Source organism: Seriola dumerili, unplaced genomic scaffold (assembly GCF_002260705.1).
Source record: "Seriola dumerili isolate Sdu_G_001 unplaced genomic scaffold, Sdu_1.0 BDQW01001449.1, whole genome shotgun sequence".
NCBI classification, from domain to species: domain Eukaryota; kingdom Metazoa; phylum Chordata; class Actinopteri; order Carangiformes; family Carangidae; genus Seriola; species Seriola dumerili.
The window spans coordinates 1189203-1259398 of NW_019175704.1; the positions used below are offsets into that span (position 1 = coordinate 1189203).

At 38.5% G+C, this 70196-nt stretch overlaps 6 protein-coding genes across 10 annotated transcripts in view; 4 read left to right on the top strand and 2 right to left on the bottom strand.

The window, feature by feature from the left end:
• LOC111238690 (interleukin-1 receptor type 1-like) overlaps positions 1-16665 on the top strand; it is a 25544-nt gene extending 8879 nt beyond the window's left edge. Inside the window, exons 1-11 of one of the 2 annotated variants that reach the window (XM_022768327.1) lie at positions 8140-8222; positions 9349-9474; positions 11276-11531; positions 13638-13806; positions 13988-14126; positions 14213-14275; positions 14366-14489; positions 14570-14718; positions 14929-15072; positions 15202-15354; positions 15434-16665. In XM_022768327.1, the coding sequence (XP_022624048.1) occupies positions 9429-9474; positions 11276-11531; positions 13638-13806; positions 13988-14126; positions 14213-14275; positions 14366-14489; positions 14570-14718; positions 14929-15072; positions 15202-15354; positions 15434-15798 (1608 nt within the window). In that variant the 5' untranslated portion in view covers positions 8140-8222; positions 9349-9428 and the 3' untranslated portion in view covers positions 15799-16665. Of the gene's footprint in view, positions 1-8139; positions 8223-9348; positions 9475-11275; positions 11532-13637; positions 13807-13987; positions 14127-14212; positions 14276-14365; positions 14490-14569; positions 14719-14928; positions 15073-15201; positions 15355-15433 lie in introns of those variants that run through there. The other variant, XM_022768328.1, reaches the window with a different exon arrangement.
• On the bottom strand, positions 7172-8367 carry ccdc81 (coiled-coil domain containing 81). The gene is made up of 5 exons (XM_022768329.1): positions 8332-8367; positions 8101-8254; positions 7659-7843; positions 7480-7554; positions 7172-7381 (listed from the first exon to the last, which is right to left on the bottom strand). Exons 1-5 carry the CDS (start codon positions 8344-8346, stop codon positions 7172-7174), a joined length of 639 nt encoding a protein of 212 aa, XP_022624050.1. The 5' UTR covers positions 8347-8367.
• Positions 16666-19751: 3086 nt separating the features above from the next.
• Positions 19752-24954, top strand: LOC111238680 (interleukin-1 receptor type 1-like). The gene is made up of 10 exons (XM_022768315.1): positions 19752-19905; positions 21900-22149; positions 22468-22636; positions 22818-22956; positions 23043-23105; positions 23196-23319; positions 23447-23595; positions 23806-23949; positions 24093-24245; positions 24344-24954. The coding sequence occupies exons 1-10, from the start codon at positions 19851-19853 to the stop codon at positions 24697-24699; spliced, it is 1602 nt and encodes a 533-aa protein (XP_022624036.1). The 5' UTR covers positions 19752-19850; the 3' UTR covers positions 24700-24954.
• A 3570-nt stretch (positions 24955-28524) lies between these two features.
• On the top strand, positions 28525-38954 carry LOC111238628 (interleukin-18 receptor accessory protein-like). 3 transcript variants are annotated; one of them, XM_022768217.1, is made up of 13 exons: positions 28525-28612; positions 28700-28802; positions 28892-29105; positions 30552-30726; positions 30806-30977; positions 33754-33831; positions 34286-34415; positions 34611-34753; positions 35714-35851; positions 36757-36867; positions 36959-37102; positions 37200-37315; positions 38379-38954. In XM_022768217.1, the coding sequence occupies exons 2-13, from the start codon at positions 28715-28717 to the stop codon at positions 38616-38618; spliced, it is 1749 nt and encodes a 582-aa protein (XP_022623938.1). In that variant the 5' UTR covers positions 28525-28612; positions 28700-28714; the 3' UTR covers positions 38619-38954. The 3 variants fall into 3 exon arrangements, with proteins under 3 accessions (XP_022623938.1, XP_022623941.1, XP_022623940.1); XM_022768220.1 differs by having other exon boundaries at positions 36811-36867; XM_022768219.1 differs by having other exon boundaries at positions 30567-30726.
• Positions 38955-39076: 122 nt separating this feature from the next.
• Positions 39077-42156, bottom strand: pcnp (PEST proteolytic signal containing nuclear protein). Of its 2 annotated transcripts, none has more exons than XM_022768222.1 (5): positions 42068-42156; positions 41215-41441; positions 40666-40740; positions 40517-40572; positions 39077-40376 (listed from the first exon to the last, which is right to left on the bottom strand). In XM_022768222.1, the coding sequence occupies exons 1-5, from the start codon at positions 42111-42113 to the stop codon at positions 40265-40267; spliced, it is 516 nt and encodes a 171-aa protein (XP_022623943.1). In that variant the 5' UTR covers positions 42114-42156; the 3' UTR covers positions 39077-40264. The 2 variants fall into 2 exon arrangements, with proteins under 2 accessions (XP_022623943.1, XP_022623942.1); XM_022768221.1 differs by having other exon boundaries at positions 41215-41444; positions 42068-42113.
• Positions 42157-42190: 34 nt separating this feature from the next.
• stk16 (serine/threonine kinase 16) lies at positions 42191-47775 on the top strand. Its single transcript, XM_022768223.1, has 8 exons — positions 42191-42248; positions 42597-42722; positions 43034-43253; positions 43341-43474; positions 44307-44394; positions 45306-45434; positions 45551-45672; positions 46177-47775. Exons 2-8 carry the CDS (start codon positions 42637-42639, stop codon positions 46313-46315), a joined length of 918 nt encoding a protein of 305 aa, XP_022623944.1. The 5' UTR covers positions 42191-42248; positions 42597-42636; the 3' UTR covers positions 46316-47775.
• Positions 47776-70196: the final 22421 nt, after the last annotated feature.

Consider the following 70196-nt stretch of genomic DNA (forward strand, 5'->3'; position numbering starts at 1 on the left):
TAAAGGTAAGGTTCTGCAAAAAACAATTCAGAGACTTTAAATATAATTAAACAACTATGTTTATGGTTATTTCTGCAGTGGCTGCAGTAAGAAACAGATGTGACCTTCTGTGCCCTCTCGCGGCCCTCTGCGCTGCTGGCTGCTGTGTCACAGCGGCTGAACCAAGAGTTGTCAGCCTGGCACTCTGGAGGGTCTGTGTACTTCTTATCCCCCATCTACAGGACAGAACGCACTCAGTCAGTTCCTAACCTACAACTTCAAAGCAAAGCTAAATGACAATTTTGTTGCTTGCGCCCTTCGTTGATAAAATTATTGAGAAATTCTTCCTGAAATGAATGTATACATGATTGTTACTTTGAAGTAGAGGCGCAGACAACACTTGTGCATACTGAACATAGAACACAAACGTGATTTTGAGGACATGATTTCCACCACTGATTTAGCATTCCTCCTCTAACACCGTAGGCCCTATCTTTTTTTTAAGAAAAGATGTTTTTAATTCCATGCATTCTTCTTTCTTTTTAGTGTCTAAAACCTGCAGAATTCTCCTTTTAAAAAAACCAAAAAAAAACCAAAAAAAAAAACGAATGACAAAAAGAGAGGTTGATGCTGAATGCAGGTGGGGGCTTACTGAATATTTCTTTGATGAAGTAGTGGTGGTAAAACCATGTGCCGATTGAAACGATTATTGAAATTTAACACGTTAACGTACAGGTTCTCTCTTACAGATGTGTCAGCTGTGCTGCACGAAGAACGTAGAACTTAATATTTTCTGTGACAGGCCATGAGATGTACAGTAACTTGTTTGGCACGCAACACCTTGGCCGATGACAATATGCAGTGGCTCGTGAGATTAAAAAAAACACGTGAAAACCGGCTTTAAGAGCAAGGGCACCCTGCCTGACAGGCAGGATGGGCAGTGGTCTTTGCTGCCTTCCTTTGACCTATGACCTTCCTCATCCTGAACAATGCAACAGCACATTTCTAACAAGCTTGAGCTCGTGTTGATGTGGCATTGTGCAGAAATCAGTAGCATCAGAGAAAAACACGGAAAGGGACAAAATCATTTCAGTATAATTAATAATCAATTCACCTAAAATATATCTTTTAAAGCCTCTTAACACCAGAATTAAACATTTTAATGAAACCAATTACCATGTATTCTCCATAACCACATGCAGTGTTATTTAAACATGTTAGAAATTCAAGAACACTTTTAACCTGATGAAAATTAATTTTGTAACATCATTGTTTGTGTAAGTATGACACTTCTGCCACTAAGGGTCTCAAAATCAAAACAAAAAATGCCGTTTGGTGACATCGTGAAGTAGCGTGGGATCATGGGAGTTGTTGTCGTCATCACATTTGTGAAACCATACAAAGACTTCAACAACAGCCTTTGCAAAACGTCGAGTCTGGAAATCAACTTTTAAAGTATTTTCTTGCCTGAGTGTCCAGAGCTGTCTTGTAATGCTTAGTTCTCTCTTGTTTCTGTTGAAGGTGCTGGGCCTTCTTCAAAGCTATCCTAAAACACACACATATACACCATATCATATGCTAGTTACCACAACAGATGATTATTTCAAATGCCTGAGCAGTACCACTGTTGCAGACTCACTCCTGGACCAGCTGGACCTGGTCTAGATGCTCCATTAGGAGACGGTTCTGCTGGTCCTGAGCCTCATGTTGCCGCCGGCTCTCTATCTGGCTCTGAAGATCGTTCATATAACGATGCTGCTGAATCCTCTTTGCAGGAGTGAGGGGCCGAGCCGGGAAGATAAATGAAGTCTAAGCAGCCCAGAGAAGACAAATAATTTTAACAAGGCACTGTTACACTAGAAAGATACAGAGAGTGACGAGAACTGTACAGTCTTTGAGATTTTCATGAATTCAGACCCTATTTTTGATACCATTTATGGACAGCTTTTTTTTATGCAGTAGCGATTTAATGTATTAACATTCAGTAAGTACCTCTTTGTATAGTATTTTTCATTGTTAGATTTGTTAGGAGTCCACCATTTATACACGTGCAAAGGATTCACAGGAAGTGCACATTTATCTCAAGGACAATTATTTACTGACTTCTTCATTAAAAATGTGTGTTGGTTTGGCTGCACATATGGGTGTTGCTGTTAGCCGCTGAAGAACCATTTGCTGCCACGGGAATTCTGGGACTTGTAGTATTAAATTGCACTTGCTGTTACCATGGTTACCATCGTCTTGCCAAATCAAAGTTTGTACTGAAGGTAATTGCTAAGTTCATAGTAACTACTTGCTAGTTTCAAACTTGTGATTTACTCTGCAAAGAAATGTCTTAGTGTTTAAAGAGTAGTAATATGTAAATTGGTTGCTATGAAACATCTCAAGAAAACCTCTCAACCAATTAAACAAAAAGTTTCTACCACTAAACTGTAATATGACCTTCAAAAGTAATCTTTTAGGCAAACCTGACTGCCAGCCGTTTGTAAATTTGGGTTATTTGCTTTCATTTATTTCTAAGTTCATGTAGATAGTGAGGTGGTGATAAGAGTGAGTGGGAGAATGTCTGATTAAGCTAATCTAACTATTTGAGGTACACTGTGTTTTTTTGTGAAATATAATTTGAAATCTTCTCAGTTCACATCATTATTGGACAGCAATTTTGAAGGGTTGGGTATTATCAGCAACCAAATGAACTATTTTACTCCTCAGTATGTTACAATTATATCTGCCAGGTTGAATGTGTAAATATTAACCAAAAACTAATCTAATACCTGTACCTTATTTTGGTGAAGTTAACACACCATAACTAGGGCAAAGATTGAACTTAGGAACAGCTGGTGAACTAGCTGCAGGTTCTACTCACAGGGTACAGAGGGCAATAAGTCTTTCCTTTCTTCTCTGACATTTGCAGGTTGAATGTAGCAACCTGCTTTGCATGCTCGCGTTGCTCATTCAGCTTTGCCTGCCAGATGGACAAAGAAAATCAAATGCCTTTTATCATCACATTGACTGAAAAAGAGTATTACATATATTCACCTGGGTAAAGTTTTTTTTCAGAGGGCTTTGACCCTTTAATCAATTCTTGGGACATGCTGATCTGTCTTAGTGGCAGTTTTATTGAACCATGAAACAATATTGCAAAAACAACATGTAAGTTGTTCAGTTTTGAATTATAATTTCCCAAGTGTCCCACACTTCTTTCCCAGTGTGGAAAACAGGATGAACCACCCATAACTCCTCAATTGTTGAGATTTCCTTTTTTGCTTTTACAAGTTGTTATTGCTGTTTTTACATTGTCTTGACATAATGGTTTCAGTTGTATCTACTGCCTCTGGCTTTGACGAACCAACAGTTTCTACATATGTTTTCTGATACCATTTTTTTCTTGACATGAAACAAAAAAAAAAAAATCCCAAGAGCACTCTCAAATCACTTTTACTTTTAGTTAACTTGCAGCTGACAGAACGTAATAGGTATTTCAAAAGTTGCCAAAATAAAATAGGAAAAAATAGTGATTATTGAAGCATTTTACAAACTTTTCTGAAATTTTTTTACAGTACTAAAGCCGTCGTCCACTTGACCTGCACAATCATAGTTTTTAGCCACACTAGCAGCGTGGCTCTGCCTGTGGGTTGGTCTGCTACTTTGGTCCAGACTGTTGGATGGATTGCCATGAAATTTTGGTTCAGACATTCATGTTCCCATCAGTACAAATAACTTTTGGTGATCCCCTGACATTTCATCTTTCATCATTGCACCTGTTAAGAATCAAGTTTAAGAATCATTGTTATTGTGAAGCGTGCTAACATTTACCTCATGCAGAGTATGCATGTTGTTGTGTGGCTGTAGACTCTTATTACACACCTGTTCTTCCTCCATGCACTGCTTGTCTCTCTGTTGCTCTTTAATCAGTAAGAGTTTCTCCTGGGCTTTTTCCTCTGCCTGCTGATGCTCCCTCAGGTACACTGGAACATTTCTTTGGGCTCGCTGCATACACAGGTAGCACAGCTCCTACGAGGAGGCCACATGAGCGATAATGTAAACGATTCGTGTTTATAGGATTAAAATATATACTGTGGTTATTTTTCTCGGCATTTGAATACAAACATCTTAAACCTGTTATAATGGATATGGTGAACATGCAAACAGCTGCTTATTTAGACATCAAGCAGACACACACATTTGGAGTTGTGTTTCTGTCCACTTTCTAGCTGTGTTTTATTCTCCACCAACTTCTGAGGGAAATATCAGGCTCTTTAGCTTCTAACTGCACCACATTGTACGTCAGCTAGTGGCTAACTGTGGGATTTTTGACCTTTTTGTGATGGAAACTGCTGCCTGCTGGAAGTGAAAACAACACCGTGGGAGCAGTGAGACTGAATCACAACAGTGAGTTTGCAGGTGGGAAAGTGTAAACTATGATTCCGATTTGAGAACACCCACAGTTCCCTTCACAGAGACCCGAGCTGCCCTCAAAGCAATAACATTTTAAATTTGGCCTTGTCAAGCCTTACTTAAGTTATTTCAAATGTACTGCCATACTCCATCCCTCCTTATTCTGTTTGGTCTCTGGAAGGCTGGAGCCTATCATACCATACACTAGATAAGAGGAGGCCTAATTTCAGTCCATTTCAATCCAGTTTCCCAGTCACTCCACTAGCACAGATTTTAGAGACCACTATAAAAACCAGACTAAATCTACACTTACACACCTACAGTACACAGATACATCAATGCACCTGCACTCACCTGTCCAGCACGAGTGTGGCCAGAGCAGCTAACATTCACATGAGGTTCCTCCACTTTGGGAGCGAGCTCTGGCGGGGAGATGGAGGTGGCGGACCTGGGAGTGGAAACGGACACTTTACAACTGTATAATGTACATGAAAGAGAGTGACTCCTTGGCTTGTACATGTGCAGTTTGGAGTGAAATTATGGTTAGATTATTATATTGATATCATGTGACATTTAATCTTAAACAATATGTGTCAAATCCTTCTTAAAGCTTACTCCATGTAAGAGAGATTTTAATGGAAACCAATTAAATTAACTTCTCATTCAAGTTTATTTTCTGTTTGATTCTATACTGATCTAAGAGACCAGAGCGTCTGAATTTAAATCACCAAATAATTCTCGATGAAAATTTTTTTTTTTAATTCTAATGATGCACAAGCTGATGCCGATGTCTTGTGTAAAGTTTCATAGTGCTCTTTTGCACCATGAACATGTATTTGAGGTGTAAAGAGGTAGAGGTCTCTAACTGGCACTAATTAAGACTCCTGTAGTTATGGTGACACTGAATATCAGTTAACACCTGCTGGTGACTTAATGGACTTGTAGCAATATAGAAAATAAACTTCAGATGTCTCCCATTCGTGTGTGTGTGTGTGTGTGTGTGTGTGTGTGTGTGTGTGTGTGTGTGTGTGTGTGTGTGTGTGTGTGTGTGTGTGTGTGTGTGTGACCTATACTCTTGACATGCTGCTGAAGACATTTCAAGCTGAGAGCACATTTTGTTCAGTCCTCATTGCATGCAGGGTTTATTTTTGTTTTGCTGGTGCTGCTTTTGACACTGTAGATCACAGCATCCTTATTGAAAAACCCCTATGAGGGATAAGGGATTGTTTTTTGCCCCTGTCTGAGAGATATGAGTTTTTCTGTGTTGATCCCCACATGTCTGAAACTGCTGCTCTGTCCTACATATGTGTGTGTGTGTGTGTGTGTGTGTGTGTGTGTGTGTGTGTGTGTGTGTGTGTGTGTGTGTGTGTCTCTGTGTCTCTGTCTGTCTGTGTGTGTGTGTGTGTGTGTGTGTGTGTGTGTGGAAGCTCACAGTGCAGGGAGGTGGTGACAGAAGAGGAATCTGTCCCAAAGGTCGTTGTGCATCATTGATGGGGCTGGAAGCTTCCTCAGGGCAGTAACAATATAGGACCACCACTGAGCACTCAGCTCTCACTGACCCATCTACCTGCAAACAACAGCTCTGTCCACTGCAAACTGAACCTCTCTACAGAGTGTGTGTGTGCATGTCTGTCCGTGTGTTTTTGTCCTCTGTGTGTGTGTGTGTGTGTGTGTGTGTGTGTGTGTGTGTGTGTGTGTGTGTGTGTGTGTGTGTGTGTGTGTGGAGTACTTGTCTGTGGCCTCTACAGGGGGTTTTGGATTCAGTTCTTCAAACAGGCTGACAGCTTTCATCTTGGCAGGCTGCAGTGTCTGATGGGATTTAGATTCTCTCTGTTGGGGAACTTCTGTGGAGACACACAACACTCTGGCTGGGTTCACTGTTCCTAGATGTAACTGCACTCATCTCACTCTTCATTTGAAAGCTCCAAATCTATCAATAATGATTCTGTTATTCTGAACTCTATTCTTCTTTTGCTGTATCTCATCTTATGTTACAACCTGTTCTGTTTTTGAATTAAGATTTTATTTATTTATTTATTTATTTATTTTGTTTTTGTTTTGTTGAGTTTTTTACTTTTCAATAACCACTCCCAGATGGTAAAATGCCTGGACTAATTAATCACTTATCTAGTCTTTGATTTTTAGCAAAGAGCTCTCTGTTCTTAAACATTGCCAATAGTACATCGAATTGAAAGTAAAAGCTTGAGTCATTTTGTTTAGCATGAGAACGAGTGCTCCAACTCATCCTGCTGGTGCAACCAGTTCATCCTGGAGTGCAACGACACAGCTTAAAATAATAGTTTACGTTTGAATGAGATTTCTTGTTAAGTAAGTTTAGCATAAAGCCTGGAAACAGGGAAAACAGCTAGCCTGTGAGTGAGTCAATGAGTTTAGAAGTGCCAGTAGATTTTGCACCCTTTGGACAGAGCTAGACAAGCTGTCCCCCCCCCCCCTTCTCAGCGTATGTTAAGTTGATCAGCTGTTGACTGCAGCTTCATATTTACAGAGTCACCTGACCTTTCAGCAAGAAACCAAATGAGCCTTATTTCCCAAAGTGACTATGATTACTACTCCTCCAAAGATCTAAAGCAGTTCACACACATTGTCTATATGATAAATAAGAATAACGTCATTTCCACCACATCATATTTATTTCAGCCTTTATAGCCACTGCAGCTCCAGCTCAGCCTCACAGTGTGGAAACAAATGTCGGTTTTCTTTACAGAAAGTTGATGAGAGATTTGAAAGGATTTGGATTTGGTTCAGTTCTTAATTTAGATTCATTAAAGTGCTATCAAACCCCAACTCTAATTGTGCAAAAGGCTCTTTTACCTCCTGCATTCCTCTGGTCTGGAGCTGGTGACAAGCACCATCCATCTCTGTCACCGGCTTTGTCGTCTGGTTGAGGAGAGCAGACAGTTGGCAGGGTGGTGGGCTTGGCAGTCTGTGGTCGCTGAAGCCTGGACGGTCCAACAGACAGTAAAGAGACACTGCTGCCAGGTCTCTGGAGAGGCAAATGTACCAATGACCTATATGAATACAAACAATATTGTACATTCATTATATGTACTGCAACATGCAAATACACATGCACTTACTTACATTCTTAAAGGCTAACAGCAGCCTACCAGTTCCATCCATGGCATTAATAAAATCGCTGTTGAATTTCATCCGGACCTTTTGAAGCACATCAAACAAGATTAGACTTCATTAAAAACCAGCTGTCACAGTCCACAATATGAATCACAGCATAAGGAATACAGTACGAACGGCCGTGCCACCTTGTTGTTCTTAAAGGACAGAACTCCAATTCCCTGGAAGGTGACAAACACGTTTTGCTCCGAGGCCAAAGCTCTGAAGAGGAGCAGAAGAGTTTCTCTAATGCAGCCCTCCACTACGTCTCGACTGAAAGGACCCTCTTGTGACACAGCTGCAAAGTTTAGCTGCACCACTGGAAAGTGTGTTACTGTAAGGACACACACACACACACACACACACACACAAATCCTTAGATAGATTTTGTCTGATCCACCCTCATAGCTTATATTTTTTATCAGTGCAGTTATGATTCTCCAGCATTTCATCCTTTCCCCTGTTTTTACTGAATTTTCCTGATCTGTTTATCTTTTATCTGCATAAGTAAGTTTGTTTTCCACTGCAACAGTTCACTATGTAAAAATTTAACAATACATTCACATTGTTTTTGTTTGAAAATGTGTTCACCTGCAGCCAGTGGCCTGGTCTGCTTTAAACCCAGAGACTGAACCAGTTTCCCAGCCAGGAGGAAGATGGGTCGTTGGATCACTGTGAACTTGTTTCCTAGGTCCAGCTTTTGCTGAGAGAAGGTGAAAGTCCCCAGTCCTGCCAGGCGGACCCCCTATTACAAAAGATTAATCAATTAGATAGATAGATAGATAGATAGATAGATAGATAGATAGATAGATAGATAGTAACCTTCTGTAAGGTCATCTGTCGTTCAGTGTAGGCGGATACGTCAGCCCAAATACAGTCAATATCTGAAAAACAGTAAACTCTGTTAATGACGTGCACTTTATCAGCAGTGTACAATAAACTACCAGCAGCTGAATAAACAGTCAATCTCTCTGTCACATGAACACTTTTGTCCGACCGTTTTCGGAGAGCTGCGAAATTGTCGGTAAAGTCCGCCTGTCCGGAGCTTCCGACACCAGCTGCAGTACATCAGTCATATCTGTTTATTAAGAAAACTCCTCGCAGGGTGAAAAAAATACGTTTTTGCAAATCGCCTCCACTTCCCGCTCGGCTGGAAATACCATATGAGGACAAACACTTGAGAGCCTGGTTGCCTCAGTAATGCGTTCCCGTAGCCGGGTTTCCAGAGCGCGTCATTTCTGTCACCCTGTCACTGTGGATGACAACAATCTACAACACTCGAGAGTTCGAGTTTCATCCGGATATTGTCATCATTATAATGGAGAACGACTGAAAGCTACGCATGGTCAACTATTTAACTGATTGAAATAAGTAAAAAAAAAAAAAAAAGAAAAGTAAAACATTTTAATAGGCTAATAAACAATTATTAAAAACATGAATAGCCATAATGGTATCACTTTCTGATAAGGCACCATTTATACATACCATTTTTTAAAGCTATAAATTAATTAATTTACTTCTTTATTAAATAATCGATGCTTTGTAGCTTCGTTAAACATCATTAATCAGAACAACTTTAGGATTGCAACTGTTGAGACATATAGATAAATCATAACCTATACGGCAGCCTGGGTGTCGATTATGTCACACGTAATACGCATCATGCTTGATCAACACAGATTATCTTTGCTAGTGGAAATATAGGTTATTGAACTGAAGTTGGGGCTGAGGTCAAGAGGATTTCGCAAGGGGCTTTTCTCGGTGTTTATGTTCCTTTATGACGTTTCACTTTCATTTTTCGACCAAAAAGTCAGTATTAACTCCGTGTCATTTCTTTAGGGGAGGCTACTGTCTCTAAGGAGCCTCTCACTGAGGACATCATTTTGTCGATCCTTGATGTGAGGTGTTAAATCATAAGGATGATGAAGATGCTTCTGGCCCTTTTCCTCCTTAAATCACTGACGGGTAAGTAACGACCACTTCCTTACAGTGTGTCATAAATGGCAATTAGACAGGTGGAATGATGTGTAAATCTATAGTTGTACCAGGTGAATCTATTTGGTGTAAAACTTTTAAAGCTGAACGTGTGGATAATCGCCTAACCTGTAGATTCATTAGGTATTATTACATTTATAGTCCTACATGAATACACTAATAATAAATCTTCAGTGGTTGAAAGTGACTATCATTTTATGATACTTTAATTTCATATTCACTTCATTTCAGAGGAAAATTTTACGTAGCAGAACTTTGTTTTCTCTTCTGTCATCTCACAGTCGCTCACTTTTATCCTGAACCATAGCCTACATTAGGTTGGGAACCATTAGCTTATGTTATAAATTAAATCAAACTAACTCCACCTCAAGCAACTACACAGCAGTAAATTGCTGCTTACATTGTTGTACTTGGGTATCTGCAGGTGTTGAAAAGTCTTGAATGGCAATGAATTCAGTCCGTTCAAAAAAAATTGTCCTGAAGATAGTAAAAAGTCATTTAGAAAGTTGTTGAATATTTTTCTTTGGCAGAAAAATTAAATTTTTTAAATTGAATCAAATGAATTGAATTAAATCATGTTGCTTATCTGGGCCGATGTCATGTTAACTGATTATATGTTACTAGGAATTAGTGTTAAATACAGAAAAAATTTGATATAAATCTTAATAAATTAATGTACTTTATAAACAATTGTTTGCCTTATTGTCCCCATTCTTTTGATTGTGAGAAATGTGTTGCATTGCAGTCTACCTGACCCTTAAAAAAGTCCTAAAAAGTCTAAAATTTAGTTGTGTATTGATTACTTCCTCCACCTCTGTAAGTGGGTTATGAGATTGTCATCAAACTTTTATTATATAACAGTATTAAGAAAAAAACAACAACATGTGTAGCTGCAATAATAATGTGCAGATTCACACTAACAATATAAAAAAATCAGATTGTGAAATATCACCATGGTTATGAACAATGTCAAAGAATGTGAACAAAAAACATACATGTGGTGAGTCAGTTCCAAAAAAGATGACCAAAGAAAATCACAAGACCAATAGCCTCAGAGAAATTGGGACAAGGTCAGTATTCTCATTTCCTACTAGTTATATCCCCTATGCGCACCATATAGTTTCACAAAGGGTAACCTACACTATCTACAGTATATACTATGATAGGCTACTCTGTTACCACTGTCTGTGTGGTCTGTGTGTGAAAATCACTTAATTACACATCACTGTATTATACATCGCATTTTTTAAACCCATACAAAAACCAAAGTGTACAAATAATAATTTGCGGTTTTATAGGTGGTTATGTGTGGGACTATTTCTTCACAGTGACTTCTTTTACAGTTTGTTTCTGTTGGTAGCCTGGCAACGGTGAGAACAATATCTCAGTCAGTTACTGCGTGCGGCCAAGACATAGTCTCGCACATAACCTTGTTTTGCGTGTTTCTCGTCTTGGTGCTGAACTAAGCCAATGGCAGCTGGCTTCATATTTACCATAGACACATGAGAGTTGTCAATCTTGATATCTAATTCCCAGCAGGTAATTGTCACAAAGATATAACTATTCAGAATTGAAGTAAGAACTGATTAGCTGACAACAGTAAATTGTCCAGTAAAAGATGTTTTGATTATAAGACTAACCAGCAACATTTCAACAACTTTGTGAGCATACAATAATGATATTTTTGACATTTCATTCTCTGTGTCCACAAACATCTTCATGTTGTAGTTTGACTAAGTAAAATGAACTAAAATTTGTGAAATTCTTGCAGGTGTGTGTCCCCTAACTTCCAAAGAGATACATACAAAGGCAGGTGAGCTTGTGGTGCTTCAGTGCCCTCCTGACAGAGGGTATAACCATGTTGATACCAAACTTGTCTGGACAAGTCACACAACCCAGAAGATATATGTGACCAACAACATGTCAGCAGTTGAGCTGACTGAGATGGGTGTGCTGATTCATGGAAGGAGCTTTGTCATCCTCAGTTCGTCTGTGAACCATCAAGGAAATTACTCATGCTCTTTGAGGTACGTTGTGTTGTATTCTTGGAGTGATCTTGATCTTTCTGATAACAGATCAATCAATATTTCGCATGAATTGTTCAGGCATGAATCAGACTACTATATATAGAATATATAAATATTTATGTTTTATGTATTTGCTACACCGAATCACATTGCACTGAACTTGTTGCTACCTATTTAGATAAGGTACATGTATTGCGCAATATGTGAGGCTGTACTCATAAGAACAGTAATACTTGAGCTAAATGCTAACATCAGCATGCTAACATTCTCACAACAACAATGGTGACAATATGTAATGTGCTAATATTTAGCGGATGGTCTATAATATTTACAATGTTCATCACCTCAATGTAGAGTGTTAGCATGCTAACATTTGCTAATTAGTGCTACACACAAAGCACAGTTGAGGCTGGTGGGAATGTCTTTAGTTTTGCAGGTATTTGGTCATAAACCAAAACATTTGTGGTGTAATAAGAAACTTAAAATCGGCCTGAGGAAACTTTTCTTGGCAAGACAAAGGGGGGGTTTGGCTGTGCCAGACATTTACCAATATTATCTATCTTACAATGCTAGATATCCTATTGCATGGGCTTATGATAACCCTAATTCAATAGGAAGTTGGGATTGGCTGGAGAGGCAGATCATCACTGGTCTTGACAATAAGATTTCTTTGGCTTCTTTATGGTTTTATCCAAATCCTTCTGCAAAACTTGACAACCCAATTATGATTTTTTCTTGTAATATTGCTGAAGAAATTCATAAAAGGTTAAAAATCACAGGAACCTCTCTCCCTTCTTGCCCTTTATGGCACAATCCTTTATTTTCAGCAGGAGGTAAACCATTAGTTAACACCATGTGGCATAGTTCTAACATCAAGTATTTGGGAGATATAATAAGTGGTAGGAAAATTGTTCCATTTTGTAATCTTAAGGAACAATATTTCCTAGATGATACCTCTTATTTACACTATCAACAATTGTACTCTAAATGTAAAATGCATAAAGGGGCACCAATGGCGACAGAGAGGGACATTGTTGTCAGGAAAAGTCAGGTCTCTAGCATATATACACTCTCACCAGCACAACTTTGCTGGGAGAAAGACATAGGGACCCCTCTTGCAACAGCCAGCTGGCAGAGAATATGGAATACTTAGATAGATAGATTTGTAACACTGGGTTGTCTCGCTGCTTAATGAAAAATTATTATAAACTGGAAGATAAGAACTCCAAATTGTTTCAGTTTAAGCAGTTGGCTGCAAGAATTTATTGATTTAACTGGGATGGAAAGAGCAGCTGCTACACTGAGGGCCCTTGATCTGGACCTGGTGGGTTTGTGGGACACAATCAGGTTATATTTGAACTCTATACCAGACTATGTGTAAATGGTATTGTTTCCTCTTGATCTTTTGTTGGAGAGAGACTGAAGGACAAAAAAAAAAAAAGACATATGTATTGATGTAGGCACTTGTTGTATTTATTGATGCCAACCCCTCCTCCCTTAGGTTTGTTTGTTGTTTGGTTTGTTTTCCTTTTTTGGAGTATGTGCATGTGTTTGTTTAGTATTGTATGTTATAACAATAAACTTAAAAAAAAAAAAAAAAAAAACAACAAAAAAAACAAAAACAAAACATGGACAAATTAAATGTTTGACCTGACGATGGTCTGCACAAAATTTAACAGCAATCCATCATATTACTCTGGAGCAAAGTGGGTGACTGAACCTTCATTGCTATCTGCGTGCTCATACCGCTAGTGTGGTTAAAAGGGCTCTTTTAGGCTCGAGAGATAATGCTCTGGACTGAGCATTATCTCTCGACAAAGATTGGTTTGGTGTAATTAGGAAATTTGGTTCTTTGAAGTACCAGTCCTTGTCAGCCATCAATCAAATGCCATACCTGTGTTGTGGTGACGGAAAGTGTCTGTCATCTAGTGACACCAAAACAAAAATGTCTGGATGTAGAAATGGCAAAGTGGCTGAGAAGACAAGTAGTATTTTGGAAAGTGATCCCCAAAGCCTTCACTACTTTCATATTCAAAGCCTTTGCAAAATGTGTAAAGTTTAATTGTGAAATCTTCATATTATACCTTTTCTTTTATGACATGACAGAAATGCCAGCAGCCAGTTCTGGTTCACACTGACCACAGTAAAGTCCAAAGAGTATGAAGAGATGACCACATACTCTAAGTCATGTTACACTCAAGAGTCTTGCAAGTTGAATTGCCCTGATGTGAAGATCCCTCCAAATATTACCAGAAATGGCTTCACATGGCACAAGGTAATTTTACACAGCAGATTTTTGAGTGTGAATGAGATTTGATTGTGAATTTGGAAGCTTCACCCTGCATCATTCATGATTTGTTTTTACAAATTTGCAATGGTGTAATGTTTTTCCTAGACCAAAACTGTTGTTCACTGCCTTCATGTCTAAAAATTTAACTTAATTTTCCATCTTGTAGGAGGGTGAAGCAAAAGACGGTTACTTCCAAACTGTTGAAGAGAAAGACAAGGGTGTCTACACCTGTACTAGATCTTACCTGTATCTTGGTCAAATCTATAATAAGACCTTTAGAGTGGAACTTCAACTCAAACCAAAGAGTAAGAAAAACACTTTGTCGATCGTCATTAAAGTTCATGTGTTTAAGAAAAAGGTGTAAAGAGTTTTCTCCCCTTTTTTTGCACAGAATTTGACAAAGCCGCAGTCATCATTTTACCAAAAAACAACAAAGTGGTTCCCATAGATTTGGGTGAGCATGGTTACACATGAATACACATACAAACATATAATACCTCCCTAAATGACCTCTTTTAAATATTGTGTTAACTGCTTCTTCTAGGCTCAAAGGTGGAGATTGAATGTAAAGCTGTTACATATTCAGACTTTGACGGCGTGTTCTGGATTAGTGGGGGATCAGTAATGTTCAAAAATCCCAGTTTACCAGTTTACTACAAAACCACACGGTAAACACACTCAATACACACACAAAATAGATTGTCTTTTTTAAATCTTCGTTCATTAAGTTCTTTCCTTCCTTTTGCAGGGAAAAAAATGCAGAAAAAATAAAGCTGACAGCATCTCTGGTCTTCAAAAAAGTGTCAGAGGAGGATCTATCAAAAAATTATACCTGTAAACTGGAATCTGTCTCCAACAACCTCCCAAGCTTCGTTACTATCACTTTGGTCCAGAAAAGTATGTCAGATAGATAGATAAATAGCTTTGGCTTTACTGTTGTATTTACAATTGTGTTTGTTTCCATCAGTGTTGTGTTTAATAAACTACTGTTAAAATTACATCACATTCCAGCAACATTAAAGTTTGAAGTGACATCTTCCAGGCTATAGTTTATTTCATGTTTATATATATATATTATATATATCTCTTTCCATTATTACCCTACAGCTCGCCCTTCTTACATTTTCCTGTGTCCCAGCATTGTGGCCATTGTGGTGGTAATGGTTGTGACAGTAATTATCTATGTGAAGTTGAAAATTGACATCACTCTTTTCTTAAGAGACACTCTTGGCTGCTATGGACGCACCTCAGGTGGGAGTCATATTTTTCGCCATTTGTTTCATTTTAACTTACAGTTACATATTTGTGCTTTTTTGGGACGCTGCAGACAGTTTGACAGCAATGACAGACATGTTGGACAATTTTTTGTCATTTGATTAGATGGAAAAATCTACGATGCCTTTGTGATGTGTTATAAGAGCGACACAGATGCAGGAGTAAATGCTGATGACAGAAAATGGCTGGAGAGTGTTTTGGAAGAGAAGTTTGGCTACAGTCTCTGTCTTTATGATCGTGACGTTTTACCAGGGAAAGGTACGTATTTAAGATGCACTTAAATCGACCTAAAAATATTAACGAGGTAATGATTAATTTGAACTCTGTTGGGTCGCAGCTACAGCGGCAGCAGTGTTAGACTGCATAGAGCAGAGCCGGACGGTGGTTTTGGTCCCCACCTCTCCAGATCCTGGTCCAGGGTGTGACCAGCTGAGAGCCATCCATGCAGCTCTTGTGGAGAGGCAGACTCGCTTAATTTTCATAAAAACTGAGACAACACAAGATTCAACATCAGGTTCCTTAGCTGAGGCCTTACAATTTTTTAGCAAGGCTGGAGTCTGCATCACCTGGAAGGGCTTAAGCTCCAGGTCTTCCTCTTCCTCCTTCTGGAAACAGCTGCGCTATTACCTACCTGCCATGAAGCATACACCGAAAATAAGGCCTTCACCACAGACAGCTGCCCAGGATAACTGTTATGCTTAGCAAAGAAAGTCTGAATGAATAGATCATATCAATGCCTTTACTCTATGACATAAGTATATATTCAGGTAAAGTTACTAACTATTTACAATGGGGTTCAATGGGGAATCGGGAATAAGAAAGAGTCTGATGTGTTATTGTCATTATATAGCTATGTTTTAAATGGGTATAGCCTACTTTTTATTTACCTATATTACCAGGATGATATACTGTTAAATGCACTTTTGAAAATTATGTTGTACCAGTTCTGTATTATTTTAAACATCAACATTAACATTAACATTAATTCATATTTTTATTTTATTATTTTATTATTTTATTGTTTATTCTAAATTAGTACGTGTAAAAGTATTTGTACGTGTGAAAGGGTTAGCTCATTTAGCCTTTTATAGTATATTTTTTTTACTTTACATTTTGCAAATTTAATGTATATGGTTCACAGACACATGTTCTCTTCAACTCCCCGAGGGCAGGCAAGGCATTTCCAGCAAATAAGCTCTGATAAATCTCTGATAAATCCACCAAACACTGCATACTCATCACCAAATAGCAACAGTGACGGTTGAAGAAAGCATAACATTTGTCAACCAAGGACCCAAACATTTTCCCTAAGACTTGGTGAAAACCACAAATAAATCAAAAGACCAGTGAATATTAGACTTCTATTCATAACGTGACAGGAAACACATTGTTGCTCCATGTTTCCTGTTATGATAGGCCAGTGTTTACTCATTAAATGTAATTGAACATGATGATGAGCTTATGTAATGTTTTTCCGCCACCTACTGGAAGAAAAAGCAATAAATGCAGTTTCAGAAGCTTGAAACAGTCCAAACTGTTGTCAAGGAGGGTTAGTGACAGTTAAACATATTCGAGCCCCCTCCTCACTTGATTTAGTTAGGTAAGCTTATGTCCAGACCCCCACTATACATCACAGTTTCATTATTTACCCAAACACCTGGAGACCAACCAACATTCCTCTGCTGAAATGATTAGTTGATTAACGGATTTACTCATGTGGCACCCTGCCACCCTTCTATATATCTAACATTCTGCAAACTGACTTTAAACCAGGCTGACGGGGCCTTTGGGCTTGTTTTGATATTAGGGTAACTACCACAAAGGTTTACCTGTCCTGATGTGAGATTTACATCACTATTTATAGCCAGAGATATGTCACCACTTAACTATAGTTTAATTGACTGACCCCAGAACAACACTGTAGATGATCATTTACTGAATATCTTGACAATACAAGGATATGACAAATGTAATGAAACATAAACACAATCTCAAAAATTAGACCCCCTTCTTAAAAAAAGCAAATAATATGAAACCAAAATTGCCCTCCCACACATTATTTAGCAAATTACCCACATACACAACTTAAGCTTTTCCCAAAAATACTGAACAAAATTTTCAAAAACTAAATCTTCTAATCTTAAATCTTATTAATGTGACACAAGCAATATTTAAAACACTTCTACCACTAACCCCCAATAGCAGACTTATACTACTTAACTTCGGTAATGGACAAGCTAGCCTCCATGTGAATATAGTCTTGTGATACTAATGGAAATAATGTCAGATCTCTATGACTAGCCAATAGTGTTCATTAACTGGCTCAGTTGTAATGGTAGAGTGTGGAGATCAAGGTATATTTATAGCAAATGAGGGTCCAGTATGTTTTAACCATTTGTTTTTTCAGTACAATTGACACAGAAAACAGAAACAGGTCGATTTTTCTGTTCTTACTGACAAAAAAATGTAACAATGGAAGATTATAATTGAATGATAATTTGTTATGCTCTTACTGAGAGTGCAGACACAGAATCATTGCTAAGGACTTACAACTCAACTGTAAGAAATCCCTACACTGACCAATCAAACAAAAACAAAAACAAAAAATAATAAAAAATAATTTCATATTTTGTGTGTTTACTTTAACAACACAGCACTAATCACCTTGAATAATTTCCCTTCTTATAACTACTTGAGTTACTCTTTCATTTTGACAACGTATAAAACCATTTACACTCTACTTAGTTTATAACCGAGATATCTTAAGCTCTCAGATAACCAATTGATATAGAAATGATATGGAGTGAACCCTGGATGTCTGGGGCACATGGGCAATTACCTGCTTTACCTGGTTGGTAATCCAGCATTGTAAACCGAATGTAGCAGATCACTCCAGAATTGTGAAGGTAAAATGTGTTGTTCTGCTATAGTAAGTAACAACCAGGAAAAGAAGCTGCGAATGGGCCCACTTGTGCTAACCTACACATTAGCCCATTCACAAAGCCTTGCTTTCAGGCTATGCTTCAAATATGTGATCCTTAAGATTTCAGTCCTTTTTGGCAACACCTGTCACTGCTTTGTCATAAATACAACAGAATGTCAACTGGTGCATCTGTTATCAGCACAGACTAAACACTTACATTGTTAAATACATGAAATAGTCAATCAGTAATAACTTGAACTGTAGTTGTCCACACAACAGTAGAGCACAGTGAAAAGAGCCTGTTAATTTAGTTTGACGTGTACGGCCTGTCTCCTGTAGCTCAGTGTGGCTGCACCCTTGTTTGATGAATTAAAATTAAACATGATCTGCTGACAGAAAATTCAGAAAAAGAGTTATCTTAGATGAACAATTGCAGCCAGAACTAACTTTTTCACAATTCAATCTTCCCCCCAGATCTGCCAGTTGAACACTTTTAACATGACACAGCAGCAGTAGGAAATGTTTGGTTTACAATACTAGTGATATCTCTCTGTATTGCATTACAAAGAGACGAGTTTCTGTTATATATCCTATACCTCAAAGATATAGCCTAAATGTTGTGGACAAAATAATAGAAACGCCTGTTTATATCACACAATATAATTCAACAGCACCACAAGTTGCAGCCTCGAAAATGACCATAAAGTTGAATCAACACCTCTCTGAAACAGTTTCAATAAAAACTGAACATTGTCATAAAGATAGGTTTAATTGCAGGACTTATTAGACTGCAGTAGTTTTAGCTAGATGCACCTAATAAACTGATAACTCTTCATTTAATGGCTATTGCTGAAAAATGCCGAGCATAAATAGTATCAGGTTTGATTTCATGATAATCTAAAGGATATCAATTTTTTTTTTTTAAATTACATTTACACATCAACATTTTCATTTAATTTTTTATGAACTACTATTTGTAATCAGTGCACACGGAAAGTATAAGTCGTAATCTGAGAATGTGAACCATCTTGCTTTACTTTGATAGAAATTCCACCGTTTCTGCACACACGTCATGCTATGATGAAGAGAACCGCTCAGTCTGAAAACAGTTGCAAAATGTGTGCTGTAAGTCTGGAGCCTGTGCGAACTACACAAGGGGTTCGTAGGAGCTCCCTTTTTTTCTGAAGGGGGGGGGGGGACTACAGTCTGTTAGGCTATTACTTCTATTTTATGATTATTTATACTCCACTACATTTCTGAGGGAAATATTGTTTATTTCACAGCCACAGTTACTTAGATAGTTAGATTTTAACTGTCACAAGGAATACATGAGTCAGTCTGTCATTGTTTCCTCCGGTTACCCACCAGCACAGGATGCTCAACGCCGTTTCCACGCCACAGAGCTCCTTCATGCCCCTGTCACTCGCACCAAACGACATTGTAGGTAGTTTCAAAGCAGTTCCAGTTATTGTTGTCGTTTTATGGAGGGGAAAACGTAATATCACGTATTTAAAAAAAAAAGCAGTTTTAATATTAATAATAATAATAATAATGATGATGATGATGATGCATCACCCTTAGCATGATAATCATAATCATATATAATCATATTATATTATTATAATAATAATTTGGTGACGGGGTGTTTACATTGCAGCGACAACGTCACGCTCTTCCGTGAATTTCACTTTTTTCATCACTCAGTCTGATTCACAACTTTGAAGGGAAATGCACAGCTGTAATTCAGCAGAGCTGCATCGGGGGTCTGATCGACCAGAGCACATTTTTGACGAAGCTGCTGAGTGTTTGGGGTCCAGTGCCGCGGGCTATCATGGTGGTGAAGGTCCTTCTGGTCCCTCTGCTTTTCCTCTTTACATCAAAACCAGGTAAGAGAATGCTCTCAGTGGTGTAGAGGGCGGCACTTCTCTGTTATATTTGATTGGATTGTGTCAAAAGAAAAGGAAGATTCACACAACGCACTTCTCCATAAAATACAAGGAAAGAAATAGAGGAAGTAAAAGAAAAAGAAGAACCAAAAAACGCTGATTTAATCCAAGGAGAGAGAAAAAAATATAATGAAGTACACCAACTAGAAACTAGCATCATGTAGGCAAGTGGTGGTGGAAGAAGTACACGCATATTTTACTTAAGTAAAATCATTACCACATTGTAGAAAGGTTCTGCACAAGTCAGACTAGTGCGGACTAGAGAGACCAATACATGATGAACTGATGAAGCCGCTTGGATAAGAGGCGAAACGTCTTCCACAGACAAATACAAGTCCAGTTGCCTTCGATTTAATTTGAGAGAGAGATTACTATGACCTGGACGAATGAGAACATTCACAGACACGTTCTGCAATATACAATAATAAAAGTTCTAGCATTTGAAAGTAAATACTTAAAGTACCAAAAGAAAAAATTCTACTTATTTTATCCAATAATAATACATCATAATCTATTCAGATTATATTTTGTATTATTAATCTGAATCTGCAAAGTAACTAGTTAGTAAACATATTAAATAAATATAAAGGATTACTTCAAAATTGTAGCAGAGTAGATTACTTGAGGAACTAGCAACTAACTACTTGGTCACTTTACATCACTGTCCATTAATGTAAAATTGCTGTTGTTTCTATGCTACATTGTGACATGCAGCTGTAACCTCACAACAGACACATGCTGCAAATATTATATACACTACACTAATATTACTAACATGTAAAATAAATATTATATACAGTATATACATACATTACATACATACACACACACACACACACACACACACACACACATATATATACTTTTATTCCCTTCACACGAAAATGATGAAAGACTGACAGGCACCAGGAAACTAGGATGTGGTTAAGAACCTCCACTATAATCTTACACCAGTCACACCTTTTCATGAGAATGACGAACTCACACTTTCTCTAGTGTAAGCTAAATTGCTGATCTGATTTAGGACACAGTTGCACACCTGAATCAGATACAAAACCATGCTGCAAGAACCTTAACCCGAACCAAGAGTGGAGACAAAAGGTCACTCAAGTTTTTAAATCCTTGCACCGGCTCCTTCTTCCAGTCATGTGCCTTTCAAGGGTTCTTATTCAAATATCTTGCACATGTCATTTTCAAAGTAACAAGGACTATTTAAAAATAATGTGAATAGTTGCATTCAAGATTTGTGATGGATTATATACATATAGAAATTATATTTGCTCTGAAATAAATTTACAAAGAAGCACGTTATTGCAATTCTGGAGGTGTTGAACGTGATATGATTATGGTTATTACAGAACAGCAATCCAGATAATCAATGTAATGTGTACTGTGGGATTGCAACAGCCTCATTATCTCAATAAATAACACAGGTGAAAACTGAGAAAGTGAAAACACAAAGATTCCCTCAAGGGAACATTTACTTAGGTTTTATTCATGTCATTAACTTTTCTGACTTCATAGGGGTCAAGGGTCAACACCCAGAATGTGAATAGTTCTCCAAAGCACCATATATGGGACACAACCAAACTTGGATGCTCACATGTTTTTTGGATCTCCATAAGAACATGCACAGAAGGGTCACAACCTGGAGTGTGACTAATTTTGCTCATAAGGACCAGGGCTATTGATAAATTGACTGACTCTGAGAAAAACCAAAAAAACCAATCAGTTTGTGTGCAAGCCTCACCTAAACAGTGGGCAGGATGCCAGCGTTCCACTCGTTCAGGCAGAAATGTGGCTACATTTCTACAGTACGTGATACAATACAGCAATGATATATGTGACATTACGCGCTAGCTGTCCACAGGCCAGTTCATGTTAAAGTTTTACACCCTGAAATTAACCAGAATTTTGTGAATACTCTTTCACAGGTGCGTGCCACCTGACACTCGAGGAACAATATGTCAGGCGTGGTGAGATGGTGTTGTTGCAGTGCCCTTCTACATGTTATCAAAAAGGTGATGCCAAGGTGATCTGGACCAGTTATACCGCCCAGAAGATGGATCTGACCAACATGTCATCAGCTGAGCAAAAGCAGATGGGTGTGCTGGTTCATCAGAATAGCCTTGTTATTCTCAGTGCATCTGTAGATCATCACGGGAATTACTCATGCTCTGTGGGGTAAAGTAGTGTCAGTCCTACAGTGGTCCTGACTTTGTTTTCCTCCAATCTTAATATCATATCATACAAAATTCATTTACACTGTGTAAGCTTTCATACTTCAGCCTGACACAGAATTTTGCATTAGAAAGCATAACATGAAGGTGTAAACTTAACCACAGCATCCTGTGTTCAACTCCAATCTGTTGCCATTTTTAATCTGTTAGATTAGATTAAATTAGACATCTGCTCTCCCTGCTATATTAAAATTTAAACGGCAGCATTATGTGTTTTCAGAAAGTAAAACCTTAATGTTGTGTTTCTTTTATGACATGAAAGAAATGCCAGCTGCCAGTTCAGGTTCATGCTGACAGCAAGCACATCAAAGTCCAAAGAGTATGAAGAGATGCACAATAAATCATGTGACACTCAAGAGTCCTGCATGTTGAATTGCCCTGATCCAACTATCCCTCCAAATATTACCAAAAATGGCTTCACATGGCACAAGGTAATTTTACACAGCAGATTTTTGAGTGTGAATGAGATTTGATTGTGAATTTGGAAGCTTCACCCTGCATCATTCATGATTTGTTTTTACAAATTTGCAATGGTGTAATGTTTTTCCTAGACCAAAACTGTTGTTCACTGCCTTCATGTCTAAAAATTTAACTTAATTTTCCATCTTGTAGGAGGGTGAAGCAAAAGACGGTTACTTCCAAACTGTTGAAGAGAAAGACAAGGGTGTCTACACCTGTACTAGATCTTACCTGTATCTTGGTCAAATCTATAATAAGACCTTTAGAGTGGAACTTCAACTCAAACCAAAGAGTAAGAAAAACACTTTGTCGATCGTCATTAAAGTTCATGTGTTTAAGAAAAAGGTGTAAAGAGTTTTCTCCCCTTTTTTTGCACAGAATTTGACAAAGCCGCAGTCATCATTTCACCAAAAGACAATGAAGTGGTTCCCGTAGATTTGGGTGAGCATGGTTACACATGGATACACATACAAACATATAATACCTCCCTAAATGACCTCTTTTAAATATTGTGTTAACTGCTTCTTCTAGGCTCAAAGGCGGAGATTGAATGTAAAGCTGTTACATATTCAGACTTTGACGGCGTGTTCTGGATTAGTGGGGGATCAGTAATGTTCAAAAATCCCAGTTTACCAGTTTACTACAAAACCACACGGTAAACACTGCACAGACCCCGACCAGCTACTACAACAAATTTGCGAATGTCATACACTCAATACACACACAAAATAGATTGTCTTTTTTAAATCTTCGTTCATTAAGTTCTTTCCTTCCTTTTGCAGGGAAAAAAATGCAGAAAAAATAAAGCTGACAGCATCTCTGGTCTTCAAAAAAGTGTCAGAGGAGGATCTATCAAAAAATTATACCTGTAAACTGGAATCTGTCTCCAACAACCTCCCAAGCTTCGTTACTATCACTTTGGTCCAGAAAAGTATGTCAGATAGATAGATAAATAGCTTTGGCTTTACTGTTGTATTTACAATTGTGTTTGTTTCCATCAGTGTTGTGTTTAATAAACTACTGTTAAACTTACATCACATTCCAGCAACATTAAAGTTTGAAGTGACATCTTCCAGGCTATAGTTTATTTCATGTTTATATATATATATTATATATATCTCTTTCCATTATTACCCTACAGCTCGCCCTTCTTACATTTTCCTGTGTCCCAGCATTGTGGCCATTGTGGTGGTAATGGTTGTGACAGTAATTATCTATGTGAAGTTGAAAATTGACATCACTCTTTTCTTAAGAGACACTCTTGGTTGCTATGGACGCACCTCAGGTAGGAGTCATATTTTTGGCAATTTGTTTCATTTTAACTTACAACTTATTTTTAAGAGTTACATATTTGTGCTTTTTTGGGACGCTGCAGACAGTTTGACAGCAATGACAGACATGTTGGACAATTTTTTGTCATTTGATTAGATGGAAAAATCTACGATGCCTTTGTGATGTGTTATAAGAGCGACACAGATGCAGGAGTAAATGCTGATGACAGAAAATGGCTGGAGAGTGTTTTGGAAGAGAAGTTTGGCTACAGTCTCTGTCTTTATGATCGTGACGTTTTACCAGGGAAAGGTACGTATTTAAGATGCACTTTGAAGAAAATTGACCTAATATATATATATATATATATTAACGAGGTAATGATTAATTTGAACTCTGTTGGGTTGCAGCTACAGCGGAAGCAGTGTTAGACTGCATAGAGCAGAGTCGGACGGTGGTTTTGGTCCCCACCTCTCCAGATCCTGATCTAGGGTCTGGCCTGCTGAGTGCCATCCATGCAGCTCTTGTGGAGAGGCAGACTCGCTTAATTTTCATAAAAACTGAGACAACACAAGATTCAACATCAGGTTCCTTAGCTGAGGCCTTACAATTTTTTAGTGAAGCTGGTGTCTGTGTCACCTGGAAGGGCTTAAGCTCCATGCCATCCGCCTCCTCCTTCTGGAAACAGCTGCGCTATTACCTACCTGCCATGCCAAAACCTTCACCACAGACAAACCAGGATGTTGCCTCATGGCAAAAGGTTTAGCCAAGTTATAATTAATAGCTTTTATCATATCCATCTTCACCACCTGTTTATATTCTGTACCTATAAAAAAGAATGTATATTGAAAGTAATTCATTTTGAACATTTACCTTGTCATAATTTTGCTATATAACATGTTGTATTTTTGAATTTGTCAGGTAGAAAACTCCTTATTAAGACAGAACACTGACACAAGCAACTTTTCCTGTCAGCTGCCAAGACCTGTAATTTATGCATGAAAATAATGTGAAAATATAAAATGGCTTCTTTTCATAACATGAGTCTTTACACTTTTCATATTGATATATCCTGAATTGTCCAACTTGTGTGTATTCTCATTGCAGTTGAGGTGCATTTGAGTAGTTGTTGAAGACCATTACAAAGCAAAATATCAATGAATATCCAGTGGCCAGAAATGTGAATCCAAATGATTGTTTTTTATTGCTTTGTACCTAATGTGTAAGTAGACAATTGATTGCTAACTAATTAGCCTTAACAACTAAAAGGAAAGGTATTTGTTTTCTCTCCAAGACTGACATGAGATCAATACCATTCTCGTGTGTGAATTCAATATGGAGGTGGGACCAGGACATGGTTAGCCTAACTAACATAAGGGGTGAACAGGGGTGGACACCTTGCTGGCTCTGTCAAAAACACACTTATCATTACCTCTGAATCTCAATAATATTTAACATTGTATCTAAGTTTGTTCAATCCATGCACAAACAAAAAACAAAGTGAAGCAATTTGCATGTATTGCATCTAAATGAGAGCTTTCCTAAGTTTCTCAGTTGGCTATGACAGCTGGACTGATTTATAAGTAGGACGGGAAAATCCAAAGGATGTGACATGTGTGCAAAACTAGCTGGGAGTGTGTCTATGTTCCCACAGCCCTATGTTAAGAAATATGGGACCATAGGGTTTCCTTTTGAGAAAAATCTTAGGCCTTGTCCACATTAACCCGGATAAATATAAAAATGCACATTCACAATGAAAACGATCTCCATCCACACTAATCGTTTTCAGAACGCTTTGCATCCACGTTCCACGGCGTCTTCACATTTATCCACCTCAGCGATCATTACTGTAAAGCATCGTTTTCAGTTTTGGAATTTACCGTTCTAATGTGGACGGAAGGGCTAACCGGATAAATATTACCCGGGTTAGTGTGGACATGGGCTTATGGGAACATATAAGACTGTGGGAAAATAGGGCCTAATTTTCAAAACATTCTTAGAAATGTGGGAACATAGGGCTGACCCCAACTAGCTAATGTTAATGTAGAAATGAGTCCACTAACATCAACAAATATCCGGCTCCCAGCACATAACAATACATATGTTATATAGCACCTGTTAATACGTCAATTTTATGTGCACTATCTCCGGTCTAACATTACTCATGCCACTCCTATCATCTGTCTGTAACTGGCGTTAGACTAACCCACAGACCCATTCACTACTGTAACATTTCTTAATATAAAAGGTTTATTCTATTACCCATTAGCGCATCAATTGAGCGAAATGAGAGTTGTGAAACTGTCGTATCAATAATGAAGTGTGGCAAAAGATCTTCATGTGCTGACCTGTTCACTGACTGTAGCATCCAGAAAATTTGGCTGTGCTGATGTTGCTGAGCCTCTCCGTGAAAGACAGACAAATGGCAGTTAGCTGGCTAGCAATGCTGACGTATCATATAATGCAATCAATGTGTCACGAGACTGGATTATTTCAACGAGCTAGCCTATATGGTGCTAGCTAGCAAGCTGATAATAATATTACATTTTTATAAATCCTTTTTTTTTTTTTTTTTTTTTTTTTAAACATAACGATTGTCAAACTATAGTCTCACATAGCCAGACTTATCTCCACACTTTGTTTTGGTGTTGTTCCAGCGCTGTACAGTCAAATATAGTGTCTAGTCTCAAATATAGTTTGAGTGTAAGTTATGGAGTGAGAGCGCGCGTGCAAGCTACAGGATGCTGGCTGCAGTTCGGCCACTGGTGTCATCAATGACAAGGGTTTTTTGAAAGATCAACATAGAACCTAACTAAAACTAACCAGTCTTGTCATCAGTGACATTGCCTGGGTCGGTACCATATTGCACCTGTACAGAGACCATAAATGTGCCCACCAACTATATCTGAAAATACTAATCAGAGATGCTGCCCATAATTACAGTGAAAAAGGTAAAATGATTTTTACATTTCTGCTCATCCCACAGATTAAATGAACGAGTGCTGGTGTTTTCTTTGGGCAGTCAGGTGAGTTGTGTCTAGGGTTGCCACCTTTTATGTGAAGAGATAAGAGATATTATTGACATTACATCATTCACAGCACTTTGAGGACATGATGTGTATAAAAATACGGGACATATTGCGTCCTGTATTGATTCAATGCAGGATGCAGCATTTTATTTTCAAATACACAATATACGAGATGGGTGGCAACCCTAGTTGTGTCCCCCTGCTCCTTCCAGAAAAAGTAGAGCTATTCCTTTAACAAGCTAATGTCCCTTTAGTTAAGCTTTCGTACTATCTTGCACATATAGTTTACCATGATTACGTTGCTTTAGCACTCGAAAATTTTTTGTAATTTTTGAAACAGTGAGTCATTGATGTCAGACAGGGGTAGACAAAGGAGCTTTCTCCTTTCTAGCCAGCAGGCATAGTTGTCACTGATAGATTTTATCACCTGTGGCTAACCAGCAACGCTGTCATTGGTTCAATGAGTTGATTAAAAATGCAGCGCAAATCCTGTAAATGGGGACAGCATGTGTTGAAATTCAAAGCTTGACAGGTCTTAGTTATAGTTGCTCAGCCATGACGGGACGTTGGCTGTTTGTAAAAGTTGTGTTGCATGTTCAGGGCGGCACGGTGGTACAGTGGTTAGTGCTGGTGCTGGTGCTGTTCCGGGTTTGAGTCCCGGCTCGGACGCGGGATCTTTCTGTGTGGAGTTTGCATGTTCTCCCCGTGCCTGTGTTGGTTTTCTCCGGGTACTCCGGCTTCCTCCCACAGTCCAAAGACATGCTAATGGGGTCTAGGCTGAGTGACTACTCTAAATTGACCATAGGTGTGGCTGTGATTGTGAATGGTTGTCTGTCTCTATGTGTTTGCCCTGCGATGGACTGGCGACCTGTCCAGGGTGTACCCTGCCTCTCGCCCGAAAAGATGCTGGGATAGGCTCCAGCCCCCCCATGACCCTACTAGAGGATAAGCGGAGGAAAATGGATGGATGGATGGATGGATGTTGCATGTTCAATCCCATGATGAGGAGAAGGTGGAGAGATGTAGGCCAGATTAGAGGTAGGTGAAACTTGCAGGTATGCCCCAGAAAAATGAAATTTTAACCACATGTACGTTAGCCCTACTTACCGCAGGTTATGATCAGGTGTTTCATACATTCGATTCTAAATTTACTATCTGTGTTTGTGTCTTGCTTTAGTATAGTCACCTGAATTTTATTACTGTACATTGAAACACATGCCTTGGAAATCTGCCTGACCTGTATGAGTGTTCTTTATAGTATTCTACTCATACCAATTTTTGTGTCTTTTGCTGTGAGTTTAATATTTGGTATTTTCTATCCTTCAAAGCATAAAGGACATATTGTTAACCTTAGTGTTTCCTTTCACATATGGTATATTCTACTGCGCGCACAATATATCACAACAATTCTAAGAAATGCTCATCTGCAGTTCACATAGGAAGTGGCTAGCTAACAGGAACACAAACATTGGAGCCATTTCTTGTGAAATTATGACAAACAACGCAACAGGAAACTCTATGATACCACCTACTACAACTTGTGTATGTCCTCTGACATACAGCTGTTACACACATCAAGACTTACCGCCCAAGAGATGGGGAACAAACCCCTCTGACTATTAGCAGAAAATACCAAGAACTCCAGATCTGGTGAGTTACAATGTAAAGAAGAATGACTTTATAAGCATCATGACTGAAATCAATAAGATTTCTCTTTTTCTTTTTTCTTTTTTACAGATTTTGAGACACAGGATGCAAACTGGATATACTCTCTTTTTTTTAATCTTCCCCATTATCTTGGAGGGATGCTGTGTGGGGAACCATCAAAAGAAACAAACGGGTAATTCATTTACGCAAAAATTTTGTTATTACTAATGCTGTCTCCTTTTTTAGAATGTGCATTTAAAATGACAAAATACGACTCTGTAGCAACTGCACCCGTAGGTCTTCAGCAGGAAACTACACATTGGCATTACAGAGCTGTGGAGGGGGAGAGCTTTATGCTACCATGCAAAGGGCACATAAACTTGGTTTGTTGCAAGCCTGGAGACAGCTTGGAAGGAAATGGAGCTCAATCCTTCAACTGTGGGGCAGAGGTCTCAGTTGTGGCAAACCATTCTGGGCAGTACACATGTCTCACATGGTAAATAATGTTTCTTTTCCTTTTAATTTTAATAGAAAAAAGTCCTAGACTTCTGCTCCTACACATGTCATCATGCACCCTTCATCATTTGCCATTTTAATCAAGTTAATATAGTATATGTATAGAAATAATAAATGCATTTTTACATGCATTTAAACTTAAACTTTATAACGTTTAAGAACAAAATGATCAGCTGTGCCTCTGTATGTTTTTGTTTTTGTATGTATTTTTCCAGTCACAGAATCATTTATAATTTCATTTATAATTTAGCTGAATGTTTTGAATGCTTTCCATGTGTTTTTTGTTGACTAAAGCAGAGATTTAACATCTTAATAGGATAATCTTAGGTTGTCTGTGTACTCTTCTGTGATGCCAAATGCACCTTTACTTCCTGGTCTGTTGTTAGGAAAATTAGTTCATTAGCATCACTGTTTTTTTAAACTTAGGAAGATAGCAAATCAAAAAGCTACAGCCAAATGCAGTGCTGAGTTACTGAAAAGTTGTGTTTAAAAAAGTCTTTATTGTTTTGCTTTTTGTCTTAAAGGTAACCTGTCGAGTTGCTGACTTCTCATAGGCCTATGGAGCAATGTCTTTATGATATGTTTGTCCTCACGCATGTGCACCAATATTAGCTGGTGCGACAACATTCCTACCAATGGTTTCATACTATTGCACTGATTTGCAGGTAGCAGTAATGCTCCAAGAAATGCATTTATGCACCAAGAAAAGCAGAGAAGAAGAAGAGTGCGCGCTAGTAAACATGAATGTAAACATTGCTGAATTTTTAAAGAAAAAAAATCTGTATGTAATGTTGTATGAGGAAGAAAATGCGCATTTGTTAGGCCTCAGAGGTGCGCATAATTGTTTTGGTGAGAAACACTGACACAAAAAACTCCACAGGGAACCTTTAAGTCTAAATAAATAAACAGATTCATGTCTTAGAGTTACTCCAGTCACAGTCAGAGTCCACACCTCTGGTTATTAATTCTGCAATTAATGAACAGCGCCATTTCCGTCCAACTGTCAACACATCCCAATTTTGGGCTATGAATGTAGTAAAGTGTTTGGCCTGTATCTGAATGTACATGGGCAGCAGCAGTTGGGTGTTATTGACAATACACCAATCACAGATTGAGGATTAAATTCAGTGATCATTTTTTTACTTACAATAAGTTTTTTAGCTTGCCACTATAAATGTAATTAATTAGTAATTAATAAATTGTTATTGGCACAAACACAAACCCCAAAAAGACATTTATTTAACAAACTAATAATAATTAATAGATAATTATTTATCTGTGAATTCTTCATAAATGATAAATATGAATTTCTTAAAGTCATTAGTCACAATTTAAAAAAGCTTTTTTACTAAATGGCAAATAATGATGTTTGTGTGTGATGTGTGTAGACTGCTTGTGTTTGCATGAGATTCTATTAAGTGTTCAGGTCTCTGCTGTCCAGTGGCAGCAAGTTCTTCTTGTATCTAAAGGTGGTTGCGAAGATCAGTCTGGGATGTTTCCAGCCCAATGAGAGCAAAGTAGAGCTGGTCAGCGGTGTTGGTGGGAATATCTCCTGCCCGGGACACGAATGTAGTAACAGCACAGATGTCAGATGGTTCAAGGTGACACACACACATGAGCAGGGTTATCCAATGGAAACATCTAAACAGCTAAAATTCAGACAAGTGTGCTTTCTTACAGGGTAAGACACCTATGTCTGAGCAGCGAAGAGCCTCCTGTGAAAAGAATGGGCTGTTACATCTCTGCAAAGTAAAAGACAACTACGATAAAGGTGTCTTTTTCTGTGATAGACAAATAATTGAGCACGGAGTCATATGGACCTTCAGGAGGGCTGTTGAAGTCACAGTTGTACGTAAGTGCTGTGTGCTCTGTGCTGTGTGTGTGTGTGTGTGTGTGTGTGTGTCTTTTTTTTTTTTGTAAAATATCTCTACATAGACATCAATAGAAAGTTAATAGAAACCTGCCAGCCAATCAGAAATTTGTATTTTCCTTGGCCATGGTATAATTTAAAGGATGAGAAGACTCATGTCACTCAACTTAGTAAAATAAAGTAGAATAATACTAGAGTGCAATAATAATCAAATAACTTTACTTCTTTGGCAATTATACACGTAACCTTATTAAAAGACTATTTAACACAATAAGATCTTGTAACATACTCAGAGACGTTTATTTGTCAAACAGATTTTCTCAGTTGGCAATCTTTGTCAAAACACTCACTCTTACACAAAATTGTTTATTTGAAAAGATGTACTGTATATCAGAAATATTTGTTTGATCTAGGCCAGGTTGTTCTTTCACCAGTATATAAACATTTTAATCATCTTTTAACTTCCTTTGGAATTCAAGGCAAAACTATTTTTATTAATCTAAATAACGATTCCAGGAAAGATGTAAATTACTCGAGGGATGTCTACATTCCACTTTCTTTGGTAAACCTATGCCCTATAGACCTTCTGGTCAGTTGAAAATACCAAAAACAACAACCCTACCTCAGAGAGGTATTTCTTCACTCACCCTTTAAATTGCATCATATCTTGTTGCTAACCCAAAAACCATTTCACTTCCTCCTCCACAGCAGGCAGTTATTCATTTGTGTGCTTGATGCAATCATCGCTCTTCTCTGCCAAAATGTATGTTTAAGATAATTATAGAAATAATATCATCAAATTAAGCATTCTAACATAAGGACTACTGTACATGCTGTACTGTTATTATTTAAAATATCTTGAAATATCTTGAAAATCTCAAAATATCTTGTTTTCAAAGAGCACTAATGGATTGGTCTATCACAAAACTTATCAAAGGGTATCACAAGAGTAGCTCCTCCTTAGTGGTCTTGCACGCAGTGTTTCATTATTGTCCCTGCACTGCATCACTAAATCAGATGAACCACTGGAAAAGCCAATAAGTCATCATACAAAATTCCAGCACCCTAATTTCCACATAATTTTCTCTGAGCTAAGAGGTATACTACTTCCTGTTTTGCCACTGAATGTTAGGTTGTTTTAAAGATCCCCTTGTTACCATTTCCATATGATGTTTTTTTTTAAATATTTTTTATTTTTTATTTCATACTGTATTTTTACATTATTTAAAACAGCTCAGGAACTTTAAGTGTTTACTGAAGACAGCAGTTCCAAAAACACATGCCATTCGTCTGTGTCTGTATGTTTATTCTGTTGTATCCAGTGGAGAATTTACTTTCCCATTGTCAAATAATACAAATAGTAATAGTAAGTTGTATTTTTGCTACATTGGAGTGGATTTTTAAGTTAGACATTCATCTTTCAACTTTCATTTTTCTAATCATCACTGAAGTTTTCAAAGGAAACCTTCTTGTATTTGTAAAATTTTTAAAGAATAACGCTTTCAGCTATTAATGAGTTTAAACTGTACACATTAAAACGACAACATGAAAAACAACATCAATGCCAAAACAATAACCTGTAATATTACAATTATGAGAATGACATGAGTTAATGACATTAATAGTGCAAATAAATAACTGTACATATTATGATAAAAAATAGTGGCATCTGTGGCTCAGATTTAACTAGATGTAACAATCTGTGCCACTGTCAAAGCGATGTAAGCTCCCCACTGTGGTCCAGACTGAAATATCTCAACAGCCAAAGACATTTGTGATGCTCAGAGAATAAATCTTACTTTTCTTCAAACGCCACTCTGAGGTTTACCTTTTCGTCTTTTTAGCGAAATGTCTCAGCAGCTATTTGATGGATTGCCATGAAATCTGGTACAGATATGTCCCTCAGTATGAATTGTAATCATTTTGAAATTCACTGACCTTTCCTCAATGGGTGAAAATTGTAATTTGTCCAATACTTTGCTTTATGACCAAATACCTGCAAAACTATCCTCCCATTAGCCTCATTTCTACTTTATTTGTAGTGCTAACCAGGAAATGCTAGCATGCTAACACGCTAAACTAAGATGGTGATCAATGTAAGTGGTGTACCTACTCAGAGTTAGCATGTTAGCAGGTCATAGATCAAATCTGTGCTGTCTCAAACAGAGGCGGTAGAATGGCTTTAGACTCAGTCAAGTCAATTGTATTTACATCACAAATCACAAATTTGCCTCAAGGGACTTTACAGTCTATACAGCCTACAGCACCATAACCTTACTCCCCTGTTGAGTCTATATTTCTCAAGATTCAAGGCATTGGGTGGTTGACAAAGATCACCTGTTGACCTGTTTGAATGTGTCTTTGCATTAAAACCCCTTGATAAAAGCAAGACAGTAAACCACATTAGAGTTAGCCTACTTTTGAAATTTTTGTATCCATCCACTTTCTATACTCATTCATGTCAGGGTCACAAGGGGCTGAACAACGCAGCATGCAAAACTCTACTCTAAAGCAAGGTTATTGTTTAATCAAGTTTTGTATATAGATCCTGCCAGTGGCATTAGATTTTTTTTCCACTTCAAGCTGAGTGTCTTCATTTCCCTGATCATATAGATTGTTTTTTCCTACATGTGGGTGCCACCATGTGTTGAAGTAGAGCTCATATATAGTATGTATGAATGTTTTTCCCAGATGATTTTCCAGTTAACTAGGCAGAATATACACTGAAAATGTGACTTTATTTCCCAACCCAAACTAGCCTTCAAGAAAATAACTAACAAGACAAAGATAGAGATTGTGTATCCTGAGGCCAACATGACAGTCAAAGTGGAGCTTGGTAAGTGTATTCAAATGTGCTATGGAAAAATCTAACAGCTATCAGAGCTAACAACTAATAGATGGTTTTGGGCATCTTTTTCAGAGACATATCAGCCATGTGAATTCCAAATACAGCAGTATCAAAATAGTAACAGTTGTTTGCCTTCTCAAAGTTGTTTTTTTTTAAGTCATTGTACATATCAACTCAGAACTGATGTGTCTCTGGGCTCTGGCTTTCAAAAACAATCTAACATGTCTTTCTAATGAGGATTTATTGTAATTACTGACTTTTTATACACAAAATATTGCAGTAGCTTATACAGTATCTGAAACAGCTCTGATAATGACATGATGGTCTCATCTTTGAATCACTCATTTGTTTATCTACGAAACTGGTGTGACAACATTTTATTATTATAAGTTGTCTTCACTAAGGGCTGGATTTTAATGCCCATGTTTTTTTCTTGTTCCAGGTCGGTCTCACGATCTGACCTGTATTGTATATTTTCCTTATGAGAATGAGAGTTCAGCAAAGGTGCGATGGTACGTAAATTACAGTGACAACATGAAAACTACGACTATACTACACAAGGAGAAGCCACAGTGAGTCGCTGCAGTCCCTCAGTCAATGTTTGCTTTTGCCTTCAAGTAACTGTCCTTCATTACATAGTCCAAGTGTTTCCTCGTTAGGATTTTGAAAAATCTGACAATGTTAACATGATGATTCGGCTTGGCTTGCATGATAACTTTTCTAAGGTTTTAGGATGCAAAGCAGCTGAAATGCTTTCTCTGATTCAGAAATAACCCGTGGTACAAGGTCACGGGGACAGCCATCATAAAAGAGGTGACTCTACAAGACTTGAACCACACATATACCTGCATTGCCAGTAATACCGTTGAGAACAAAAGTGTCACTATCAAGCTCGAGGAGAAAATTAAAGGTAGTGTTGTTTCTATTGTCACCTTCATGTTTTTTTTTTATTTTTTATTGATACCATATTTTGTCATAACATTGTAACATTGCAGTTCAAATAACTGCATATGACACATGACTGCACAGTAGAATATATGATAAAATCTAAGGGAAAGTCCCTCCAGGTTTTCAATCAGTAGTGTCAGATAGGGCAGATTGTGTATTTTACGCTAGGCAGCTGGATGTGTCACCATGCATGGAAAACTGTAGACAAAGCTGCGAGCCTGCAGACTGACAGGAGCCGCCCTACTCATACTCTTGTGGCTGGAAAGAGGGTAGCATTTGACCCATTTTGATGTCATTGCTTAAAACTGGAAAAAGTTACATCCAATTAGGTCAAAAATGCTGTAACCAATCCAATGAGCTCAATGGTGACACCATCCGTAAGGCAACTTATTTCTGCAGACATTTTCAAAACACCCATATTTAACCACTTATGTCCACTGACTGTGCTGACGTTAACTTTGAAACATTGGGCTTTTTGTGAAATTTTGTGCAGGCAACATTTAATGCTGCATTTATCAATATTTTTTACATTTATAATGGATCAAATGACAATACTTAATGATCCACAATTTAGTTACTGGTTAACGCTCTCATCAGTGTCATTGTCAGCCACAACAGACAGCTGTTTTTAGCAAAACAGTCAGATAACTACCTATCCATCCATAAATGAATAAAAAGGTTAGCAACTAGCGAGAGTGTCCAGTGGACAGAAACATGACTATGAATTAATACTGATGTTGCTCTGTGTCTGCTGGAGCGTGTAAATAAGCAACTGTTTGCTAACAAGTTTGCCATATCAACTTTATATGGTGATAATATGTCAATTTTGTCTTTACAGCTTGTCTCTGCTGCCCCTAGGGCAATTATTACCGCTTCCAAGACATAATACAATCTATTAAGTGTACTTTTGACTTGGTTTCAGTAAAATGGCCGTCACTGGTTGGGTATCCCATTGCGTCTTTGCTGGTGGTAGCTGGGCTGGGGATCATTTTTCATGTGAAATGGCTGGAACTACGGCTTATCTACAGATCCCACTTCCCACATGGAAAACGTGGAGATGGTAAGAAAGCAAACACACACACACACACACACACACACACACACACACACACACACACACACACACACACACACACACACACACACACACGCAGTGATAGCAGCAACTCTTCTGGATAACAGAACAGATATAAACTAAACTTTTCCTACAAAAGTTATATGTTGCCATGGATTAAGTGTGTTAAACTGTGGGCTTCTACTTGAGCCTATGTTTGTTTACATTTGTTAGTTTGCAGTGGTGTTATCATGTCTGTTGTGATCAGGTTTGACTGAATCATGGCTCAGATTTTTGACACAAAAACTGAAACTAACATGATGTCTGATGTGAGTTTCAGATGTTTTTGGATATTGATATTTGATGACTTGTTCAATTATTTTATTCCTCTGATTTGTTTTGGAGATCAGTTTGAGTGTTTTGATACGATATGTGAATAAATGTAACCAGTAATATGAGACACGAGGAGCTCTCAGCCTCTTTTATTTTGTCAAAGCAGCTCTCAGAGGAAACAAGGTTGGACACCCTTGCAACATAGGTCAGAAACCTAAAGCCCAGCTTTTGAAACTTGCGTGCTCACTCTAGCATCCTGAGCCAAGAACTGCTCTTCTTCACAGGATGTGGTTTAGCAACTGAATACCTCAATCTCCACAACAACATGAAGATGCGATTTGTTTTCAATTTATTTAACCCAACCCACAAGCATTACATTAATAAATTAATCAAAATATTATGATAATAATTTGAAACTATCTTAATCCGGTGCATGTACTTGAAAAATGTAGGTAGCAAACTATGATACTGTACTTTGTGTAGTAATGATAAAAAACCAAGATGGCAATCTTACATCTAATTAATCTTATCAGTCGATCAAAGTGCCCAGGTTTCTAAGACAAAATTGTCTTTCACAGATGAGAAAGAGTTTGATGTGTTTCTGTCATATGTGTGGACCCCTCGATCACCAGAGGCGGAGGGAGGTTGGACGGTTCCCTCCCGATCAGGAGCTGGCACTGATGAGGAAGGTAGGTCCAACACGTTCAGTGTACGATATCTGGATTTCATTTTCATGAAACTACACTGGTAAAGAAAATTAACAGTTACTTTTATTGGCAGCACATTTATCCATCATGGACCCACTGAACACTGAGGAGGGTGAAGCCACCCAGAGACCACTAGAAGTGCTTCTACCACAGATGTTAGAGGAACGGTGGGGGTATCGCCTCTGTCTGCTGGAGAGGGACGTGCTTCCAGGAGGAGGTCAGTGTGTGTGTGTGTGTGTGTGTGTGTGTGTGTGTGTGTGTGTGTGTGTGTGTTGACTGCAAACGTTCCTGATGATTTCCATTTTGTATTGCAGCATATACAAATGATGTGGTCCTTGCAATACAGAGAAGCCAAATGCTTATCTGTCTCCTGTCAGCTGACTACCTCTGCAACAGCAATGCTGTGTTTGTACTGGAATCTGGAGTCCAGGTAGGCCTACATTTCAGGGAAAGTAGAATACTTATGCCACACTCATGGCATGTTATCATAATTTTTGTTTTTGACTTGTAAATAGCAACATCCAAGTCATATTTACGATTGCGAAAGTGTTGGGAAAACAAACAAATATGGAGGCCTTACATTGTACAGTGTAATTAAGACCAAGTTTAGTGGCTATGGGTTTACTGTATACTATCGAGTATTTCAATTCTCACCAAGTCTGTAATCATACACCCATTGTAATGCCCTGAATGATCTTGAGTCATTAACAGGGGAAACTTCCCCATCACCACCATGCATCACATATGATGTGAATGTAGCATAGCCAGAATCCCAGTGGTAAGTGTTACTTTGGATGGATTAACCAAATGAAAATTATCAGTCCTTTTAAGTTCATTTAAGTTTTTGCTTAAGTTGACACTTGCCCATTTTGAGACAGTGAGCTTCCTCAGCAGTGAATATGTTTGCTGCAGGTCTGATGGTGATGACTGGAACCCCACAAAAAAGAATTGAACCACCTCCTCTGCACACAATCCACTGGCGCAACAATCCTACTTTTAATTTAAAGTGAATGCTTTTAAGACAATACTTGCAGATACCACGTCTGCCATTATATAACTGGGAGAATTTACATGTTTAGCCCATTATGTACACATTGTATACTTTACTGTCTGAATTGTGGTTGGCAGTAAAGTATACAATGTGTAAATTATTATTTAGTATTTTTTCTAGCCTTCCATTTATTTTTAGTTACATATGACTAAACAACAGTACCCATTTTTATTTGTCCTCTGGTTTAATTTTAGCACTTTCACTGATGTAAACTGAAACCAGCAGCTATGTTGATGATGGGAAAATCCGTTTGAAAATGTGAAGTACCATAAGCCGCAAACAAAACCACTCGTATCCTCTGATTTAGTACAACTTCTGAGTTGTGATGAAAGGTTACGTTTGTCTTGATGATGATAAATCAGTTTTAAGTGTGTATTCATTTAAACCACTGGTTTTCAGTGTTCAATTCATTAATGATTTGCTATTTGGTCCATATCTTTAGGCTTTGCTGCAAAACTCTGCCTTTAAGCTCCTGCTAATTCAGACCAATAGAGAGTCAGCATCACTCATCCAGCAGGACTCCCCACTGCCCACACTGGTTCAAAGAGCCTTGAAGGTGCTACCGAGTCTGAATTGGACGTCAGGCAAACCTGCCAGAGCCACCCGCAACTTCTGGAAGTCTTTGAGAAAGGCAATGCCCGATCAGAGAGTGAATCTGGTATCACTGATGCAGGACCAATGATAACACTGCATTTTTTTTCCACGTGTCTAGCATATTTATTGACTGTATAATATAGAAATGCAGCTTCGGTTAATGCACTGTTAACTGAAACTGCTCAGCCATGTGTCAAAGGAAATCCCCATGATGATAGTAAGTCAAATCATAACGTATCATATTCAAATGTAGGGAAAAAGTGAGTCACCCTTCATACCAAAAATAAACATTCACTCACCCCTGTGAAACAATCAATCACTTATCAACTCAAAAATTTGAATCATAAAGGCAATGACTACAAAAGATATAGGATTTGTACATGGAAGAACATGTAAAAAAAAAAAAAGTTTTTAAAAAATAGACGCCATTAACAATTGAAGAATAGAATCATAGATATCAGCCTTTATCTGTTTGTATATTAGTATCAAGTACAATAAACTTATATTGTGACGTGTAGTTCAGCAATAAACATTTGACGCAATATATATGATCCAAAATGTTTTATTTTCTTTTACTGTGTTCAAGAGTTATGTTTGATATAACAGGTCATAGCAGTGGATATAGATGTAATTTATTTAGGAAATTCTGCACAACATTGAGGTAACTCAGAGGAGTTCAAAGTTTAGATTTTTGATCAGGGGGATTTCCCAAAAATAGTTTCAGGCACAGGAAAAGTCACTGAGGTACAACATTTATCTAAATTAAAAGGATTGGGGCTATATTTATGAAATGTGGGCTTTCTGATGTTAAACTGGCAATGAAAAAAGTTTATAAATGTACGTAGTCATTGCTAACCTATATTTTAACCACTCACATATCATCTGATGTGACCGTTACCAGCACCCTTGTATCTATGTCATGACCTTCTCACAGTTGTCAAATAAAAACACATTCAGTTCTTCAGTTGTGAACATAGAAATGAAAACAGACACATTCCCACAGATAGTTTGCCAGATTCATTGAAACGGAAAGAAATCAGTGTTGAGTCAGCCAAACCAGAACTACTGGCACAAAGCTCAAACATAAAACAAAACCTAAAAATCAAAGAAAAGGCTGCCTATGAGGTGGCACAGCTGGTGAAAACACAGGGTTGTATATTGATGTTGACAAACTAAATAAAAGTCTAGTCCATGCCCCGCTTGCTCCACACGTTAACATAACATTCAAAATCACACTCCCACTTGTGGATTTAAAAATAAAACATTATCACACTTCTATGTACATTTTTACACAAATATTAGGTCAAATTAAAAGCTTGCTCAGGACCACACCTAACCAGCTTCAGATAGGAGCAAGCATGTTGTAAAAGGGGCATGAAGGCTCTAAGATGCTAGATTTTCTCATTAGCCAGCAAAAAGCAACTGCAGCAAATTTAATACAGTTTCCGCAATATTCTGGCTAATTTGTTTGTCCCATCTCTTCACTCCGCACCTCTTATCACAGGGGCCTGGTGTCTCTCCTCTCAGTTAGCATCAGCCGGTAGTGGTTAGACATGTAAACATGAGTTCAGACAGAGTATCATGGAGAGGCTAACATAATTCTCCACTGCATGTCTGCAAACATGAGAAGTTGTCAAAGCTGAGGTTACGGGGAGGAATCATGTGAGCCTTCATAGATATCTCTGTTTAACCTAGACAAAATGATCCATTAGTGACAAAACCTCTGGTAGTCATTTACAGTTTGTCTGCTTGGGCCTTCAGCTTCCTCTCCCAAAGTTTTTGATGATCAGAGAATCCTTGCTTGCCCTTGTTGAAGGAATTAGGTCCCGCAGATGTTGGTGTCTCCCTGAAAAGATAGGAGATTAATCCCTTCAAACTCAAACAGAAACATGTAAGATGATTACTAGCAATGTAGCAATTAATTAGAGAGGATTAAAAAGCTGAGGAAATAATTATTAGGTACATCATGTATGTGTATGTATTTACCTGCCAATGTTCTTCATCCTCATCTTTGCTTCTGGGGGCATCTCCTCGGGTTCACTCTGCATGTCAAGAGAAAGTTACAGTCAACCTCTGCATATTTGTTATTTATACATTTATACAAACATTCAATTACTATGTGCAGGCGCACTTACATCATCGTCTTCGTTGAAAACAGATGCCAGCCCTGCCTTTTTTGGAGGCAGTGATGGTACAGGTTCTTTGGGTTTCTAAAACAGGTTAGGGACATAAGATTTAGGGAAACAAAATAAAACAACACAACCAGAATCACACTTCTTCACAGTCTTCATAACATGCAAAACAAAAGCCAAAAATCCTTGAAGTTGATAAGTTTAACTAGAAAATATTTGGCATTTTTACTTGATACATGACTTGATGATATATTTATTAGCTCTATCAACTGACTCAAGGATAACTCAACTGTTTTGGCACCATGTTGACAGTAAGAGTCAAACGGTATGCATCTGTGACTGTTAGGGATTTTGGCCTTCATCCTTTTTGGGCCTCTTTGAGGAGTGTGCTATGTGAATTACTTCTTTTGAGTGTCTGGTAGCATGATATCCATGCCCTAACTTTCATGTTATGGTGCGTTTCTGTGTAGATGTACCACAGTCTATGATACAAGTTAGAGTTACTTTTACACAGTCTGTGAAAGCAGTTAACAAGCATTGTTACACACTCACTGTTGCTCCAAGTTTGATAGATATGGGGTTTGACTTCTTCCCCATCTGACTGCTCATGCTAAAGCCTATTTTGGAGACTTTGCAGGGTGCTGGTGGGTCTGTCGAGGATTCATCTTCATCCTCTGGTGTGAGATGCTGGGATGTGCGCTTGACTGCAGTCCCTTCTCCACCCACAGTGCTAGAAGAGACAGGCTTAGTTTTCACTCTGCCTCCCTCCTCCTGCGGCCCTGCTTGAGGCAAGACAACTCACCAAGGTGAACAACTGTTTTCTGTGAACTGGAGAATAATAAAAGTTCCTAGCCATCAACGAACCAAAGGTAACTTAGGTTCCACTTTGCCATTTAACTTACTGGTTTATAAGTCCACCTGGGGACTGTGAGTGCAGACACTATCTATAATGTCAAGGTTTACGTTAACTTACGAGAACTGTACGCAGGGTCTGAAAGCAGATAAAAGTAACATTGTTAACCTGCAGTAACTAGCTTTGGTCTACTACTTGCACACTAGCTAGGCTGACGCCATGTTAGAAAGCTAACAAGAGACCCGTCTGCTGGAAGCAAGTCTTTGCTTTATTACCTGGCTAACATTAGCAGTCACTTTAGCCCAGTGGTTACAGCCAGCCTAACTTTCATAGCTACATAGATAATGTTAATACAATGTTAAGTTGCTTCGCGTTAGCATTAGCTAGCCAAGGATACAGTTAACATTACGTTAGCTTTGTGAAGTTTTACGATTGTTTCCTCTGTTTGACGTTAGTTGTGGCTAATTTTAATAGGTAGGCAACAGATCAAGCTAATGCCAAACACTGTTTATTTGTTAACATTTTTAGACGTTAAAACAGCTCAAATATCACCTCCGTCGTCGGTGCAACCCTTGCGTTTATGCTCGTAATCCGCCATTATTGTTCTTCTCGAACTCGTCGGCAGATGTCGCTAGTCTCCTCGAAGCGTCGTGCACACTTTATATAAGAAGAAGAGCATGGGGGAAGTATGACAGCAGGCTAATGGCTAACTCGATAAACAGAGAGCGAACTGGTAAGACAAGAGCCACAACGACAGTGATTATGCTTTTGGTATGTTATGTTTAGCTGCCCATTACGCCAGGTAATTAGTTATAAATTTAGCTCGCATTAAAAATCGATGTTAATGTCGCATTTTGGCCAGTTTAGCCTGGAAGTTGTTATGCTCACGTCAACGTTAGCTAACCTTACAGTTCATCTGTCACTTTGTGAAGTGTCTTAACATATGTTTTTCTACAATAGCCCAGTATCTCGCAGTGTGCTTTAAATAATTAATGTTTTTAGCTAGTAAGTAACATTATATCTGTCAATGTATTTCTTTGACTGTTTCTCAAGTAACTTCTATTTGCCCCTTTTCTTCCAGGCCCTTTAAAAGCTTTGTGTTAAACAATGAACCAGTCAAGATGGGACAGACCCTGTGTATATGCTCCCGTGGCTCCATCACCATCGATAATAAAAAATATTACTTTGTCCAGAAACTAGACGAAGGGTAAGATGACGTGTTGTGAATCTAAAACTCTATTTAACTTAAACTTAAATGTGGTGATATTTTTTAGTTGGTCAATTAGTTAATAAATCCCATAAAAAGACCAAAATCAATAGTGAATTAATTCTACAAGTTTGTCTGTGGAACCAAATGAAAACTGTATATTTGTGACTCATTTTTAAAGACTGACATCTTCAGTAGGAACAAATAGGCCTTGGGGCTGAGAACCACAGGCAGACTAGGAAAATCGTGAAGTACTGAGAGAGCCTAATTTGGACTAATATGCTCCACTCCACGCTCTGTCCTCTTTTTAGTGGTTTCAGTTATGTTGATCTGGTTGAAGGGGTAAAGGATGGGCGCTTCTATGCCCTGAAGAGGATCCTGTGCCATGACCGTGAAGGTCGCCAGGAGGCTCAGACAGAGGTGGAGATGCATCAGATATTTAATCACCCCAACATCTTGAGCCTGGTTGCACACACCTTTGTTGATCGAGGAGGCAAGAGTGAAGCCTGGTTACTTCTACCTTATATTAGTGTAAGTAGTTGCAGCAGTTATTGTGACAACAATAATCTTAAAGGGAAATTGTCTGACTCTGATATGTTGGTCTGTTTGTGTGAACAGAAAGGCAGTCTATGGTCTGTTCTGGAGAAGCTAAGAGACAAGGGGAGCTCAATGCCCGAGAAACAGATTTTGCAAATTCTGCATGGCATCTGCTCTGGACTTAAGGCTATTCATGAAAAAGGCTATGCACACAGGTAATCTTTCTCCACATACATACACTCACACACACACACACACAACATTTACATGCATTGGACCAGGGGAAAAAACTCTTGTGCTGGTTTGTAGTTCTGCACCAGTGTCTGTCTTGAGTCGAAATGACTTGATTTCTGGAAATCTGCACTCCCTGCACTATGACAGAAACTGATCTATGGGGACTCAGCCATTTGGGAAATTAATTATCGTTTTCCATGGATTCACCCAAACAATTTTCGTTCCTTACTGCTTAAATCACTGGTTGGCAAGAAGCACTTGCAGCATATGTCTCATGACTTTGATTTGAAATACTATGTTAATTTTAATACGATGAACTCCCATATTTAAGATAAAAAAAATGGTTTGTGAATCAGAGAACACATGGAAAATAAGAATAACTAAGGGAAACATAATCAGCAGCAGAATTACATTCGCTGTGTTTCATTTTATGGTTTGAGGTAAAAAATGACTGTGGATTATGCACCTTCCCAGTCAGCATTTAATACAGAATACCTGCTCAGGATTAGTTGAGGATACTGTGTTCGATTTTATATCCCAATGAAGGTTTCCTACAAAGTGTGGTTGATCTTTCAGCTCGTAAGATACATTTACTGTGTATGACCAACGACATTAAACTTAACAGAGAAATCCAACACGGTTAGGAATTTTAATGTGAGCCTAGTCAATGAGATACTATTTGCCAGACCATTTTTTAACATTCATGTTATCATTTACTCACTTTGACAAATGCTAACTATTATGTGTTCCTTATTATATTAACAAAATTACAGACATCTGAACACATGCCATATATGTGCTATGATTTGACAGAGATCTTAAGCCCACAAATGTGCTTCTGGATGAGGATGACAGGCCAGTTCTGATGGACCTGGGCTCTATGAACCGTGCCAGGATTGAGGTAAGGGCAAAGGGACTATTAAAGAGTTTATAACATTTTACTGATCACTTTATAAGCATTGATACTATTGATTTAACGCCCAAAACCCAAATTGTTTTAATTGGAGTCTGAGGTCAGTCAACCAAAGCAAGATGTTGTTTTGTTTGTAAGGTTGTACTCTTACTATATAAGAGCAAGTTGCAAGTTGTCATGATCACTTCCATTATTTTATCTGTCAAAATTAAAAGTTAATTTTTAACATTATCAATTTGTCTCGAAATTTAAGAAAGGGGCCCTAAAATTAAAGCAAAGTGATGCAAGCAGGCTAAGACAAGTAGTCTGCAATATCGGGTAATGTCCAACTCCAGATACCACAACATTTAGTGGCAACTCATCAAGTCCCTGTGCAGATAATGTTTATGAGTGAATACTCACTTTATTTGACACTGTTTTAGAAAGAAGGTCCAGATTTCCACCTCTAGATGGCACAGTAACATTTTTAATGCCACAAATTGAAAACATCAGATTAGTACATTAGATTGAACAGCCACTGGATATTGTCAATCATGTATCAGAACACATCTTATAACATCCTAGTTGTTTTGTGATGATTTGCAGTGCTTGTAGCACTGAATGTACCCCTTAAAACACTCGTATTTCACACTGGGCAATCTGCTGTTTTTGGTTTATCTCTTAACACAACTGACATCATTACAGTAATTACAGACTTTGTCAAGCTAAAGGATAAGTATTAACATATTAGTCACAGGTTGCTAAACTTACCTGCGGAGCATCACTTACATATCCAGAAAGTGTGTTGGGTTTTTTTGTGCTGGTTTGGCTGTGTTTTTTAAGGCTTATCTTTTGAACATTATGTCCTCTGAAATGATCTCTACCCTGTGAAGATTTTAATAAAACTGAATTTATTACAGGTTAGAGGTACTAGAGAAGCCATGACCATACAGGACTGGGCTGCCCAGCGGTGCACCATTTCCTACAGGGCTCCTGAACTCTTCAGTGTAGAGAGCCACTGCATTATAGATGAGCGCACTGATGTCTGGGTAAAGCCTTATATTCTTCATTCTTTAGTGTATATTATGCATCTTGTTTTCTTAAGTGACTTTGGATCATTCACTGACTACTTTTTCTCATTGGCCGCGGTCTTCCCTTACTCCAGTCACTTGGCTGTGTGCTTTACTGCATGATGATGTTGGAGGGACCATATGACTTAGTATTTCAGAAGGGGGACAGTGTTGCCCTCGCTGTCCAGAATCCAGTGGTCATCCCACAGTCTTGCAGGTGAGTCCTCAGACTGTAACAATATCTTCCTGTTTAACTTGAAGAAAGTTTCCCATTGATTTATCAGTTACGGTTACTGCCTAGGATAGTAGTAGAAACAAGTTCTGCCATTTCTTACATTGTGAACTTTAGGAAAAGAAAAATGTTAGAAATGTTAGTGCCCCAAAGTAACTTTAGTTTAAGTTTAATAGAGTCTGAATTGCCAATTGCAGTACAAACTACTGAATGTAGTTTAATTCTATTTTTAACTGAACAAAGATGTAATGTGAAAACACAGGTTGTGTTAATTTTTTTTAGTTAAGGTTATTTTTGTTGTGTATGAATTTACCCAATTTCCTGTTGTTTAATTTGTGTAAAACAAACAATTCAAATGAATAATGATAATGTGATTTGTGTTTCTGCCGTATGTTTGTGCTCAAGCTTTAAAGTTATTTATTAAGGTTTGTATACCTGCACACTGATCAAATTTAGTTTGTCCTAATTTGGTGTCTGTCTTGTGTCCAGTTACTCAGAGGGCCTGCAGATCCTGCTGAGCTCCATAATGGTGTCAAATCCCCAGGAGAGACCAAACATCAATTGGGTTCTTGACCAGGTACAGGACCTGCAGAGTCGCAGCCCCAACACCCACACCAACATGGTCTGATCTTGCACGGTGCACTAGATTTGGGCTCTTGAGACCTTTGCACACATAAATGAACCCCTCTTATTTTAGACCTGAAAATATTTCTTTTATTTATTGACTTCAGTGTAAAAGCCTAGGTACAGACTTTCACTCAGCTTGGGGAGCTTGGCAACAATGTGAGATTTTAGTTTGAATGATCCGATCCAGCCTGCATATCACACTGGACTCTTGGAATCCTTATAAACTTACCAAATCTGAAAGGCCTTAAATCTATTTTGACCCTGAAATGAGAGGATTTTGGCAAGGGTCAAATGTTCCTTCTAACAATGAAGTGGCTTTACCTTGTAATCTTAAAGGGACAGTACAGCATTGTAAAAAATACACACATTCGCCTTCTCCGAGCGTTTCATAGGAAGATTGATAACACTTTCATGTCTGTCCATTCATTGTGAAGCTGGAGCAGCAGCCTGTTAGCTTAGCCTAGCATACAGACTGGAATGAGAGGTAAACAGCTAGCCTGGCTCTGTCCAAAGGTAACAAATTCCACCTACAAGCACTTCTGAAACTCTCTAATTCTCATGTTTGTCTAAGCTGTACAAAAACCAAACTGTAAAAAAGACAAGTGGTCAGTAGTTCTAGAGGGTGCTTATGTGTAGGGTTATTGTTTTACACATTAGTGTTTATATGGATTAAACAAAAAAGATTATTTCTTGATTTGTTGGCTTTATAGGTGCTAGTAGGTGGATTTTGTTGCCTCTGGTCAGCAGCTGGCCAGCTGTTTCCCCCTCTTTCCAGTCTTTATGCTAAGCTAAGATAACAGGCTCCTGGCTGTAGTCTTTGCAAATATGCATATTTCTAGTGTATTCCTTTGTCTTTAAATAGTAGTTTTGATTTTTTTTTTTTTTTTTTATAAGAAAAGGGATAACATACATGCTTTGTTAGACTTTCTGGTGGATGAAGCTACCTGAGGTCAGTACATATCAAGATTACATTACCTTCTAAGAGGAAATATGGTCCAATTCCCTTTACCTTTTATCTCAGTTCCTGAGTTTGGTGTGTGTAACAACTTGTAGTTGCATGTGTGTTGTAATCATCAACGTATAACTTTGCCTTTAGCTTTTCTCTACACCGTCACTCACACTGGAAAAGTTAAGAGGCAGAGTGCTCCTCACCTGCAATGCTGCATTTGAACACACAGAGGTGCTCAAGTATCACAGTCCCCTGCTCCACATACAGATGTGGTGATTGACCATCTTTTTGTCTGTACAGTTGGTAATGTGTGAATGAGTTCTTACTGCTAACACAAAAAGAAAACAAATCAAAGAGGAGGGGTCGGTGTTGTATTACACAACTTAACAATAGAAAATGAACTCACAAATGTTTTTATTAACTAAGTCAAAGTTGGTGTCATATTTGGCATTGCAGTGTAACCTTTTTTACTTCACTTTTCACTGTATTGTGTTTTTAAACAGTTCTTTCCATTCCAGCTATCCTTGTGTTTAATTCTGGGTTTCCTGTCATGTGTAAACATTGTCTGACACTTTTGTTCTCTCAGGGTTCACCCACATCTCAAAGAATCAGATGGTCTTTCCTAGTAGACCTAAATGGTACCTTTAAAACTATTATTAGATCAACTAAAACCTTGGGCATTTAAGTTAAGATTTATGCTTTTGTGACTCTGTAATGTAGTGATATTGGGCCATATTAGAACTGAAAAAGGTCCTTGATAGTTGACATATGCAGTTAATTGTTGGAATGGTAATTGACATACTGTTTAAATATATTATCTTTTTAATGCTGAGTTTGGATATGTCAAATGACTATGAATTTTTTGTGTAGTTGTTAATGGCGAACTAATACTGGTATCATGCTGCTGGTAAACTAAGCAGTTTTTTAAGTGTAATGGTAAAGTTCAGACACTATAATCAAGAGTGTGTTATTTGATGATTGAGAATTCTGTTGAAATTATTTTTCATCTCTTATTCTCTGCACAGGATAAATAAATGTTAAATATGAAGCACTGTGGACACAGTTTTGAATATAATTGTGAAATGAAACAACATCCAATATATCGTATTTAGCATTCGGTGTAGGTGAAGCAGTACCCAAATACATTTACTTGTACCACCCAGTCATTCCGATGCACATAATATGGCCAAAGGTATTTGAAAACCACTTGTAATTAGTGAATTTGGGTGCATAAAATCACACACATAACCTTGAAATCTCAGCTGACAAACACTTGGGTCATTCTGAAGAGCTTAAAGAGCATGAAGAGTGTCACATAGGAAGCCATCTTTCCAATTAGTCAGTTAATAATTTTTTTGCCCTGCTGTCAGTGATGGAAGAAGTATTCACATCCCTTATTCAGGTAAAGGTAGTAATACTACAATATTAAAGTATTCATTATAAGCAAAAGTCCTGCATTGAAAATGTCAGTTAAGTGAAGGTTTGCAGGTGTTATTAGCAAAATGTATATAAAGGATCAAAAGTTACCCCATAAGTGTTGCACTATTATATATAATGTTACTGAATTATTATTTCTGATACATTAATGTGTAAGTAGCATTTGATTGCTGTAGTTGGTTGAGATGGAACAAATTTTGACTGTTTTATACACTGTTAGGTACTTCAATCTATAATCATCATATTTTATAACCTAATCTTATATTTTGCATGTAATTTAATTAAATCTTAATTTCTGCATTCTCACATTTACCCCGCCCTCCCCCAATGTCAGCTGGGATTGGCTCCAGCCCCCCCACAACACTAAAAGCATAATAATTTCTGCATCTGAAATTACATCTTATTTACAACCATGTGTGTAGAATGCAAAGCTACACCATAGACCACAGAAGTACTAGATATGGACAATGGCCCGATCACGTAGGATGCATGCGTCTAGTGTTAAGGGGATGCCAACAATGCAGGACATGGCTGAACTAAAAGTCAAAATCTGTGCTGTAGTTACTATTAAGCATAAAGCCCCTTTTAATCTGTAAAAAAAAATGTCATGGACTAAAAAGTTCAATGTTTTTCACTAAAATGTAGTCGAGTAGAAGTAAAAAGTTACATGAAATGGAAATATTCAAGTACAAGTACCTCAAATTTGTATTTAAATACAGTAATGAAGTAAGTGTACTCAGGTTAATTCCACCACTGCCTGCTAGATTTGCTCCAGTCAGCTGTGATTGCTGTTCCACATTATGGCGTGATGTCTGGAAGCCACAACACCTCAGCTATGAAGCGATGGGCCACAAAAGCTCAGAAAATGAGACCACAGAGTTCTGAGGTATGTAAAACTCACTGGTTATCTGTCAGTAGGCTACTTACTACCCAGTTCCAGACATTTATGACATGGGTTTCCATGGCTGAGCAGTGGCACTCAAGCCTAAATTCACTGCATGCAGTGCCAGTTGTTGAAGGGAGTGGTGTAAAACACACCACCATTGGACCCTGAAATGATTTGAAGGTGTTGTTGTGTTGGAACGATGAATCATGCTTTGCTATCTGTCAGTCTGATGGATGAATTGTGGTCTCGTGGATCTCAGGAGAATCTCAGAAGCTATCTCTTTGAATTCATAGTGCCAGCCATGAAGTTTGGTGAGAGAGTATTTAATGTTTATTTCCAGTAAAGGGAAATCTTAATTCTGCAGCATGCAATAATATTTTAGACTATAGTGTGCTTCCAACTTTATGTCAACAGTTTGAGGGAGACACTTTCCAGTTTTAGCATCAGGGTGCCTCTGTGCCAGGTTTAGTGCTTACAAACTTGTCGGGCCTGCACAGAGCCCTGACCTTATATCCGAAACCTTTGGAATGAACTGTACCATTGACTGCAAGCCAGGGCTTTTCACCCAACACCAGTGCCCAACATCACTGGCTAATTAGCAGCCAATCTTTCAAAATCTTTTGAAAAACTGTCTGAAAAGATTGGAGGCTATTATATCAGAATATAATGTGTAACTGCTTGGGTGATAAATTCGGCCATTTAGAGTTGCAAAGATCACTACTTGTGACATTCATGCCTTGGGAATACATTGTGCACTCAAACACCAACAAATGTGTCTCATGTATTGGTGATGGTTGAGTCAAGAGAGGTGACTATTTTTAAGTGTCGTTTCTGAATTATTCAGGTGTAACACTCAATTTAGAGCTTTTGAAATAACAGGCCAGTTTTTTCAGTATTAATGCACTTTCACATTAAATGAGAAACGCTTCACTTTTTAAATGAAGTTGGCTCAGTCTCAAATTAATGGACAAACAAGCACAACCTTCATCTGAAAGTATTGAGCACCGGTGGCCGTTCTCTGCGCCTCTCTGTGTGCCTGTGTACGGATTTGTGCAGACATGCTTGAAAACAAATATCAAACTGCTCATGTAGCTGGATTTACAACCTGTACGTCCACTCAGATCAGCCAGATGTCACATTTCACTGCTGTCCCAATTACTTTCGAAGGTAATTCCTACCTTACCAGGCACAAACGCACACACTCAAATGACCAGTCATAAAGTATACACAACATACCACATATTTACAGTGCAGATGCCCTTCTATACACAAACACCCTGAGGATTCATTACACTTTAATTAATGATATCCCGGCTCATTTCTTCCTCAGGCCCACCTAGAAACCCCAGACTCCCCTGGGACTTGGCTCAGGACGGAGCTGTGTTTATGGGTTCAACGTGCCCACACATAGACACTCACTCACTCACTCACTCACTCACTCACTCACTCACTCACTCACTGTCGCTCTCAATCCCCACTTTTTTGTATTCACTATCATTTGCCTGTGAGTGCCTGAAATGATGTCATACAACACAAGCGCAAGGTCAACTCAATGTTTGCCTACATTTTAGCACCAATTTCATGCTTTTGCTTGTCATTCAGTTCGGCATATCTTGTGTGTGTGTGTGTGTGTGTGTGTGTGTGTGTGTGTGTGTGTGTGTGTGTGTGTGTGTGGTTTCATTTGTAACCCAACCCCAGTCCTCAGACACAAACACACTTTAGCTCTCACACCATAAACCATCTACAGGCTTTATTGATTTGGCGATGAATCAATTAGTGAATTATTTAATTAGCAAAGCATTATGGGTCAGCACAGAGCTGCTCCCACCCTGCAGTGCTCCTAGGTCTCTTTAAATCATTTTACACATATGTTTGAACCCCATGTGGGTGTTAGCATGTAGTCGTATCTGTTCAAAATGACCATACAAAAAGTTTCCGAAATACAGTGAATTCAGATATGATTCCAGTGAGACCTTTTAGAGTCACCCAGTAAAGTTTCTGTTGTTACTTGCCAGACGAGGGATCTTATTTCTTTAAAGCTTTATGTGTACAGACCCGGAACTTTCGCTGTCACTCAAGTCCAAATTAGCCTTGGCTGCAGCTGAAAGAGGGAGAAATATGGACATTACGTCTACCCCATTGAGTGGATGAGTTATGGCTTGTGTTCGTGATCAGGGGGTTCTTTCCGTCCAGGAGCTTTCTTTGTGCTCATTAATTCATGGGAGTGTTTGGGTTAAAATGCATAATGAGTTCATTAAGGGGGATTGGCGTAATCAGTAAAGGTATTGCCTTAATTACTGGCACAGGGCCAGACCTATCCGTTCTCTGTGAGATCAGCAACCCACCCTGTCCACAGAGCTCACTAATTTAATTAAGTGTACAAAATGCTACACCCTAACGTCGCCCTTGGGGGCAATTATGGCACTAGAGATTGAAAGATCTCCACCGGGGGTATTTTACTTACTGGCAGGAGATTGCCTGTGTCAGTTAGCTGATTGCATTGATTATATTGATTTGTAACAGCTTTTCGGGTAATTTCATCTGCAAAGGTGAGAGCAACACGTTGGCCCAGGGACTTTTTATTTATTCTTTCTTTATTTAGACCCTGGACTCTTTTGCCAAGTGATTAGATGAAATGGAGCTCCACAATAAGTCTTTTAAAGTGGGAGTTGGGGAGGCAGGATCGATAGTTTTTATTTGCCGTATAAGGTCAGTACAGGTTGGATGTTATGAATTCTTTTAAAGGCATCACAACTCTTTCACCTACAGTGGAGATGCATGGCTGTGCTGAGACAGCAAGAAAGTGGCTTAACAGGCAGCTAGGACAAGATCTTTAGCTCATAAGTTGTAATCTAGTTTACCAGAATCACACAAACTAGCACATATAGATAGATTCCTTCATTTCCCCCCTTAACTCTATACTGAATTTCACAGTGCTCAGAAAGATACCTAATATGTTCCCTACCAGTATGGATACACACTAGAAAAATGCTTACATTTTTTATGAGATACAATCTATTAAAAATTGTACTTTCAGCCAAGGTTCATTCAGTTCAGCAAAGTTGAAAAAGAAATGTAGAATCCATTAATTCAGTAGATACCACTGCCGATATTTTTAAATGAAGTCAACAATAACCAATATAGAAATTTTACACAAATTTCAAGTGTTACTATAAATATGAAAAGAAATAAACATTTTTGTCATGGTTCTTAAAAGAGAAAGTGTCTTAAATAAACTTTCAACTGAAATCCACACAAGTGAAATCATGGTTGGGTTATGGCATCTTAGCAGATTCTTAAGGTAGTGGTTCTTAGTTCTGGTCCTCATAACTCGTCCCTCAGTTTGCTTTCCCTTCAGAAATATATGCACATATATAACAAAAATAAATCAGAATTAGAATATGCTTTATTGGCCAAGTATGTTTATTCAAGCAAGGAATATGACTCTAGTTTCTATTGTTTATGAGGAAGACACATAGATATATAGATACTTTAACAACACATAGGCAGTGTTTGGAGCAAGATCGCTGAAAATAAACAAAACGTAAGCAAACTAACTGGTGAATACACACCATTTCTCTATTTGCTTTTGTGGCACAGATCCTTACGACATTTTTGTTTTATTTATTTCAAGCATTTTCTTCATTGGCTTGCATTTTCTGAACTTTCAGTGCGAGAAGAGTTGAGGTCTCTCGGCCACTGTAGAAACGTGTCTGAAACAGCCTCTATTCTGCCAATTAAAGAGAGAAATGTGACCCAACAGATTAGTTTTAATTACAGGCCTTTAACCTTTGCTAAGCGTGTCAAAGGCAAAAGGAGGATAATAGTTTGATGAGCAGTTCATCAGAGCTGATTAAGAGGATGGGATGACAAGATAATCCAGAGGTGGCATGGTCATTAACGATGGCCAAAGAAGAGCAAATTAGCTGATTAAACAACTTCCCGCCCCAGCCACAATACCAAGCAGGCAGAAGGGAGGGGCTTCATGAGTGATGGATGAGGAGGCGTGGTGGAAGTGTTTATGTCGCTTGCCAGTAGAGTTGTCACTGAATGAGTGAAGTGTCTTCATCAATTTAGAGCCATTACCATGTCAAAAGGAGAGGATGGTGCTTGAAGGAGGGGAACAGACTGGGGGAGGAGAGAAGCAGAAAGCCCATCTGCATACTACAAGCTTATTCATTTCCACACACACACACATACACACTCCCTGCTCCTCCAGCCCCTCCCCCCCGGGCAGGCCAGTTTACCGTAAGGCTGTTTAATTTTCCTGAAATAGGGCTGTGACAGCTGTGTCATGCTGATGAGAAGAGTGGCAGCCTGTCGCATCTCATCTATCTCAGCTCTGATACTGCTGAACCTCTTCTTCCTTTGCTGCCTTCACCTCCTTGTGTCTCTTCACTCTCTTTCTGAGACATCAAATGTTTTCTTCAAATAAACGCAACAGTCCCAGTCTGTTAAACTGATGTGTGTGTGTGTGTGAGAGTATGTGTGTGTTTGTGTGTGTGTGTGTGAAGGGGGGGGGGGCATTGATTGACGTTGGAAAAGGCCAAAAGTAATAACTGGGAGCTGTTTTTTATTTCACCTGCATTGATTGTTATAGGTCTCTTTATCATCTGACCTGACTCAATTATGCCAATTGGATAGCACAGTGACACTGTGAGGCTGTGGGGACAGTAAAATGAGATGCAGAAAGTGAAAGGGGGATTAAAGCGTGTGTGTGTGTGTGTGTGTGTGTGTGTGTGTGTGTGTGTGTGTGTGTGTGTGTGTGTGTGTGCGTGTGTGCGTGCGTGCGTGCGTGCGTGCGTGCGTGTGCGTGTGTGCTTGTGTGTGTTTTTGAGAAAGGTGGAGTAAAGATGTAGTACATGAGTGTAGAAATAGCTTGTTGGTAGAATATGCATCACTTAGGATGTATTACTCTGCAGAGAGAAGGACTATTTTAAATGTTAGTGATGTTATTTCCAGCTGTCAGTCATGTCAGGGTGCGATAAATGTGAAGCCATTACATAAATGAGATGTTGACGTGACCCTCTGTATGCTTGAATGCAGACACACACTAGCATCTCTTTAGTTTTATGCAAATGGAATACAAATGTAGAAAATGACCTCAATCCCTTCTGTCAGTGGTGACAAGGAACTGTTTGTTTGTGCATCCAGAGTGTCCAAAAGATTTTTTTCGAAGGCAACCAATCTAAACTTTATTGTCCAATAATGCTTTTTTTTTTTTTTTTTTTTTTTTTGCAAAAGTTAATGTAAAAACCTAGTGGCTGGGATTACTGGTATTTGCATTTAAATGACTTCACCTAATAGTTCTGACAGTCATTCACATTTTATAGTGTGTTTACTGAATGTCTTTGCCACCGTGATGATCAGTGTGAAACTTGTCCAAAAGTGACATTAGAAAACTGTCCTGTATCTGTCAAATTATTGACTAAGTGTCTTCCAGTTTGGTGACCTTCATACAGCAGTTTTGGATTCATCAGTTAAAGAAGCTCTTTCCAGAACATCTGGAGCACATACAATTAAACACAGTTCCAATTTCTGCATTACATTCAAAATAGCTGTCACATAGTACAGTGCCATTCTGTCATGCAGACAGAGAAGAAAGAGACTTTTCCTTAAAAACTGCTAGAACCTTTAGAAAATGTTAGTAAATACACTAATTGTCTGCCTTTTTTACGATGGACTTCATCAGTGATGCGTGTGTTGAAAGAACAGTGATTGGTGGAGTAATCATTTGGCATTTATTACTGTGTTGTCAGATACTTGATACTTGTGTTAATAAAATGGTAGCTGTGCTTCAGATATTACCAAACTCACAATGGACCCAGAAATGCATGATTAATTTTAATAACATATATATATTATTAAACAGTTCAGGCTTGATTATTTCTTATAATTTGTGCATATTTGTATGCGCACACGAATACAGATACCTGTACCTGCATGTCGTCATGCAAGTTCATGTGTAACCCTCACAAACACTGGAAGGAACCACTGTGACTACGCCTCATCCTGGGACTGTATTAGTGTGGCCAGCCGCTTTGATGCTGTCAGCCAAACAGATTACCCTGCTCTTAACCCTCTTTTGAACCCAGCATGCCGCACAAAGGCCAGCTTTACGCCTTCATACCAGTGCAAACACTTATTCACATTAATTCCAGTTTATTCACTGAATTACTTCACAAGTGAAGGAAGGAAACGTTTATTTTGCGTCAGCATTAAGATCATATGCCACTCACACTGAGAACAGGCTGGATTAGAAAAGGTCAACAGCTCGGTGAAGGCATACATAGCTGAAAGGGGAAAAGCATCATCATCATATGTCGATTAGCTCAACAGTCCTGGGAAAGTAAATATAGTTATTACAACAAAACCTCAAATTTATCAATGTAGGAAAAGTATTTCACAGTTGACCACAATGATCCTGTTTTCCTAAGAATTTAAACAGATTTGTTTCCTGCTTTGTGGCCACAGTTTTTCATCCATCTGTCAAAGTGAGAGAGACATTTAGTAATAAGTCCTAAACACAAAGTACAAAAAACCTCTGAGGCTCATGGGGATGTCCATTAGTTTGAAAGAATTGGACACATGCAAATTTTGACCTCATCATGGCATTATGGGAAAAGTAAGGGAAGATCACCAAAGTGTTAGCAGTTTATCATTTAGGGGACATGAATGGCTGAACCAAATTTCATCGCAGTCCAGTTCGCAGTTTTTTTTTTCATTTATGAACACTGAGAAGTGAGTAATGAGAACTGTCCTTTATTTGATGCTGATGTGACAAATTAGTAATTAATTTCAATTCAAAACAGAAGTTTAAGATCAAAAGAGGTTATGAGTCTTTGCTTTAGCCTAAGTAAGTGATGTTAAACATTGAGGTTTAAACTCCCATTGGAGCTTAAAACTGTTTCCTTGTGTCACTTTGCATTTTGCAGAGCTGAGGTGGGAGATGCAGGCAGCAGGGGGAAGGCTGGGTTGGAAGGTCAGCGTCTCTCCTGCCGGAGGAGGGGAGGCAGTTTGTATAGGTGTGGGTGGGTAGGTGGAGGGGGGATTTAATTAGAGCGAGTGCCTGCATCCCCCTCTGGTCTCCTGCGCCGTATTACTATTTGCTGGCAAGGGTTAACTGGACTGATAAATGGGATCAGTCACACTTGTACATGTGTGTGTGCACGCGTGCGCGCACACACACACACCTACCTGTATTGTAAAGAGGGAATGACTAAGGCCTGTATGATACAAACAAAATGAGTGAAGGTTTATATATTGAAATAACATGTAGCCTGCACACTGTTCTGATACGCTGCGCTCAGAGAAACTTACTATTACAGCAGCATAAGGTCTTACAGAAGTCTTATTTGTGAGTTGGCCAAAACAATTGCTCATTAAGAGCTTGTTTGGCACTGTGACATTGAAAGGTTGCTTATAAATTTGAAACATATGCTCACATTAGATTTAAGGTGATGTACCTGACTCTGTATCCAACTAGGAACTCTTTTAAAAACACTCTCACGTCCACATCTTCCCCCTGGTAATATTTAATATTACTGGAAGAAGATGGGATCTCTCTGTTTATCTGTCCAGTGTCTACCCATGCTAGTGGCATGGCCCTAGGGATGACAATGATGGTTAGTCAGTCTCCCGACCACTTTGGTCCAGATGGTCCAGCTTTTGGATGCTGTGAAATTTGGTACAGACATTTATGTGTGCTCTCATATTTACTTATTTATTTGGTTTATGACCAAATACCAGCAACGCTAGCAATATTAAAGGAATTTGCAAGTTTTGCTATTGCTACATAGCCAACTTTAGCATTAACAGCCGTTTATTTACCAGTCTAGAAGAAATGTTGCGAGGTCAGCATCAAACTTTGTTCCTTTAATTGCCAAGAGCTGTCTCCAGTGGTGGAAAGCATTGCCAACGTTAACTCTTGTTGCTATCACTTGTTTTCTTCTACTTAAGTTAGCATGCAAACCAGCTAGCCCCGGCCCCTTCCAGTCAGTCTCGTCACTTTCCGATAGCGACTCACTGTAGCTGCCTGTCTATCCTGAAGACATAACGCTGCTCAAAGAGCGTATTATAACTTATTGTATTATAAAGAAAACAATGCATGAATCTCTTGTCAAGCGACAATCACCACCACCCGCTCCCAGCAAGAAACCACGCTCAGTGGCAGAGAAAACTTACAATTAGTCCCTTTTAAATTAAGTGAAATTTAGCAAATGTCATGTTAGCATGCTGATGTTCTCATTTAGACACTGCTGTGACTAACTACAGCCTGACAGAAGTGGTGGTGGTGGTGGTGGTAGGAAACTAACACCGTGTCTACACAGAGGGCGTAGTGTGAGCACCACGTTGTTGTAGGTCACTCGCATTTTAGAAGCACTCACAGCCCAACTCACAGTCACTGGAGGATAAAGAAAAAAACAGTAAATGATTTTTTGACTACATCTTGAAAATTTTAAAAGACTTCACCTGATAGCTCTGACAGTCATTCACATTTTATAGTGTGTTTCCAGCATGTCTTTGCCACCACGACGATCAGTGTGAAACTATCCGAAAGTGACATTAGAAAACTGTCCTTTATCTGTCAAATTATACAAGGGTCTTCCAGTTTGGTGACCTTCATAGAGCCACTTCCTGTGAGTGTATCTCCGTGAGAACACACCTCTGTGAGGGAAATCATGTTGGGATATACGCCACCAGTGTGTGTCTTTTCATAAATCTTCAGTCTTAATCAAAGCGGAGGCTGTGTCCATTAATAACTCAGTGTGGTTGGCCTGATGACAGAACACAATGCACCTAATGGAACAATTTATTTCCATAATGCTGCATTGTCAGGGCAAGCGCACAGCCCCGGGGGGGAGGGTGTGTATTTGGGGGGCAGAGGAGAGTGCAGGAGCACGCAAGCAAGAAAACACAGAGGACAGTGATGAAGGACATTGGAAGTAAATTCAGAGAGTTTTGAAAACATTATTGGGTTTATCCTATTTTTTTTCTGGTAGGAGAGACAAACATACGCTACTGTATGCATACATACACAAAATGTAAAGTATCTGCAGTCATATTTCTACTCTCTTAATCCTAAATCCAAAGGCAACTGTGGCCCCAAATCCAATCATCACAGGCCTCTAAGTGGCAATCTTCTCAAAGCTTAACCTTGAACAATACTGAATGGCAACTCAGCCATACTTTGAGAGATACTCAGCTTCAGATATAGCTATGGGACATGCTTTAATGGACCTCCCTTGGGCAAGGACAAGCAGATTAAAAGGTCAAAATACCTGTTGACTGTTATGTTCCCTCACTGCTGAAGAGATGCCTAAAATTCCTTTAAAGGAACATTTTGGGAAATATGCTTATTTGCTTTCTTGCTGAGAGCTAAATGAGAAGATGTCACTCTCATGTCTGTATGATGGAGGTGCATCTGGGAGACAGTTAGCCTAGCTCAGGTGGCCACAACAATAGGGACACGGGTAGCAATTAATAAAGAATATTTTTATCAGACCAAATAAAAGTGCCAAATTAAATATTTACAACATGGGGTGTTTGGTAACTAGTATAGTCAGTGATGGGTATTGTGCATGAGTGAAAGGCGCGGTAGCCAGTGTAAGATGCAAAACAAAACATAAAGATAACATAACCAAACCCAGGATGTGGGGTGTCCATGGAAAGGAGCAGAGAGGATGGTTCGACTGCAGCCAAGAATAACTGGCTCACTGTCCTGTATATGCTGTATGCAGTCTCAGTAGACGCCTTTCCCCTTTTAATACATCAATTTTCACGCCTGAATGAATAACTGAATCAACAAGTGTAAACTTGTGAATCACAGTAATTAGTAATGAAGTGTTTTAAACGTATTTAAGTCTGCATAATCTTAAATCTCAGTGTATTTCAGGCTCTTGTGTCTCAGGTTTCGAGGTCCTTATTTTACCCTGAGCACAACACAAAAGTGGACAGCTATCTCACATCTTACCCCTGTTAAACGATTCCTGTATTGCTGGATTTTCATAATCAAAGACAAGCTGATAAGATTTCAGTAGAATCATGTTTTATTTACAGAATAAGGTGAATTAGTTTCCAACAAGTGCAGCCCAGAGTGTTGCAACATTAAAGTAGTCTAATAAAACTTTAGAAAACATTAAGGCGCAATCTTTAGATATATGTAGCAGATTATTAAAATTAGTATTACAACTGAAAACTAAGGATTAGACCCTGCTCTCACTCTCAAACTGACCGACTGGTCTTAATACAGGACTCATTTTAAGTAATAACTCAGTCTGAGATATTAAACTTTTCTGATCCTGCTGAATGTTTATTTTCATCAGTCAAAATGATCAAAACGCCATAGTAACTGATCATATTAAAAAAGTTATTACTACAAAAACATTTTGTATTGCAAGCATCTTAAAATTGTAATAATTTAAATGATATGTTACAATATTTATAATAAATACAATAAGGCATCTCCTTCCAATGTAAACTGCAGCAAATGCTTGAAATGACTTTTAGTCCAACATCTCAATAACATGAAAAGATGGTGATGGACCTAGTTAATTTTGATGTGACTGTTTCTCAAACTGAATGTAGTGCTGCTTCATTTGTCTGCAAACTAACCATAAGAATATTAGTTAGCAATGTTACATACTAATATTAAACAGGTACAATATGAAGCTGTGATCTCAAGAAATTTGTCTCAGCTGCTTTCCCCATTATACATTATTATTCCCCCTCTTTCATTTCTCCTTTGGTAGCCTAATTTTAGTCTTTTACTGTTTTTCTTTTTTAATGACTGCTAAATGATTAAATGATTGCTTCAAAGTTCACTTGAAAAGTATCACATTTAGAGACAAACTGTTTTTGCCCACCCTACTGCAGGAGTGAACTAAACTACACCAGCACCTTCGAGAGGCTTTTATATTGTTTTAGATACAAGAAATAAGAGAACGGCAACAGTAATAACTTATTGTGCTAATAATGTAAAATTGCCTCATGTTGGGGTCCCTGGTAACTTAGTTTAATATGACACCCCACAGGGACACTTGAATAGAAGAGAGGTTTCTTTACTGTTATTAACTACACCTGCCTACGTACCTATACCCTACTGTGACAAGTCAAAATGTGTTGGCAGAGGAGACAGCTTGCACCAGTTTTAACACCAACACTGGTGTAGGGGCACAGCTGTTAATCAATGACATTCCTTTCGGGAGAACAAAGATTTTATAGAGCATAGGAAGAGTATGGTGTAAGCTGCAGAACAGGAGACAGTGGATGTTCTAATTAAGTACCAAAGGCACATTGTGAGACAGAGCAGGAGACAAATCACTTAGTGTCCACTTCATCATCTCAGGATGTCAGACCCTCTGACAGAACGGCCAATTATAGAATTGCTAATTCCTCAGTTAGCTCACACTGAGCCAGTCCCGGCTTGGCACATCTGGAACATTTCTTGAAACTTAACACATTAGTGTACCAAGAGCAAAGAGATTATCACAAACAGTTAAACTTGAATCATTTTGGGACATGTAGAAAGAGGATGTTAGCATTTATAAAAAAAAATTGATTTAAATACCGCTTTTCTAAACATAAGTTACTAAGCGCTTTACAGCAACAAAGGCAGTAAACACCGCAAAACCACAAAAAACAACATCAAAGACTGAAGTTCAGAATCACAAAATTAATATTAAAACAGTGGTAAAAGAAGATAAAGAAACAACATTTAAGAAGGATAAAGTTATGAAAAGACCAGAAGACACACTCCAGCTCATAGGGGATAAAAAACATCTGAAATGTATTTGTGACCCTGAGTCTGTAAGCCCTAAATATTAATAGTAAAACCATCCAGCAAACACTCTCTCATTGGGAGATGAGACCTGTGGCAGAAGAAGCTTCTCCAGCTATTACAAAAGTGAAATCAGGAGCAGAAGATGCCTGTGCATTTTAGAATGAAAGGGATTCTACTAGTTTTGTCTGTTGTGCAGAAAGCGGAATATAGAAAGCACATATAACAATAATACATTTTGTTTCTCTGTACCAAGATGGAGGATTTGACCATGTGTAGTTATTTGTGACAGGCCAACTAAAAATGATTTAGGCTACCTTAAAGATTGAGGACATGTAGTTTATCAGGAGGAGGGGCAGTTTATTCAAACCAATTAGCACACTGACAGAGAGGGATGAGTTCCCTGACCTATCTACCCTTGTAGCCATAGACAGAACAAATATAATGAACAAAGAGTGAAGAAAAGGTAAATGAATGAGGCAGAGACAAGTGTATTTAAACCACTTCAAGCATTAAACTTTCATTCTTCCTTCAAAGTCAGTGGTACAGTGTATTGTGAATCAAGACTAAAGCATTAAATTAGCTGCAGACTTGTTTGGTGTGAATGGGAACTTGCAGGGCTTGACAGCATTGCTTTGATATTGCAGTGTTATTTGAAATGTTATTGAAAGTCAAAAAACTTTTTTCTAACCTTTTTCTAATTTTAATTTTATTTCTCATCTGTCAAATGTGCTGACATGAAATTAAATAAATAGAGATCTGAACAATGGTACTTCTGCAAGGGTATTTTGACTGTTTTGGCACTTCATCAGAGCTCTGTTGCCAAAGGAGCTGCATTGACCACACTTTGTTACACTTGACGACATTTTGATCAATTGAGAGCCATTAAAATACACCACAACGCTGTGATTTACCTCCGCTACTGTTTCATACATTGACAAATCTTAACAGCACTCCATTAGTCTATTGACAAAGTCAAGTGACTGATCAATTCATTTCAATTTTTGGAATATTGACTGCGTCCCAACAGAAATTACCTGATGGGAGGTGGCACTATTAGCATTACCAGAAAGAGATTCATTTGCTTAAAAGATTGGCCCCAGTGTCTGTGTAGTGTGCATATGATTAACTCTAAAATAAAGATGTGGGTCGTGGTAAAAACTAAACCTGTCTGCATTGTGAGTTCCCATGGTGACTTCAAGTCCAGCAGCTAAAATGTCTGTATGTACTGATTTGAAAACAGCTGCCAGCATCAACAACTGGGGCTCATATATGTATACTCTGCTGTTTGTTTATACTCAGGTGGAGACTTCGCCAGACTAAAGCTGTCCTTCATAAGAACAGCTTGTCAGGCTGTCGATTAGCTTTGGAAACCCACTCCTCTCCCACCATTCTGTTTTTGGATTAAGGGGGCGCTGTGTTTGGACCGTTTCTGTAATTTTATGAATATGCTAATCTAATATTCATACTTTGCGTTGTTTATTGGGGGAGCTGTGCAGAAAAAGGAGCCTGGATTAGAACCTCTCTCTCAAGCTCTCTTTTCTCATTCTTGACACAACTATTTGTGAGCAAAATCTATGAAAGTCTTCCAAGAAAAGACCGTCTGAAACAATATCGCAGCTCCCCACTGTCTACGCTGGCCTGAATTGTACTCTACCTTGCTGTGTGGCACTTTAAACACTGGATGTCTGACAAGTTCTTTTTTAGCTCAATCCAGCCCAAAGAGTCTATAGTCATGCCAGCAGCTCTATGAGACTTTGGCGTTAGCATGCTCACAATGACTATGCTTACATATTGATGCTAAAGGCCAGTTCATGGTTTCTGCATCTGCATGGCTGTGAGGGTCCACATGATCAAAAAGTCCTCACAGACTCCTGTGTGCATGTCTGCGTGCAGCCCAAAATTAGTGACTTTTTCATGTTGTTCAGCCAAATACAACAAACAAAAGGAACTCTTCTTCTTGCTTTAAGAGTTTGCCACGATTGGAATTTTCTAATCTAATTTCCTAATTAGCACTACAAACAAAGTACAGCTGAAGCGTTTGAGAATGTCTTTGGTTTTGCAGCTATTGAGTTCTACATGTTGAGCAAATTGAAATTTTGACATGATGATGGCAAAAGAGGAAAAGTTAAGGGATCATCAGAGTTATTGCAATTCATTTCTGAGGGGAATTTTAACATGCGTGACAAATTCCATGGCAACCTATGTAATAGTAATAGATCATTTTAGTCTGGACCAAAGTGATAAACTGAGCGCCAGAGTTTTGCGCACTAATAAATGTAATTTCCTCTGTCATATCACAATCTTTTGCATGTTAAAGGTGTTTTTTCATTTTAAAAAACAAATCTGCCTGTGTTTTGCTTTCACTATCTTTCACTGCTTGCCTGCTCCTCTCCCCTCAGTAACCTTTGGTTACTGTTAACCAGTAAATTGGGCAATAAGAAGACATTACCTGAGTGCTAATGGCAGTGGGTGACTTCCTCACAGAGGGAAAACATGGCAAAAAACATACTCAAAATAGCAATCAAATGAAGATTTAAATGAACCACAGTGGACTGAAAGACGTTGCATTTCTAACTCTATTTACGGCTGAAACTGAGTTTCAGGAGGGAGGAACAGAGAGAACAAACAGCCAACTGGCGGAGATCTTCAAAGCACTTGATGACTCTGAATATCCTCATAAGTGGGTAGATAATGCATGGCGGAGAGGGACAGTGAGATAGCTGGGTGAAAGTAATGGTGTCTTGTTGTGGCTGATAAGGTGTGTTTATCTCCTATCTCCCATGGCTATGCACAATGGGACCCTTGTATGAGTGATAGTAAAACAGGGCTATTAGATGGACGGACCCATTAAATGGTCATAAAACTCACACTGGACTGGATTATGTTGAAAGGAAGCTTTTGTTTCCAGCATGGAAAGAATAAACAGGTTAACTGGGAAACAGGTTGGTGAGTTGCCCAGTTGGAATTCCCCAATTTAGATGTTCAGCAGACTCTGTACCTGTGCTTTTTTTATTTGCTCTCTGTTGTGGTTTATTAAGCTGCAGTTGATTAGCTAAGATCATATCTGAAAGATGCAAAGGAGCTATTCATATAATCTGTCATTAGAGTAACACATCAAAGTGACACCTTTAATTCAAGCACTATGCGTTTATTTAGGTTTTATGTTATACCATTATGACCCTTATAAACACTTACTACACTGTGGTTGTTTATTTGAAGCTTCTTGGAGACAGATCATTCCTACACAAGGACTTTTTTTTTTTTAATTTTAAATTCCATCTTATAATCAGATCATATAGCTTTGAAACTGCACAATTTTTGTTTTTAAATATCCTGTTTAACAGTTCTTAATTTTCTTTCACTTATATCCCTGCTTCTTATTGTGCAACTTAAAGTGGTCCATCAGTTGCAATTAATGTTTCAAACAGCTAAAACTGAGAAACTTTTCTAAGCAAAAGCAAAACGCACTGTTTTGGCCCTGTTTCGGCGCTGTTTTGGCCCTGTTTCGGCGCTGTTTCGGCCCTGTTTCGGCCCTGTTTCGGCCCTGTTTCGGCGGGACACTTTGCTGTCTTCTGGCACCAGAGGGCCAAATGTGAGCTGGCTCTAGGCCACACTTGGCCATGTAAGATCTTGGAATTTGTTCAGCAAGTAGTTTGTAACTGATCTTTAAAATGACATATAGAAGCATTTTCTGACCTGATGCCCCAGTCTGCAAGACGACAACATTAGTCTGTGTCTCCCAAACCATTACATATCACTTTAAACCTGTTTTATGATCCGTCAACAGTACAGTTAAGGTTTGGTTAGGTTTAGGCTTAAAAGTGTCGGTTAGACTATGGCTTTGATTAAAGTATTTTGGTTTCTTTTAACCATGGCCACCATTGTCCCATAACCCTAACAATGTGACAACAATTGTCACTTGAAGGTAAACATATGCTGGGACTGTTCTGGGCTAGTGTCAACCTGTCCTGTGTCAAACCTCCCATTATTCTGACTGGGGAGCATCCACACATTATTCCAACATGGTTACACCCACTGCTAGCTTTTGGATCACACCAGATAAATAGGTTTTTATCATCTACTTTAGTTGTGTTAAGTATTTGTAGTGGTTGTGATAAACACAAGTGGGTAACTGTTACCTCTGTGCTTGTGTTCATCAGGGCCATTAGCTCCAAACAGACACTTGTTCACTGTACATGCTGGCATATATTTAGCCTATGTGCGTAGACATTGTTTTGGATTTTAAAATGAGCACATTTTCATCACTTTCCTTGTGGCGCTTCCTGGACATCAGGGAAATGAACAAGCAGTTTTACAAGAAGAAAATTCAACTATAGAGCAAACTACATGACTTTCAGGCTCATCTCGTGAAAGTGCTGGTAAACACCTGATGAGAGAGAGAGGAGTGGGAAGGGGCCAAAGTAGCAAAAACACACAAAAGGAGATTCACATCCAGTGGGCTAGATGTCATACGGCAAAGCTCAATATTGGTTAATAAATGATGGGTACAGGGTAGAGAGACTCAGAAGAGAGGTAAAACTCTTGTAGATTACCTTTATCTCTTTAATGAGACAACATTAATTTTGCTCTCAAGGTCTGGCAGAAAGCGAGCTGATTTATCATCCGCCTTTAACGTTGTGGGAATTAGTCTAATTACCAGTGGTTTGGAGAGCTGATTTTCACCTCACAGAAAGCCCATTGTGCACCCGAATCATTTATCACAGCTGCGGTCCAGACATTATACTCCAGGCCTGTTGGGAAAACTATTGTTGGTCGACAGCATCCCTGAAAGTTACATGTGTCACAGAAAGCCTGACGGAAGATCAGATACAGGAATGTGCCCATGCAGTGGGTCTGACTCTGCTGTGTGTTATGTCGATACCGTACCTCCCATGCAGACAGTCTTTGAGCTTTTGAGTTTATTGCCAAAAACCAGCAACGGTATCTGTAGTTGTGAAGAAACAGGATTTCTCTGAAATGTTATCTGTGCCTTCAAAGGGTAAAGTCCATAACAAAAAGAGATAATTCACAATAATGTTACAATAGTAACGTTTGAAGTAACCTAAAATGTTTACTTCCCCAAGTAGAAGTAAAGCTCAGGGAAGGGCATCGAGTAGTTCCTGTTGTTACAAAGAACATTTCTCTTTATAGAACCATATTTTCTCCCATAAAAACACATTAGCCACATTATTAGGAACACAGAAGCAAATAAGAAATGTTAGACCAGAAATGTCGACCTGTACCCCCTTAAATAAAAGTCTTCACTTAATCCACATAAGATTTTACAGGGATGTACAATGCTCTGTTCATAACACAGTTAAAGCATACACAGCAGCATATCAATGGAAAAAAAGAATCTATCATTCATGGTCGGTTTCATATAATCCCTTTTATCAGACAATCTGTAGAAGCTCCAGATTGCTTTATTTATTTCAGCTCCTGAACCTCCTTTAGTCTCACCTATGAGCATGAAGGGTCTTATCAGTAGGATTAGGTAAAATAAACCAGCAAGGATCAGTGGGAGTCAGCACCTGACTAGGCCAGCACCTAGAGCACACCTGGATTAGTTTTAGGACAGGGCAAGCTGTCTCAGAGCTGTGGTAATGATTGAAAAATATGCCTGTAATTGCTGATAAGCTCTTTAATGTTTCAGTAAACTCTTTTTTGCCGCTGAGTTTACCGACCCATAATTTGTCGATAAACTCTTGCTTTGTAGTGTAACGTCAAGGGCTGGCGGCGTCTTTGAACCAATTGTCCTCTCACGGTGTGAAAGGTGTGCGCAGCATTTAGAGAGTTCTGCAAAGAGTTCAAGAGGGCATGTGCATGTAAGGACATGTGAGACAGAGTAAAGGAAAGGAGGTGAAGACGGTTTAGCTTGATCAGATCAGATTCAGCATTAAGAGACCTTCCAAATTCCACCTGCAACCAGATAATCCAGGTCAACTACGTCTTGCTATTGATGTTGTTTTTGAATCAGTTGTGAGCATTATCCACACTGCTGACGTGTCCATCAGCAACACAGTAAATCGTACCAGTACTCTTTGTGCCGCACTATGGCCGACCCTGACCTCTGAAAGATTTTTCCTTAATGGATCAATATAGTATCACATCACTAGCTTTGCTATTTATAGTCGTGAAGGAAAAGGGAAACAAGTCAAAGAGTTCAAAGCCTTGCTAGCAGCTCTGTGAGGCTGTACTTAAGCACAGCTGTGCTTTGAGCTAAATGCTAATGTCAACATGCAAACATGATCACAATGACAGTGCTAACATGCGGATGTTTAGCAAGTATGATGTTTATCACACTCTTATTTTAATGTGTCAGCATGTTAACATTGCTAGCACTAAATATGAATTACAGCTGCAGCTGAGGCTAATGGGAATGTCATTTGTTTTGCAGATATTTGGTCATAAACTATATTGGGCAAATTAACATTTTGACCTGATGATGACGCTAGAAGAAAAGTGAAAAGTTATGGTAATCCATGCAGTAGTTGTTGAAGTATTTTAGTGTGGACCAAAGTGCACCGATTGACACTGCTGCACCGCTAGCATGGCTAAAAACACTTGGCTTGGATAACTTGTAATGTCAAATATCTTGGAAACCTGAGTCATGTGTCTCTAGTTTGTCATTTTGAAAGGCAAGTTACAACCACTTCTGAAGTTAAATGTTTCTCTCACAAGGAAGGGCTATATTGTACCAGTAAACTCAGTAGGAAACATAGGCTACTGCACCTGCCACACAGGAACAATAAATTCTCATCTCTGGCTGCAAGTTGGTGACATTGCTTCAGGGGCACTGCAAGGCGGGATTACCTGCCACGTAAACTGTCCCCAGATCCACAGGAGCCCGACAATCCATGGGTTACCTGAATGTCATTGGTTAATTGAAAATTTGCTGCTGTCTTGCATTCATCTTTTGTCCAGTCTTTAAGAGGGGCTTTATTTCAAATTAAAATTTCAATAGGCTCCTTTAATTATTTTAGTTTTTTGTTACATTGTGCATTTTCCTAAATGAAGGAAGTCCCCGTATCTCACAAAAACATCCAAAAATCAGCTTTTATTTATTTAGTTCTTAACTTATTAACTTGTTTTCTTGCTTCCTGTATCTGTTTTGATTATTTGGGTTAATTTTTTTGGCACTATCCAATTCATTCTCACAACTTTTGTTGGCTGTCTGATGCAGGCCTTTCAAATACTCGGTTTTAATGATTAAAGAAGAGTCATTTTGGACTACCATAAGGGGACTCAGCTTAAAGCACCATCTGATCCCTTCAAGGAGAAAGACAGCGCTGCTCAGACGAGGCCAGCTGACACTGGAAGCAGGGGCTCAGTTTCAGGCACTGATTCAATTTAATTTGAGCGCCTCTGTCAACAGGCCCCGGTGACAGATTTACCCGCGGTATGCCTATTCAAATTACTTTCAAATCATAAAAGCAAGGAAACATAAATTGGAGGGAAAGAGGTTGAGAGAAACAGGCAGAAAGCAGCACCGGTGTCCCTGGAGCAAATTACCTCTATATCAGCGCCGGAGACAGGCGGTGATCTGCCTGATAGAGAGCTGAGGGCGAGAGACACAGAGTCACACTGGCGAAGGAGAAAGAGAGCGAGAGAGGTGGGAGGACCGGCAGGACAGCTCCAATTTTCTGGAGGTCAACTACACGCCTGTACACGCACCGACCAATTACATATCATGAGTGAGGGTCTTCAAAATACAGCCCCCCCCCCCCGGTGAAGGCTAGTGTTTTATTCATATCAGCAGAATGGATTTCAATTTCCTGAGAGACGCGGTTTAGAGGTTTTGGGTGCAGGCTGGAGCTGCGGTTTGGATTAGACTGTAACACTGGGACATCTAAAGCAAAGACATATGCACCGACTATCATGAAAAAGTGTTTGGCCACTGAAGCTACCATTGGTTAGACGTTTATTTCTAGAAAGATTTAATCGCGTGGAAACAAATAGTGGAAATTGTCTAATTGGGCTAAAACCAATGATGTTTTTCATTAACAATACATTTTCTTACAATAATCCGGTAGCAAATGATGAAAAATGTCCACAGTGAGTTCTCAGAGCTCAAGGTGGCGTCTTCAATTGTTTTTGTTTTGTCTGACCAACAAGCAAGAACTCAAATATTTAACGTTTATTATCAGAAAATATTCTCATTCAAGATGCTGGAATTAGTCAGTTTGAATTTTTAGAAATAACTCAACCTTTAGAAAAATGATCAATCTTGTTGTCAATTAATTTTATGTCGATCAATTCCTTCACCTCTATTGTTAAATGCTACAGGTTCCTGTGAGGATTCCAGGATTTTTGTTCTTATCATATTCAAATTCGATAACTTCAAGCCAATATACTGTGCGTGTAAACAGTGAATAAATACAATATTCAGTATTTCCCCACCAGAATTATATTCCTGTGGTGATGTTTCAAACAAAATTTACAGAAAATATAACTTAACATTTTTATAAAAAAAGAAAGAAAAGAAAATATTTATATAATTAAGATGCTTTTATTTTGGGGGGTTGTGGGTTTCTGGGAGTGACCCTGCAATGGTCCTGACTGTCAATATTAAGTTTAATTTTAAAAAAAGAAAGAAACAAAAAAACAAGCTTGGATTAAGTTTAGACATCATGGATCAAAACGTTGTATTTTCAAAATAAAAAGTGACCAGAGTGTAGGGAGTGCTCTCCGTTATTTTACAAATTTTAACCAAATGTTGAGCATCAGTGTTGGCCCCACATTTATTTGAGTTGCATCAAGATGCAGATTCTCAGTATGGTTCATTACAGTCTCAAATAATTTACATTTTAACAAATCGATTTCGTCTG

Excerpts from the sequence above, each read along its gene's own strand:
- ccdc81 (XM_022768329.1), bottom strand. Across the intron at positions 7,555-7,658 it reads TGTCCTTTAAGAACAACAAG|GTCCGGATGAAATTCAACAG; the intron begins GTGGCACGGCCG and ends GTGCTTCAAAAG. Across the intron at positions 7,382-7,479 it reads TGCTGTTAGCCTTTAAGAAT|AGACCTGGCAGCAGTGTCTC; the intron begins GTAAGTAAGTGC and ends TTGCCTCTCCAG.
- LOC111238680 (XM_022768315.1), top strand. The coding sequence starts at position 19,851 with ATGGTGGTGAAGGTCCTTCTGGTCCCTCTGCTTTTCCTCTTTACATCA. Across the intron at positions 22,150-22,467 it reads AATTACTCATGCTCTGTGGG|AAATGCCAGCTGCCAGTTCA; the intron begins GTAAAGTAGTGT and ends ATGACATGAAAG. Across the intron at positions 23,950-24,092 it reads TTGCTATGGACGCACCTCAG|ATGGAAAAATCTACGATGCC; the intron begins GTAGGAGTCATA and ends TCATTTGATTAG.
- LOC111238628 (XM_022768217.1), top strand. The coding sequence starts at position 28,715 with ATGCAAACTGGATATACTCTCTTTTTTTTAATCTTCCCCATTATCTTG. Across the intron at positions 34,416-34,610 it reads CTACACAAGGAGAAGCCACA|AAATAACCCGTGGTACAAGG; the intron begins GTGAGTCGCTGC and ends TCTCTGATTCAG. Across the intron at positions 34,754-35,713 it reads GCTCGAGGAGAAAATTAAAG|TAAAATGGCCGTCACTGGTT; the intron begins GTAGTGTTGTTT and ends ACTTGGTTTCAG.
- pcnp (XM_022768221.1), bottom strand. The coding sequence starts at position 42,113 with ATGGCGGATTACGAGCATAAACGCAAGGGTTGCACCGACGACGGAG. Across the intron at positions 41,445-42,067 it reads GGGTTGCACCGACGACGGAG|CAGGGCCGCAGGAGGAGGGA; the intron begins GTGATATTTGAG and ends TCTTGCCTCAAG. Across the intron at positions 40,377-40,516 it reads AGGATGAAGAACATTGGCAG|GGAGACACCAACATCTGCGG; the intron begins GTAAATACATAC and ends CTATCTTTTCAG.
- stk16 (XM_022768223.1), top strand. The coding sequence starts at position 42,637 with ATGGGACAGACCCTGTGTATATGCTCCCGTGGCTCCATCACCATCGAT. Across the intron at positions 44,395-45,305 it reads TGAACCGTGCCAGGATTGAG|GTTAGAGGTACTAGAGAAGC; the intron begins GTAAGGGCAAAG and ends AATTTATTACAG. Across the intron at positions 45,673-46,176 it reads GTCATCCCACAGTCTTGCAG|TTACTCAGAGGGCCTGCAGA; the intron begins GTGAGTCCTCAG and ends TCTTGTGTCCAG.